This window comes from Lates calcarifer, linkage group LG21, assembly GCF_001640805.2.
Source record: "Lates calcarifer isolate ASB-BC8 linkage group LG21, TLL_Latcal_v3, whole genome shotgun sequence".
In the NCBI taxonomy this organism is placed as follows: domain Eukaryota; kingdom Metazoa; phylum Chordata; class Actinopteri; family Centropomidae; genus Lates; species Lates calcarifer.
In genome coordinates, this window is record NC_066853.1 from 24,930,284 (window position 1) to 25,002,372 (window position 72,089).

A 72,089-nucleotide genomic window follows, 5' to 3' on the forward strand; every position below is an offset into this window, starting at 1 on the left:
AATACTCTCTGTTAGATACCATCATTTTGTGACATCCAACACATTCCTGTCAGTTTTTGATGACTTACTTGTTTTACATTTAAAATGTAGCCACTTTACTCACTGCAAAAATCAAGTCATTTTGTTCAATAATGAATGATCTACATATAAGCTGCATATTATTTGCATCTAGCTCCATAAAAAAGGATAAACAGCAGCAAAAGTTAAGGGACCTCAAAAATAATCAGTGTTGCATTTAGCTATCAGGAACATGAATGTATGAATGTCATGATGATCCATCTAGTAATTCTTGAGACATTGTATGATGGACAGACCAACAGACAGAGAGACTGGACTGACATCCCAGAGCCTCACTGCTTGTTTGGCTTTTTGAAACAAGTGAATGCAAATGTTCAACCTGTTTCAAATAGAAATCAACTTATGTCAAGAATATTATATATGTGTGTGTGTGTGTGTGTGTGTGTGTGTGTGTGTGTTAAAAACAAGAATAAGTAAGATATGTTACTTCTAGAATTAAGAAAACATTTATTAAATGATGATAAATATTAGATTCACATTTAAAAAGAGTTGACAGCCCTGAAGAAAGGCGTGTAAACTCTGTAAGTCAGACGTGGATGTATAAATGTTACCTGAACTGTATTCACTGATAATATATTGCTATGATATTTTTCATGTTAAAAACATTTGTAACCTTTCTTGATGCAATTCTTGTTTATTGTTGCAGCTGCTTGTTCCTCATTGGTGGGTATGTCTGAGTTGATGACATCAGCATCCAGGGTGAAAGCCCAGAGGAGCAATGTTATCAGTGCACAATGCTGCATGTTTTGAACCAATACACATAATCATGTAATGTAAGGTTGGCTGTAATCAATATTTTGATGTTGACAATGGATCACATGAATACTTGCATGTGATAAGTATCACTTGAAATGACAAATCCACAGAAAATTATCACCATTTCTTTTTCATTCTTCCCATCAGCAGCAGGCTGTTCTGACACAGCTTCATATTCGTTTTCATGTCAGTTCAATATGAAGCTGCAGTCAGCTGGTTAGCGATTATTTCAGTTTAGCATAAAGACTGGGCATAAGGGAAAACAGCTAATGCTTACTGACACTTCTAAAGCTCACTAAGTAACATGTTGTGTTGTTCGTTTCATCCATACAAAGAAAGAAAGAAAGAAAAAAACTTAACCATCAACACTATTTGTGGTTTTACAAGGGAGCACTGGTTTCCTCAACCTCGGAGGAACAGCAAGACTTAAAGTCTTAATTAGTGGGCTTTAAAGGTGCTGTTAGGTACATTTTTAACCTTTGGAAAAGGCCAGGCAAGATGTTTCCCCTGAGCCTCTCTGCTAAAATAAGCTAAGCTGACCATCCCCTAACCACTAAGCTCATTGTATTTCCCACAATGTTGAAATATTTGATCTGAATCCACATTCTAATTCAAATATACTCTGCATGCACCTGCATTAACAGACATGTTTTCCTTATCCAGCTAATGTAATGTATCGAAATACAAAACACATTTTAATGGCAGTGTGGGGTAGAAGACACCAGCAAGGATAATACTTGAGACTGAAACTGAGTGAAAATGACATAATGGTGACTCAATTTATTTATTTACTCAGTGGAAATCTTGAAAATGTTTATTGAAAATATTCTAACTTTTTCACACATTTGCTGTTTAACATCTCCTACTGTAATGTGCTATCAGTTCTAGCACTAAATTTTAATCTGAAGCAGCACCTATAAGAAGAATATGTCTGTTTATGGCTGCATTTAACGCACTGTGAATCTTTCATATTAAACTGATGATGAAGCTGTTGTTCAGTGTTTTGTTTCTTTGTGGGTTTTGGTGTATGAATGATATTCTGTGCCCTTGTTTTTTATTATTTGTGGACATTCCTGCCTTGAAATATTCATGAATAATAGGTGTAATAATATTCTGAACTGACTTGTATTGAAAGCACGCTTCATCTAACCTCATTGTTGTAGCCCCCAGTGGAGGGAATCTCTTTCTGGTTAACCTCAGATTGACTTACACACCACCAACAAACATCTGTGTGTCTGTCTCACCTGCATTCAACTGAAAAACAAACCAACCCCCATCTTTCCACTTCTCATTGTCAGGCTGTGGCTCTTCAGTTACCACAGGGCTCCTGGTGGAGGTGCTGAGGGAGCAGGGAGAACATTGTTTGAACTACAGTAAAACGCAGCTCCCTTTAGCTCCCAGATCAAAGGCAGAGGATTACCAACAGCCTGCTGTAATGAGACCACGATGACTTGAAATAGCTGAGATGGCTCAGTACACTCTCCCCCAACCACAACATCGTTATGAGAAACTGCAGTGGAACACCCTGAGAAAGACAACAGTAATCTAGTAATATGGATTTCTCTAGATGTAAACTCGTCTACTCTGCTTTGTGATCCAGCTAGAAAACCCAACTGAAAATCTGGGATTTAATAAATATCTGGCTTTATTATGATAGAATCAGCATTCCTACCATGAAAGAGGTACTGTGTATAGAAATAACGTTATTCGTCCATCACACCTTTTTCCTTCAATTCACTGACACTGGTGGATGGCCTGTCTCACTCAATAAACTCCACCTGTTGTCAGTTTGATGTCATTTAACATATAGTATAAGACACTGTATGTTCATGATCCTATCATCCATTCAAGTCTGTCTCAGAGCTCATAATTTCTTTTCAAGAGATTGAAAACTAATATTTTAATAAGATTTATTTTGACAGTGGCAGCAGAGATACACACAGGAAATGCAGGCAGAGAGGGAGGGAGATGACATGCAACAAAGGCCTTTGACTGGAATCTAATAATATATATGCAATACGCTTATATATTATTAGATTTGATGATTTTTTTGATAATAAATCCCAAGTCCATATTAAATTATATGTTGTTAAGTAAAAAAAAAAAAAAAAGTCTAACTCAAAATTAAAATTTCTGTTTAGGACAATCATTTCCAAAATAAATATGCAATAAAACAAAGACAGTCCTCTCAGTCAGAGGTGGAAAGCACTGTATTATCTCATTTTAGTAAAGATACACAGTCCAAGGCAGAGGTTCCCAACCTTTTTTGTTTGTTGTCCTGGAGGAGGGATATTTTTCTCCCCCTTTTCTTCCCTTTCCCCGTTAAAAAAAATATTTTTTTCATATCTGAATGCAGGACCATATAGCCTACATATTGTAATAACACAAATTATGTAATAAAACAGGCTTGACTTTACTGGTTGTGACCCCCCCTTAATTTAAAGTAACATGGACATTGTGTCAGAGTGCATGTCTTTGAGTTGTGAACAGCTGGATAAACAGTGATTTTTTTCATTTCACTTGAATGTTTTTTGAGGTGTGAAGAAATAAAACTATGCAGTAATCCATGATAAATGATTCTGAAAGAGATTTACTTGTTTTTTTTATGTAGCAACATTTCTTTTTCCTATTTCCTCTCCAGGAGTCATCTCACCAGCCTGTATGGGTCCCTGACTTTTAGCTCAAACCTGTGGGTTAAATGATATTGTTGTAGTGATCAGGGCCTCCTCCAATTATTTTCAACAGATATTTAAATCTGTTGTGAAAAAGCTTACTTTGAATAAATTGTGTATCACTTCAAGTTGTTCTAAATATCACAGTCAAAAAATAATCTTATTTCACTGGAGCTGCACACGATTAAGAAAAACATAACAGATTAGGTGGTTTGATTTTACTTGATTATTTTTAATGAACACGAATCATGTTTGCTGTTTTTTGTCTATTTTCCTCAAAACACTGTTTCATAAGGGTTATGTTTTAGAGATAATGTGTGTGAATTTTCTCTGACAGTATTTAAATCGACAAACATATGAAATGAGTCAAAATGTTATAATAAACAGATTTAATAATTACCCCTCACATAATCATCATGTCGTCATCTAAAAGATGTTCATGGCCGATGTAATGGGTTAATTAATTCATGTTTTTTCATGTTGCTTTTGTAATTGGAATTTGTGAGCAGAAACAATGTAACATTAATTAAAGTTTCAGACTCACAGTAAACAAATATGGAAATTTGGATTTGACATTGTGTTTTGTCTCATAACAAGCTCTTACAGAAATTGATCATATCAGAATGAACAGTGATTAAAGGAGATGTGGGTATCGTGGGGATTGATTTACAGTGCCTACATTTTATACTCATATATTTTTCCTTGCTCCTAGTGCACCAGTATTATTATCACCATCTCAGGGTCTACCATGTTAATTTAATTTCATGTTTAAAGCAAATTAATAAATTAACACTTTACATTCGGGCTGCTGTGTGAGTGTGAGCCAACTGCTCTGCAGAATTGTTGTACGAACGCTGTAATTACTGCTAGTTTTGACATCCCCTCGGTGCCGGGCTCCCTATCGCAGAGATGAGAGGAGAAAGTGACACGCTGCCTCACATGTCCTCCTCAGGGAACACTTATCAAAACAATACGCCAGCCATCATTCAAACACAGCCCTGCACACTTTGCCACTTTGAAGTCTCCCCATCCTTTTGTTTTTTTAATCCCCCTCGCCTTTTCTCTCAATGTAATCCCACTATAACTGCAGGGATTATTCACAATTCAAACCATTTGTTCATACAAATACAACTCTTCATCAACAAATAACAATATGTTGAGACCAACTATTGAATAGGAGGCTAAATCTAAATGGGTTCAAGTGCTGGCATTGCCATGCATCTCTGCCTCTGTGTTGCCAATCCCTGTAAAAAGTTAATGTAAGCAGGATTCACAGAGAGCTGCTGGTGATGAAATTATGGTGTAACTGATACCAATGTGCCATAGTAGAGGAGTGCATGGCCGCCTGCGTCTTTGAAGGAGGCTCTTCCCATCCCACAATGCTCTGCTGGAGAGGGCTCCTGTATGGTTGTACAGTACAAAAGGACAGATGGAGGGCAATACTGCACAAAAAGCAGGCAATCGTTTTGCCGCAATACAGAAAAAGCCTGCAAGTTAGGGAATTCATTGTAGATTCACTATTGCACACAACACTGAAATCTGTGGACTGTAAATATATACAGTATATAAAGTACACAGTGTAGAGTTTTAATATCAAACAGAATACAGAATGTTATTTGTTAGCCAGGATCACTGAGATTTGTTTTTTTTTTTTTTTTTCCAAATGCAAACATCAATATTTTAAATCTTATATTATATATCTTATAATAACAACATAGATAATAATAATAATAATAATAATAATAATATTTTCAACATAGAGTGAAAAATAAAATAGTGACATTTTGAGTTAATCTGAGATATAACTGAGTTACTAATGTTAATGTTATTAATAATAAATTATGTTTTGTATTTCCTTGTGGAGCGATTATTCTTAAATCTTAGGTTTTCAGATGAATGTTGTCAGGACAACACTGGAATGTAAAATAAAAATGCTGTTGTAGATGTGTTCAATAACTGATGATTTGTTAGACGTTATGGAACAGATTAAATATAAAATTCTTGCAGGGGCATTGCACATTTCACCGCAACCTTTCCTGATCTCCGCAACCCGGGATGATTATAAATTCATGCGCAACTAAAGAAGTGCATCATGCATAATAAAAAACTGCACTGCCTGCAAAAATAGCAAGACGAACAGTGTAAACAATGGGAGTGTATGAGCTCTGAGGGGGAGGCCGTAAAAGCCACTCTACATGGATGCCAAAAACATGTTTTTGAGAGGGGTGAGCCAGTGTTGCCTATTACTATAGCAACAGAAGACCTGGCTGCTTCAATCAGCTTTTGGTTTGTTGGGGAGGCCAAGGATAAGCAGAGGAGCTCCAGCCAGGGAGTCATGCAGAGCCATCCTGGTTTTACTAATGAGGGCACCGGGAAATGCTGGGTGTCAGCCAGCCTGGCCGACCTCCACACGTCCTACCTGTCACACTGCCTGTCTTGCCACACAAGCAGCCTGGAGGTCAGGTGTAAGAGAGACAAACAGAGTGACAGGCTGGTGAGAGAGAGAATATCCGATGAGCTATCTGACCACAGAAAACTGTGATTATTACCTGTTGAGGTATAAAACAGACTCATTATCACATAGATAGATTTCAAACATGAGACAGTGTTTACAGATGGTTTATCAGACACATTTTGTTTGGATTGCTTTCACCAGAGAACAGCAGTTTTATTGCCACTGTCTATAAACTTGACTACATCATCTGTCTCTTTCACTCTATTTTGGTTTCGGGATCAATCAGTGTGGGATCAAAGTCTGTCCTTCAGCAACTTGAAGTGACAGTCAGCTACATTTTGAAGACTGTAAAGACATCCACATCTTGTGTATAATTGATTTACAAGTCTTTACATTTTTTATGCTTGCAGTCACTGCCGTTTTATTAGATTGATTGTTTTTTTATGGTTCATTAAACCTCATGATTAAATAGAGATCCTGTTTTGAGAGGCCTGTTAAATAATAAAGATGTTGTTGTGACAGTGATGAGTTATAAAGGCGTCAGTGTGAAGTGGCAAGTGGAATCATATAGTGCAGTAAATTTTATGTGTGTGTGTGTTTACATACAACTTCTCCTATGTGGCCATATTTTATATAATTACCACTGTGTTTTAATAGATTGTCATTTGTTGTCTGTTTACACACCGTCCTCCACTTATGGGTGCCCACAGGAAGAGACACAATTGGGGATAAAATTTAAATTTTTCCTCTGAGCTCAACTTCACATGCACTGAGCTCTATATCTCTCTGTATATTCCTTCTTAAAACTTTATAAAAATGACTGTACACTTTTACAAAATATTATTACTTTTAATAATTAATTAATTAATATATTCACTAATGTATTTTTAAGGCTGCTTACTATATACTGCATATTTACTTATTTCTGACATACTAATAGAAGCGTTGGGTTTTTGTATCAGTAAGGAGATTCACCAACATAAATTATTTGCTACACAACCTACTGAGTATATTAATGAAGAAAATTCACACAGGAGGATACACCAGTCCAAACTGTGTACTGCTGTACAAACTTATGGAAGTGATGTTGAAATAGTGTACCATGGAGAAAATAAACATATGCCGAATTCTAACTGATTTTAAGTGGCTGTTTGTGTTATTTTGATTCCAGCTGGGGGTCATGGTTTCTTTTTAATACACCGTTGTTGTCTTTAACATACAGAACACCAGTCCCAGGTTGGTGCTAATGTGTAATGATTAGCGATCAAGATTGATAGCAGGCCAATAGAAATAGAAAAGTTCCCCCAGATAAACCAATGGTGTGGCCACATTGTAATAGTGCTCAGCGAATCCCCAGCGGATCTGATGCAACAGGGCTGCAACTAAAGTTACACCTTCTCACTGCAACATGATGTCCTTCCGCTACGGCGCACCGAAAACTAGTGCCGGCTTTACCGTCTGCTGAGCATATCCCTCGATCCTATGCACTATGCCTGTTAAAGTGCGTTTAGGGTTTTTAATAATATTTGTAATATGCTGTTTCATCATGACTGGATGAGATAAACAGGGACTGCTGTGTCTTAGAAGGCAAAGTTCTTTTTTGAGACTTTTTCCAGCAGGATAATAGAAAACAGCAACAGTTATTCAACTTGTAGTTTTAATAATGAAGTTATTTCTGATTTATTTATCATCTAAAGAGAGCATGACGGCTAGAAAAGAAAAAAAAAACAGTATTTATTGTAATTTTAACCTATTAGTTCTATAACAACTGGTTCAATTTGGTTGAATTAAAAGTAAAGCAAAATTAAATCGAAATAAGATAATCTAGAGTAAAATAAAGTAGGACATGTTAGATCAGTGTGTGCTGGTTACACAAACAGTCTGTGGCCTCTGGATAATGGGAAAGTCCCCAGGTTCATGACGTAACGGCCGGGTGAACGCTGTAAACTGCGGATTAATTTCATCTCATGTGATCAGGTCCGGGCATTAGGAGTTGCAGAAGTAGCGGATTTAAAAACTTTCTGTCTGCTAGTCTTTTCGTCGAAATAGCACTTCAAGAAGAGTCCCTGACTTCCAAAAGGGAAAACATGGCTTTTTAAACTGTGACTGCCTTCCTCCTCACCATAAAGCTTCGTGTGCTTTGCTTCTGCAACGCACTTTACAAGACTATTCAGAAACTATGGGGTAAGTAAAACTGTTTTCTAGCTTTCCGGAACACAGGAAAGTTCGTAAGGAGATTTAGCTAACAAGCCACTTCAGACATTGTTTTAACTTACGCTGTTATCTACGTATATAGTCATTAATTTACGTCTTTTACAGGGCGATTTCAGCCATTACTACTGTTTTAAAGTGACTGTCAAAATGACTTTTTCATGTGCCAAAACTCTGAACTTACTTGACTTCTGCTGCATGATGTATTTTTCAGTGCGCCACGTATTTCTACAAGTTACATTATGTAAAATAACTGTCTACAGTATGTATGTAAAAGTTTATAATTCTGTAATTCAAATAATATAAAGTTTTTTTTTTCACGTTTTTTAAAAGATGTTTTGTCATTATTTTCTTATAGTTTATAGTTACATTAAGTACGTCAGCTGAATGTTTTGCATGTTGCTTGATAATTAAATAGTTATGACAAAAGTTATGAAAGTTATTATAAATCTTCTCAGTGTAAGGTGGCAGGTGACTAGAAAAGAACTGAAAGGGAGTTAATGTGAACTCATTAAAGTTTTAATATAAACTTATTTTTAGAGTGTTATTTTTAAATATTAATAGTTATAATTTAAAAAAATATCTCAGGGGAATTATTTACTGTTTTAGAGCTGAACTTGGAGTTTTTAAGAATGAATTAAAAATTGTGACATTTGTTTATTTCCCTAATTTTTCCCACAGGTCTTCAACTACTCTTTCATCCACCCAGTGCACGGTTTGTGCTTGTGAACAATTCGATCGAAGCAGACGACACAATGGCGGCATCGATCCTTCGCAAGAAAATTCCTCCCATTTCCACAGGCGAGCTTGGCGCTCCCCTTCTCCAACAGGCTAGCCACAACCAATCACGGCCAAGGACGGGGGCGGAGCCAGTGGAGAGGCAGCACTTAATTGGTGAGTTTTGCCAAGACGCTTTTTTATTTTTCCACATCCTGAGGTCGGAGCCGCAGTGCAGCACGGGGCTAATGTCGTACAGTGAGTACAGCTAAGTGGATATTTATCGAATGCAGACGATGCTGTTCAATCATTTTCAGATGATCGGTTAGTTGTTCACTTGGATTTTTTGGATGTATTGCTTGATTTTAACTTAAGCTTTTATCCTCGCAACCTTGCGTCATTTAAGAATTTTTTCCTGAATTTGTAGTTTTTATTTCAGTTATTCTATACAAACAGCTGAATGAAAAAATGGATTGTTTTACTTACTATATGGGTATTATTTTAAATTTTTATAGGTGATGGTCACTCAGATTGGATGACGGAAAAAGTTGATTTGTCTTCATTTGTGTCGACGACCGAGTCTTCTCCAAGCTCTTCCCTTCCACCCTCGCCATTAGAACAAGATGTCAAGGTGCCCTCGGATCTGGAGGTCATGACCTCTCTATTGCAGGAGGAGCTGGCTCAGCTGGAGGACTACTTCCGCTCCGAGTCCACATCCACGACAAGCAAGTTGGAGAAATCCTCAAAATGTGACAAGGGTGCTCAAGCCATGGGCTCCCAGTCTTATTATCAGTTACCCTATGGGTCCTATGGGTCCAGCCAATCAGAAACCAGCCCTGTGGTTGTTACCTTGGCAACAGGGGAATTGGACCTGGCCAGCTTCTGTGGCGGTCCCATCGGCAGAACCAAAATTGCTCGACCTGCTCCGTACAACTACCATCACCGCTACCACCACAACAACGGGCGAAGAATAATCAGTGAGACTGTGAAAGTCGGGGAGGAAGTTGGACTTGATACGTGGGGCTCCAGGGGAAGTTACTCAGGAAGCACAGAGTTGTCTGTGAACCACTACTCCACACTGAAGACAGTAAGCAAGAACAGCCTCGGCAGCGTCAAGAAGGTGAGAGAATGTGCTTTATCGTTGAAGGAAGAGGAAAGTTATTGTTTTTCAGAAGGAATGTTTTGCAGTGAAGAGATTGCTCGAGGTTTTTGTCTTGGTGGCTCATACGAGAGCCACCACAAGCGAGAGGGACAGTTGATGCACAATGTTAAGGTCAATGTAAGTTACGACGGCACAGGGCTCGATGTGTTGCACTGCAGCAAAGATGGAGGACTTTCTGGAAGTATTCCCCAAGAGACAATGGTGGCCGGTGACGGCTACTTCCATCAGTCCATGGCCAGCACAGAGCCTTACCATAGCTTTATAGGTGACTTAGATCAGCCGTCACAAGCACAGGCTGTAGAGCCCCAACATGGCCACTACCTCTATCCAGAATGCCTTGCAGACCAAAGCTATGAATGTCTGTCCAGAGGGGAGGGTGAGGGGCCACTGATGGGTGCCCCCATCCACCGCCCCACCCAGAGGCTAAAGGATGAGCACTGCTCCATTAAACCATCTCTGGTGATGGGCGCCGCTTCTCTGGATGCTGGCAGTGGAGAGAGGAAGCAGAAGAAGAGAGACCAGAACAAAACTGCTGCTCATAGGTAAACAATTGACTTTTTCCACTTTCTTTCTGCAGGCTTCAATCTTTGTAAACATGTAAAAATAGGTTTTGTAGCCAGCTTTGGTTTGTTAAGACAGTAATTATTACTAATTACTAATTATTAATTAATTAAAATTATTTTTTAATTCAGCCAATGTTGGACTGGGTCGTTACCGATCATATTCCTCCATCAGTTAATGATGCCTGTATACATGTTTTGCTTTACACTTGAACATGGATTGAGTGTTACATAAACCAGCCACCCCAGTGCTTTAAATGTTTCAGAGAGTGTAGGAGGGAAGTGGAAAGTCCCTCACTGCCTGCCAGATTCAGCCCCACCTAAGCATTTCTATAAGTCTGGATTGTCTGTGTGTGTAAATGTCATTTATTCACATCTGGGTAAAATGAGATACACATTGAAGGAGTCTATATAACGGTAGCAGGAGAAAAGATAAGTGTGAAAAGGTAGAAACTGATCAGTCATGAATCCTGCAGTTGGTGGAATAAACAGCAGTTATCTTGGGGAAGGGATATCTCAGCTATGTTAGTAATCTACTTAATGTAGCTCAAAGGTCATGCTCACTTGACTCATTAATAAAGATGCAAGGCAGCACAAACCTGTAAGACTAACTAAACACACTGTTTTCTATTGTAGGTACAGGCTGCGTAAGAGGGCGGAGCTAGACTCTCTGGAGGAGGAGCTGCATGGCCTCGAGGGGCAGAACCGGGAGCTTCGTGACAAGGCGGAGTCAGTGGAGCGAGAAATCCAGTATGTCAAAGATTTACTGATCGAGGTCTACAAGGCTCGAAGTCAGCGGCTCAAACAGGATGGCAGTGCCTAAAATGCCCACGCTGACCTCACATCCAAATCTCCCAACCAGCAGCAAGAGAAAAATCAAGTCAAGAGCACCAACTGGTTTTTGTCTCACAAAAATGAAATGGTAGTTGCATGATTTTCGTAGTTTTTTTCTAAAGAAAATATAATTGTTCCAAGAGGATGGCCAAACAAAAACACACCTTTCCTAAAAAAAGAAAAGGAGAAGTTTCCAGATGGGTGACTAAACTAATAAAAGCCTTAGTGAGGTGGCTTCTAGAGGAGATGCTGAACTTGTCCGTGACCACTGTGATCCGAACTGCACTCACAGCCTTGTGATGACTGAGTTTGCGCTTGCAATGATTGATCGTTTACAAAATGCTCTTTGAATTAGTAGTAGTGATTGAATTTGCTTGTGGTTTTTGTGACACACATTGGCAGCATCAAGGCAGATCCATACTAAATATATATTTTATTTTATATTTTATTTTTACTTAATAATGTTCATTTATCATTTGCTTAAACAATCAAGTGAATAAAGGGATTGCTGGAAAAAGTGTGTAACATGCTCTACAAATATTCATTATCAGAAACATTTAGAAATTTGTATTGCTAAAATGTTGAGTATTTACACTTCTTTACCCCACTGAAATACCCAATGCATGTTTGATTTTGGAAAAGCATGTGCGAGTGTTCTTTGAAGGCAATATTCTGTTAACTGCATGGCTTCAAAATCTCCACCGTGTCAATTTGACTGAGTTGACTTTACTCTTCTCATCAGCTGACGACTTTTCTCTGAGTTTTTTCCCTGCCAGTGTGATTCATGCTCAGGTTTTGGTTTTCAGCTCTGAGAAACAGAAACATTCACTGGCTTTTTTCCTTTCTCTTCTCTCTCGGCTGTATTTTGCGAACAAACAATCACCTGTTGACGCAACAATAAATTGTTGTTGGGTAATGGTACGACGTCATGGGAATTTTGTTTTAAATTGATCAATTTGATGTATCTGAAATTCAGGTTCTTTTAATAGTCAATGTCAATGTCAGGAAATTATACATCAGGTAAATTGCAGCCAAATAAAATTAAGTTATGTAGTATCATTCATCTCTGCCTTTGGACTGTTTTTCACTGCATGCTGTTCATTCTGCATTCATTCTGTTGCCATTAAAACGCCTCGCTACACCTGTCCAGAGTAAGTGAATTGCACTCATAACAGCACACACACTGAATAAAAAGATGGTGGGATTAAGAGATGGAGATAGGTGTAGAATAAATCCACTGTGCCCCTCCCATCTTCTTCTTGTCTGCCCAGCCCCGTAACTGCTGGTTCCAGCCCTCTTTTTTGGCTGCAATGCAGTCAGAGTCCAAATTATTTCCCAAGATTCACCACTGGACGGCAGCACATAAAGGCTGGCTTTGAATGACACCTGACTTTACTGCAACAACCTGCTTTCCTTCATATTTAGGAGTTAAATGTGAGTCAACTTCTCCAAACCACAAGCCACACAATGAAGGAAATACTAATAGACACACCTTGTGTTATTTTTTCCAATATTTTAGTGCTTTGTTCTGCACTATTACTGATCCGCGGGGCTGAGTGGAGTGATCTCAAGCTCCGGCAGTCAACAGACAACATAAATTGCCTATCTCATCTCCCAGCTCTCGGAGGGTGTGTGAATGCATGTATATGTGTGAGTGAGAGTGTGTGTGTGTGTGTGTGTCTGTCTGTGTGTGTCTGTGAGTGTGTGAAATCTCTTGGTATCTCTCCTAGCAGTCGTAGGCCTTTCAAGTGCATGAGGCAATATCACACAATACTTGCACAAGGAGGAGAGAGATACAAGTGAACTATCAGAATAAGAAAGTACTGGGTTGACAGAGAATGCCATTAAATCTGTTGATTCAGTTTTCTTTCTGTTTGTTGTTTGTTTGATACAGATGAAATGTAAAAACGCATTGTACTGCTGACATATGATGTATAATATATTGTTTTTGCAATGTGTTCAATAAAAAACTTCACTAGAACATTAACTCATTAAACATTTTAGTTGGTTATCAAGGTCTGTAAATAATATAAGAATACAATACTAACTGTAAATGTTCTCGAAACTATATAGTGGTCCCCACTGGGTGAGTCATATGTCAGGTCAGGGTTCCCACCAGAATAGAAAAACAAACGTGTGCACACAGACAGACAGACAGACAGACATGTGCATGTATGTGTGTGTGTGTGGACTATATGGTTATGTTTATATAATAATATAAATGTATTATATATAATTATTACATTTAAACATATTGCTTAATTAAGCAATAACATTGAATCAAAATATATCAATTAAAATACAAATGATTTTACATTATGATGAACTAACATGGGTATACTGAGCTATATACTAGCTATATGGGAATACTAGCTAAATGATATGCACAAATTAAACAACACTAATAATGTGAAATATATTGTTTATGTGAGAATTACACAGCTATCAAGAGTGATGTAATGATAAAAGCACATGATACACAGACACAAGATACACAAGATAAAAGAATGCATGGAAAACTATACTTAAAATTACTAATTAAATATCTAAAATATAAATACTGGATATGCAAATGTGAGTGAATTTTACATAAAAAGATCTATGGAGAGACTTGAAAATACAGTGTTAGTGAGGAGAAATGAATCAATTTCTTGTCAGCGCTTGCAGAATATTCCAGCAAGATTTACTGCACAGAGGCCTCCTTCACCACCAGGTGTCCTTCTAGGCTTAGAAAAAGACTTGCTGCATTGGAGCCTTGCAGGAGTGTTAATTTAAAAATTCTGATCTCTACAGTAACCCTGCAACATTACAATACAGTATGAATACAGTATATTCCACTTCAGACGTTGTGCATAGTATGCAGTGGATCATGATAGCACTGGTGGAATTGTTGCACTTGCAGCAAATACTAACTGTGTAAAGTGTAGTGCAGAAGATTGAATATAGTGTAAAATTTGTGCTTTGGTATTAGAGGAACTGTACCTAGTCAATATACCTGTGTTGTTCTTGTACTGTGAAAGGTTAAGAAAACCCTCTAATATTATGATACTGTAATAAAACAAAATCTACAAGAGGCTAATTTAGATAACACACAGTTAATTTCTGATAGCATTAAAACCATCAAAACACCCAAAGTAAATTCATCATTAATTAATGACAATTTCTATGGTAGTTATGGTGTAATATTTAAAAAAAATGCAGGTGTGTTTGAATGGTTCAAAAGATTTTGTGAAGGCAGAGAGGATGTCCAAGACGATGAGCATTCTGGGTGCCCATGCACATCAAAAACTTCTGAAAACATTCAACAAATTGAACAAATCATTTGAAATGATCAATGACTCAGTATAAGAGTGATAGCAGAAATGGTCACCATTGATAAAGAAACAGTTCTGCAAATTTTTGCATGAAAATTTGAACATGGCAAAAGTGTGTGCCAAAGTTGTTCCAAAACTTCTGACTCCTGATCAATAGCAGTTTCTGGCCCCAAAACAAATCAGTGCTTGATCACCCTCCCTGTTCACCTGATCTAGCACTGTGTGCCTTTTCCTTTTTCCTAAGATCAAATCTGTGCTCAAAGGAACACGTTTTGAGTCTGTATCAGAAGTTAAGAAAAGAATGACAGAGGTTCTGAGTCAACTGTCCGAACAAGACCTTTGATCAGTGGAAGACCCAAATGCAGCGGTGTTTGTTGGTGTGTTGATGCAGAAGGGGAGTATGTTGAAGGAGAAAGACACTTAAAAATGTTTATGTTCAATAAAATTGTATTACAGCATTAGTCTTGTTATTTAATAGGCATACCTCATATTAGGTGCACAGTATACATACATGGATATAGAGTTGGCTGGTGTTTGAGTATAAGTGGGAAAATATTTCATGAATTTTAATAATGTGGTTAGTGTGATAAACCAATAAATAGATTTATGCTGTGGAAAAGGAAACACATCATAAGAGTACAAATGTGTGTGTGATTTGTCCACATGAAAGCCTGTGTGTGATTATGTACGTCAACCTAATCTACAACACCGTGCTTAACTGTATTTGGTTGTACGTGTGATGACTTCCAAGGAACTCAGATGTTCTTGTCCACGCCTCAGTGTGGGCGTTCAGAGGCCATGCAGGTATGCAGTGAATCACTCCAGTAAGGTGTGTTGTGAATGTTGAAAAACCACAGCAGAGAATAGGGAGGTTGTCAGATGTGACGTGACATTATCCTAACCTAAAATACTGTAGAAAACTTTGACATTGTAAAGTGTGAAATTATGTTTACTGGTTGTACTACAAATACAGTATATAGCTGTTGTTTTACAGGTAGAGCTCTTCTCCACCAAGGAAATTACTGTCATTTGAAAAAATAAACATAAAAATATCACATATATATCACATGTAAATGTTACATGTTTAATTTTTTTTTTTTTTTTTTTCTTTTTACAGTGCATAGTAAGATAGTTTGTGTGAAATGTCATACAAATCATGTAATCTGATGGGTCTGCTTTCCATTACTCTATGCTGCCAGATGATCTGAGATCTGTCACAGCTCTGCATGTCTGTAGATATTGGTTCCTTGCTGCCTTTGGATGGGTGAATAGGTGTGCATATATTTTAATCTAAGCACACTGAGGTTACTTGCAATGGAATGTGATATAATGCAGCTAAGTCTACAGCCCTGTGATATCAGCATGCTAACATTCTAACAATGACAATGCTAACATGTTTAGCATGTGTATTTACAATTTCCACTATATATGTTTAGTTTATTAGCATGCTAACAATTGCTAATTTATACTAAACACAAGTTCAGTAGAGGCTGATAGGAAGCAAAGTAAGCAGTAAGCAAAGTATTGGACTTATTAAAATTTTGACCTGATAATGGTGCTAAATGGAAAAAATCTAAATGAAATTCATGACAGGTCATTCTCCAGTGTACCATGTGTGTATCAAATTTTGTGCAATTTATCCAGTACTTGTTGAGTAATTTCAGTAAAAATAAGAAAGGTTAACCCCATATTGGTGCTACAGGAAAAGTCAGGATCACGGGATATTATCATTCTTATTTTTCTTGTAAGGGCTTTGATTATCTGACACAAATTTGACAGCAATGCAGCTAATAGTTGTCAAGATATTTTATACTACATTTCATACTTCTATATACTTAAACCACAACTGTTAAATTCATTGTCTGCACAAAATGTCATGGCAATCAATCGAATAATATGTCCAATTTGGACATTATTGAGCTAAAACATTGACTTAAAACATTATTTGAGTAAAAACACAAAACGAGTGAATGATCAAAATTGTTAGATTTGCTGGGATAAAACATCATTGGTTTGGACTAACCGGAAATGATGTATTATGTGCACAGGCGGATGTAAATCCATGGGCAACCTTGGAACTTGGAACTCTACTGCCAGCAAAGAGCTAAATAAAACCTGACAGTTCATTCTTGATCTGGGAAACAGTTCTCTATTCAAGGTCCACTTAGTAACTGTTTCTGGAATTTTCCACCATATTGCACTATTTTCATCAGCAGATGCAGTTTGCCCATGTTTCATGGAACTGAGGAGGTTGAAAATTTCCATAATTCAAAGCCCTTTTTGTATGTCTCGTCCATGATGGCTTGAAAATTGAGAATAAAAGAACATTCTTGGCAACAGCTGAGAAAACAATCTCATGTCAACATCCATTATGGTAACTTAACAGCACTTTCAGAAACAAGGGTGTTTTCATTGCACATCGATATCTTTGAGTATACTGAATTAAGGTCCTTTCCAGTGTGAATGCAGACTACGAATCTGCATAGAATCACTATTTAGTATAGAACTGGGGCACAGTCAACAAATGAATATATGACATTATATCACCAGTAACAAACAGCAACTGCAAATTTACATGCTCAATAAATTATTGATATTTGTGTGAGTGATCATACAGAGACATGCATAAATAAGTGATGAAATTAATGCAACACAGGATCATATTAGAGTTAATAGGAGGTTTGGGGGTGGAGGGACCACAGTGAGCATCCAGCAGTGGTGGAGAGTAGGGGATGAGCTGGAGCTCAGTGTTGCAGAATGGCCTGCAGCTTTGTTTGAGGCTGTGTGTATACCAGCAAGCTGGTTTTAAATTCATTATGAGCTGCTGTGTGCAGGCATTGGAGGAGCTATGAGGATGGGGGCTGAGGTTAAAGATGCTGCATGAGTTATTGGGGTTGAAAAGGGGGTTTCAGGAGGCGAGCCTGGCTAGAAATACAGAGTACCAGACGAGAGGTACAACTTTTTGACTTCTAGCATAAGAAAACAGTCACAAAACTTGTCAGGATTTATCCTCTGCACAGCATGAATACTTCAGAGCAATTTTCATAGACTCTGTCCATTAGTGTTTAAGGAACCTTGACATGGGACACTGTATTGTCAGAAGGGAATTTGTGCTGGCACTACATTTGAGTTTAGAGTCACATCATTATAAAACATCCTGTGTGGAGCATTAAAATTCACACCAGTTACCAAACTGTATAAGTATCATGTCAGTTTTACACTGACAAACAGAATGATAGACTGGTTACAGCTTATATATGGGCATTTCCACTACTAAAAAAGCAGTTTGTGAGATGACATCCACAGCCTTCATACAGTCCAGGAGCTAACAGCTAATAAACAGCTAATTAAATGCTTTATTTTATTTATGACTGCAAGAAAGAGTGATTTGCTGGCATTTTTTTTTCATCCAGTGTAGGGCCAATCTGGTATTGGATCAGGTTGAGATCAAAAACTGCTAAAATTAGACTTATCAGTTCTGGACTGGGTCATCCCAGACAAGCTAAATATTCTTTAAAACACAGTTACTCAGTTTCATGAAACCTTCATTCTGTTTTGGAAATGCAAAAAATAGCACATCCAGACCAAATTAGACAAGTCTAGATCCAAAACCAGTGAAAACACTCATTATTGTGAATTAAGTTTCCCTTAACTTTCCCCTGAACTGCCAAATCTGAAGCTAACTTCAGTATCATCAGCTCCAGGTGATGATGTCATAACCTGGCCCCTAGGCTGTGGCCACACAATGAATGACAGTAAATTTTAGTATTCATTGTAACAAAAATAAGCAACTTGATAGATAAAGTGTGTCAGTCAGTCTCATTCATAATATAGATGTGCATGGTTGAGCATAATGTCATGTAGGGTATTGTTAAGCAAAACAAATCAAAAGTCAAACAGAAGAGAAAACGTTCCAACACTTGCAGGCATGAGGCGTGGTGAGAAAGCGAGAACAAAACTGGGCTATGCTTTATCCTTTGGGCACATTTATCCCAGGTGCTCCAAACTGGACTGTTTGTCGGTGCTCTATTACCTTTGATGACTCAAAGGAAATTAGGCAGGGCTGTCACAATGAGAAGTGATAAGTTTTGCAGGTATTTGGCAGGTAGTTGTTCTTTAATTTGAGTATTTCTAAAGTTCAATTTGTCCTAAAGGGCATGACTGTCTTTTCTAAATTCCATGACAATCCATCCGATAGTTGACACATTTTACTACCACACGTGTAAATCTCATGGTGTTGGGATGGGTTGGTCAATCAGTGAGACAGACTGACAGTGCTATCTCTGGAACCATGTTGCTAGCGTAGCTGAAAACAAAAATAATAAGTCACTCTGTTGATGTAAACCCCTAAGCACATGTCCAGCTGAGAGGTGAACAGAGCTCCATAGTTTATCTGGTCTGATGTTTTCAGGAAAGGAAAGCTCTCTTCACTCATAATATTATGTCCTTGTGTAAACAAATCCATAATTTTTAGTTGATTTCATAAATTCATACTTATATAACCCACACTGAGCCAGAATCTGGATCATTCACTATCATTTCCCCAGCAGACTCAGAAGATCATTGGTTTGTTTGTCCAAATTAAGTTTAAAGTCAGTTGTTGAACAGTGAGTGTTGTCCATGTTGAGCATAGTGACACATTAACATTTAATCAGCAGCTTTAAAGACAGTCAACCCCTCAAAAAAAAAAAAAAAAAAAAAAAAACTGTTGAAATTCTGCTTTAAAGAGATACGCGGTGGCAGTGGTCATGCAGAGAACATGCCCATCTCTGCCCCTAATAATTAGCTAAGTTAGTTCTCTGAATAAAGTATAACTGCCTCTCCTGTGCCACCACAAGTAAGCAGGTAATACTGCAGGGCATGCTGGGTATGCTAATATTCTCAAATTCTTTACTGTTGCTCTAGAGTAGTCTTGTTCAGAGCCTAATAAATCAGGTATTTCATATCCCAGAACAATTTAAATTACAGCATGCAAATAAAGATGGTGGTGTATTTAAAGAAATGAAGAGAAAATGTGCTTCTCTTAGCAGAGGCCAACAATGAATTCTGCTATCTTTTATAAATTTATATTCTTATTCACTGTCTTGTCATGTTGAGACATGGCACTGAATTAAAAGCTGATGGAATCTAGCTACAGATAGATGTCCAGTAAGGACATTTTCAAAGAATTCAAAAGTGGTTTGATAAAAGCTTTTTAAATTTTCAATATCAATGCCATAAGCCAGAACAACCTCAGGGGTGTGGTTAAAACAGTGAGTGGGTTTATTTACACTTTGTGAGAAACTGACAGGCCATGAAGGGGATGCATGTGGTCTGCAACAGGGTTTGGGTAGGTACACGTGAATACAGGATCGTTTATCATCCAGAGCATCACGTTGTCTCTCAGTTGGGAGAAGTTTGCCTTTGGTTTTTTCTGCCAAAATGGCTTTAGGAAGTTAAATGAGAAAGTACAAAGAGCGATAAAGTTCATACATGGAGGTGGTTGTGGTGGATGAGTGGGTCAAACAAGGATACTCACCCAGGAGACTGGGATTCATGTCCTGTTTTATTTTTTGACTTTAATGATAAAGTATACTATATATAATGAAACAACAGAAATAGAAATTAATTGTTTTGTAAACAATCATAACACACGACAAAATCACAATCCCTGTTTAAATATTTTGCATTTATTTAATATTGAAACTTTAATAAGTTTCATTATGCAGCCTTTTTTCCCTTAAGTTTAGCTTGGCCTTTTTTGGTGGTAGTTGATGGTAGTTCCAATTTAGCTTTTCACTGTTATGTCACAAATAATATTAATAATATATACTAAGTTTTCCTTTCAGCTAACAACAGCTTCATGCAGTTCCAAATTTCCTCACACTGAAAAATGGAAAAAATGGAACTGGTCTGATGAGTCAAAAACCCTCAGGTAAAATATACAGACATTCTTTCTGCCCCTCCTGCTGTTTTTCTGTTTTTGAAGGCAAACAAGCAGGAACACAGGGAAACTCCTATTTGATTTCATTTTCTGAAATAGAACTGTTCATGAGAGGTTTTGTCTCACACCTCTTGATAATGATTTCTTTGCTGAAACTTCAACTTTTTTGCCCTCTTGCTTGTTGATGTTTTTTCTTTTTTTATCGTCAGTCTCTTATCTTTTGAGTTTGTTTCTGTGTAAACTGGTGAGTAAGCCTGACCTCAGATCCAGTCACTCAGTTTGGCAAATGCTTTTGTTACAGTTACACCATATCAGTTAAAAACGCACAGTTTCAACAGACTTTTTTCCAGGTAAAGGCTGTTTACTGTCAAAACCTGGCACTAAGAACCAAACTGCTCACAGCTGCTGCAACTAGTCATCTACCCACAACAACTGAGCAAGCCCTGACACATCCAGGCAATTCTTAAAAGACACACGCAAAAGCCTGACAGCGTGAGGAGTGTGCTGTTCGACTGCTTTAAGGTCTTTGTTGTATTGACTGAACATTTTGACATTTAAAGTTGTATGATAATGTTCACTGACTTGTATAATTTGGAAATGTCAGTGTCATACTTTGAAACTGAATTAAGCAGTCACCATGAATTTGTGTTTGTAGAACTTACCACAGTAGAATTGATTTCTATAAATGTTGTGGTTTGCCTTTGCTTGCCTCTATTAGTTTCAACTGTTCAGTGGTTTCCAGTTACTGTCAGCAGTACAGAAACTATGAATCCTGCCAGGTCACAATGGAAAAAGGTAATACCATGAATCACATAAATTACAAAGAATCACAAAGAAGACCTGAAACGTACTTATTGCCTTTTACCAGACAGCATATCTTTTATGATTTGTTTTGCCAATGTTAGTTTTTGTTGTGAATAAAGCAGGTCTAGTGTATTCCATGTTTTCCAGTATATCAATCTAAAATCATGTGTCAAGTTTTCCTGTGGATGATTTTGATAGAGATTGGCACCTTCAAGTCCCGAAATAAAAAGTATGAAAAGCATTGTTTATTGAACCCAGACCTTTATTCATCTCTTTAAGATGAAAATATAGTTACAGAAGCATGAATTATGATGACGTCAGCCAATACCCACCATCAATGTGAATCAGTAAGTATTACAAAAAATGCAGCTAGCCTTTAGCTATGCTAGTTGAAACATGAATTAAAAAAAAAAACAAAAAAAAAAAAAACAAACCCCAAAACACATATTTCTTGTTCATATGATGAAATATTTGAGTTCATCATGTGTTTATATTTAAGCAACTGTTGGTTTAAACTATGACATAATTTTTCTGCTTTATCTGTAAGTATCTGCATGAGTCATCAAACATCACATTGCTTATAATGCAAAAAAAAAAAACAACAACAAAAAAACATCGACTCAAAATACATAATAGTTTATTATATAGAGAAACCAGAATCCCCAACCCATCTGTGTACATCAAAACAAAACACATATACAAACAAAATCTAAACTCTAATTAGGGCCCGAGCAACGAGTTGCGTGGGCCCAACGGGGCCATGCAACGAGTTGCAAGGACCCTCTTGTTTTCGGTCTGTTTATTATTATTATTATTATTATTATTAGGGCCCGAGCAACGAGTTGCGTGGGCCCAACGGGGCCATGCAACGAGTTGCAAGGACCCTCTTGTTTTCGGTCTGTTTATTATTATTATTATTATTATTATTATTATTATTATTATTTTTTTTCTTCTTTTTCCGCCTCTTAGATCGGCTTTTTGAGGGCCTTAACATGCGTGAAAACTTACCAAAATTTGCAGACGCGTCAGGCACGGCGAAAAATTTAATAATTTAGGGGTCTTGAGCATGGGCGTGGTAAAATGCCCTCGGTAGCGCCACCTACATTTTTAAACGGAACAGCCCCTCAAGCCCGTTGCGCCTAAAAATCTGAAAATCTGCACACATATGTAACATCCCATGACGCACCAAAAAGTCTCTTGGAGCCATATTCTAAACCCAACAGAAAGTATTTTTATTTTGACCGGAAGGTGAAAAAATTGTGTGTTTTTGGCCATTTCCAGGGGTCGCTTGAACGCGAACTAGTCCTAGACGCATTATCCCATTGACTTCAAAACTTAATAGTATGTTCTTAAGACATAGACGATGTTAAATTGCGGCAGATTTTGAGTTTTTGTTGAAGGGCGTGGAAGTTATGGCCCCTCAAAGTTCGATTACTCGCCACGAAACAGGAAGTTGCTTTATTTTTGCTATATTTCGGCCATACTTTGTCCAAACTGCATCAAACTTTACAGGATTGTTAATGGTACCTATCTGCACACATCCATATGTCAATATTCATACAATTGTTGTAGCACCACCTATTTATAGCAGGAAATGACATATTTTATAGTGTGATGTCCAGTTTCTAGACGGGTGACCAGATTCACTTCAAATGTTGTCAGCCCCTCCTTGACAATTTTTGGAAGAAGTCCTCCGAAAATTGTGAGTTTGGGTCGAAGCGTGTGCCGGTTCTGGCCCGTCAAAGTTCGGAAACCCAACTTCCTGTTTGAAACCTCAGATTTTGGGGTAACTTCCTGTTGCGACTCTCTACTTTATCCTACAGATGGAGCCATTGTATTACTCTTTGATGGGTTTTTGGAAGGGGGTCTCTGTGTGTGTGTGTCTGTGTGTGTGTGTTTGAGGGGGGAGGGGAAGAGGAGTTGATTGAGTCTGTGAGAAGCTGCCACAGGGAGGTTACAGTCAGGAGAGCCAAGAGCTGTCACAGATGATGAGCTCTGAAAAATATTATCACAGAAAATAATTAGCATAAAAGCTTTTATTTTAAATTTGTTGCAACAAATTCAGGTTTCTTACAGCATTTTCCTTATTGAAAACTAAATTCTACCTGAAATGTATCAATAAAAATCTTCTTTTGCAGTTAATGTCACCAGTTTATAGTTTAGTTTTAATAGCATTCCCTGTCACTGATGTGCCTTTAATTATCGGTTCTATCAGGGATCATTTATGTGTTTATCTTACGGGGGTGAGCCACCTCACAGGTTGGTTATATTACCTGTTGACCTCAGCTCAGTGAGCTAAGACAATGTTTAATGCAGTGTTTTTTCTGATATGAAAATGGATATTATTCAGCACATCTAACCTCAGCAGGCCCCTCTTCAGAAACTCATATCTGCAGATGTCAAAGCTGGCTCAAACGTTGTCCACAGTCTCATGACATGTTTAACACGAAGCACAGCACGCTGGTCAAGCTCATGGCAAACTGTTACTAACAGCTAAAATGAAAGCTTGTCTGTATGTAGTCTAACTGGTTAGTTTGTCACTAATCTCCAAATTTTGCAAATTGCTATAAACTTCACTCTCTTAAACCAGTAACAGTCTGAGCTGGACTGATAGGGGTCTGTATGGATAAAGATAAAATCCTAATGATACCCATCCCTACAGCTGGTTAGTGGCTTCGCCCTGACTTTAGGCAGATGAGATATTCACTGTTCAAATAACTTCATTATAACCCTTGTTTAAGCATAAATGATTTATATATGCACCCAATAACAGAACTTGCAAAAAAATGCTTTTGCTCAAAGCTCAAAGCTTGTAAACTCAAGTTAAAACTGAGTTTTATCTCCTTTTGGGAGGGGGTATCTGTGTGTGTGTGTGTGTTTGTGTTTGTGTTTGTGTTTGAGGGGGGAGGGGAAGAGGAGTTGATTGAGTCTGTGAGAAGCTGCCACAGAGAGGTTACAGTCAGGAGAGCCAAGAGCTGTCACAGATGATGAGCTCTGAAAAATATTATCACAGAAAATAATTAGCATAAAAGCTTTTATTTAAAATTTTTACATCTCGGAAGTGTGAACTGTTACGCCAGCGTGTGCCCTGCGACCTGCGTTGACCCCGCGGTTGCCGGGGTCCCGCGGTCGCCACTCCCCCGACGGGCGCCGGGTGCGAGGGCCCGTTCAACGCTGCTCGCAGCTTTAATTAGGGCCCGAGCAACGAGTTGCGTGGGCCCAACGGGGCCATGCAACGAGTTGCAAGGACCCTCTTGTTTTCGTTCGGTTTATTATTATTATTATTATTATTATTTTTTTTCTTCTTTTTCCGCCTCTTTGATCGGCTTTTTGAGGGCCTTAACATGCGTCAAAACTCCTGAAAATTTGCAGACGCGTCAGGCACGGCGAAAAATGTAAGAATTTAGGGGTCTTGAGCATGGGTGTGGCAAAATGGCCTCGGTAGCGCCACCTACATTTTTAACGGAACAGCCCCTCAAGCCCGTTGCGCCTAAAAATCTGAAAATCTGCACACATATGTAACATCCCATGACGCACCAAAAAGTCTCTTGGAGCCATATTCTAAACCCAACAGAAAGTATTTTTATTTTGACCGGAAGGTGAAAAAATTGTGTGTTTTTGGCCATTTCCAGGGGTCGCTTGAACGCGAACTAGTCCTAGACGCATTATCCGATTGACTTCAAAATTTGATAATTTGTTCTTAAGACATAGACGAAGTTAAATTGCAAAAGTTTCTGACTTTTCATTGAAGGGCGTGGAAGTTATGGCCCCTCAAAGTTCGATTACTCGCCACGAAACAGGAAGTTGCTTTATATTTGCTATATTTCGGCCATACTTTGTCCAAACTGCATCAAACTTTACAGGATTGTTAATGGTACCTATCTGCACACATCCATATGTCAATATTCATACAATTGTTGTAGCACCACCTATTTATAGCAGGAAATTACATATTTTATAGTGTGATGTCCTGTTTCTAGACGGGTGACCAGATTCACTTCAAATGTTGTCAGCCTCTCCTTGACAATTTTTGGAAGAAGTCCTCGGAAAATTGTGAGTTTTGGTCGAAGCGTGTGCCGGTTCTGGCCCGTCAAAGTTCAGAAACCCAACTTCCTGTTTGAAACCTCAGATTTTGGGGTAACTTCCTGTTGCGACTCTCGACTTTATCCTATAGATGGAGCCATTGTATTACTCTTTGATGGGTTTTTGGAAGGGGGTCTCTGTGTGTGTGTGTGTGTGTGTGTGTGTGTGTGTGTCTGAGGGGGGAGGGGAAGAGGAGTTGATTGAGTCTGTGAGAAGCTGCCACAGGGAGGTTACAGTCAAGAGAGCCAAGAGCTGTCACAGATGATGAGCTCTGAAAAATATTATCACAGAAAATAATTAGCATAAAAGCTTTTATTTTAAATTTGTTGCAACAAATTCAGGTTTCTTACACTGTTTCCCTTATTGAAAACTAAATTCTACCTGAAATGTATCAATAAAAATCTTCTTTTGCAGTTAATGTCACCAGTTTATAGTTTAGTTTTAATAGCATTCCCTGTCACTGATGTGCCTTTAATTATCGGTTCTATCAGGGATCATTTATGTGTTTATCTTACGGGGGTGAGCCACCTCACAGGTTGGTTATATTACCTGTTGACCTCAGCTCAGTGAGCTAAGACAATGTTTAATGCAGTGTTTTTTCTGATATGAAAATGGATATTATTCAGCACATCTAACCTCAGCAGGCCCCTCTTCAGAAACTCATATCTGCAGATGTCAAAGCTGGCTCAAAAAATTAAACTGGCTTCAAATTAATTTGAAGGAATTGTAGGTTATTTTGAATTCATGTAATCTTACCATATGTCTCCCCTTGACCAAAGCTGAGCGTGGATTGATGCTGTCTTTACAGTTTGGTTTTGATCAGTTAGGAAATTTCACAAGGGGTCAGCTGATTTTTTCGTGTTACTCAGTGTACGGCAACAGGAAAAGTGCATGTCTACATCCACCGGCGTCGAGGTGAACCAGCTGAATATAAGCCACTCAAGTTGACGACAAGTGCATTGAAAAGTAAAAGCTGCTGGCCTTTACCTTTTCTTTGTCAAAGCGCCTGTTCAGCCAGTAGTTAGTAAAGTAATATTTTCAGCGTTGTCCACAGTCTCATGACATGTTTAACAGGAAGCACAGCACGCTGGTTAAGCTCATGGCAAACTGTTACTAACAGCTAAAATGAAAGCTTGTCTGTATGTAGTCTAACTGGTTAGTTTGTCACTAATCTCCAAATTTTGCAAATTGCTATAAACTTCACTCTCTTAAACCAGTAACAGTCTGAGCTGGACTGATAGGGGTCTGTATGGATAAAGATAAAATCCGAATGATACCCATCCCTACAGCTGGTTAGTGGCTTCGCCCTGACTTTAGGCAGCTGAGATATTCACTGTTCAAATAACTTCATTATAAGCCTTGTTTAAGCATAAATGATTTATATATGCACCCAATAACAGAACTTAAAAAAAATGCTTTTGCTCAAAGCTCAAAGCTTTTAAACTCAAGTTAAAACTGAGTTTTATCTCCTTTTGGGAGGGGGTATCTCTCTCTGTGTTTGTGTGTGTGTGTGTGTGTGTGTGTTTGTGTTTGTGTTTGAGGGGGGAGGGGAAGAGGAGTTGATTGAGTCTGTGAGAAGCTGCCACAGAGAGGTTACAGTCAGGAGAGCCAAGAGCTGTCACAGATGATGAGCTCTGAAAAATATTATCACAGAAAATAATTAGCGTAAAAGCTTTTATTTTAAATTTTTACATCTGGGAAGTGTGAACTGTTACGCCAGCGTGTGCCCTGCGACCTGCGTTGACCCCGCGGTTGCCGGAGTCCCGCGGTCGCCGCTCCCCCGACGGGCGCCGGGTGCGAGGGCCCGTTCAACGCTGCTCGCAGCTTTAATTATTATTATTATTATTTTTTTTCTTCTTTTTCCGCCTCTTTGATTGCCTTTTTGAAGGCCTTAACATGCGTCAAAACTCCTGAAAATTTGCAGACGCGTCAGGCACGGCGAAAAATTTAAGAATTTAGGGGTCTTGAGCATGGGTGTGGCAAAATGGCCTCGGTAGCGCCACCTACATTTTTAACGGAACAGCCCCTCAAGCCCGTTGCGCCTAAAAATCTGAAAATCTGCACACATATGTAACATCCCATGACGCACCAAAAAGTCTCTTGGAGCCATATTCTAAACCCAACAGAAAGTATTTTTATTTTGACCGGAAGGTGAAAAAATTGTGTGCTTTTGGCCATTTCCAGGGGTCGCTTGAACGCGAACTAGTCCTAGACGCATTATCCGATTGACTTCAAAATTTGATAATTTGTTCTTAAGACATAGACGAAGTTAAATTGCAAAAGTTTCTGACTTTTCATTGAAGGGCGTGGAAGTTATGGCCCCTCAAAGTTCGATCACTCGCCACAAAACAGGAAGTTGCTTTATATTTGCTATATTTCGGCCATACTTTGTCCAAACTGCATCAAACTTTACAGGATTGTTAATGGTACCTATCTGCACACATCCATATGTCAATATTCATACAATTGTTGTAGCACCACCTATTTATAGCAGGAAATGACATATTTTATAGTGTGATGTCCAGTTTCTAGACGGGTGACCAGATTGACTTCAAATGTTGTCAGCCCCTCCTTGACAATTTTTGGAAGAAGTCCTCCGAAAATTGTGAGTTTTGGTCGAAGCGTGTGCCGGTTCTGGCCCGTCAAAGTTCGGAAACCCAACTTCCTGTTTGAAACCTCAGATTTTGGGGTAACTTCCTGTTGCGACTCTCGACTTTATCCTATAGATGGAGCCATTGTATTACTCTTTGATGGGTTTTTGGAAGGGGGTCTCTGTGTGTGTGTGTGTGTGTGTGTGTGTGTGTGTGTGTGTGTGTGTCTGAGGGGGGAGGGGAAGAGGAGTTGATTGAGTCTGTGAGAAGCTGCCACAGGGAGGTTACAGTCAAGAGAGCCAAGAGCTGTCACAGATGATGAGCTCTGAAAAATATTATCACAGAAAATAATTAGCATAAAAGCTTTTATTTTAAATTTGTTGCAACAAATTCAGGTTTCTTACACTGTTTCCCTTATTGAAAACTAAATTCTACCTGAAATGTATCAATAAAAATCTTCTTTTGCAGTTAATGTCACCAGTTTATAGTTTAGTTTTAATAGCATTCCCTGTCACTGATGTGCCTTTAATTATCGGTTCTATCAGGGATCATTTATGTGTTTATCTTACGGGGGTGAGCCACCTCACAGGTTGGTTATATTACCTGTTGACCTCAGCTCAGTGAGCTAAGACAATGTTTAATGCAGTGTTTTTTCTGATATGAAAATGGATATTATTCAGCACATCTAACCTCAGCAGGCCCCTCTTCAGAAACTCATATCTGCAGATGTCAAAGCTGGCTCAAACGTTGTCCACAGTCTCATGACATGTTTAACACGAAGCACAGCACGCTGGTTAAGCTCATGGCAAACTGTTACTAACAGCTAAAATGAAAGCTTGTCTGTATGTAGTCTAACTGGTTAGTTTGTCACTAATCTCCAAATTTTGCAAATTGCTATAAACTTCACTCTCTTAAACCAGTAACAGTCTGAGCTGGACTGATAGGGGTCTGTATGGATAAAGATAAAATCCTAATGATACCCATCCCTACAGCTGGTTAGTGGCTTCGCCCTGACTTTAGGCAGATGAGATATTCACTGTTCAAATAACTTCATTATAAGCCTTGTTTAAGCACAAATGATTTATATATGCACCCAGTAACAGAACTTAAAAAAAATGCTTTTGCTCAAAGCTCAAAGCTTGTAAACTCAAGTTAAAACTGAGTTTTATCTCCTTTTGGGAGGGGGTATCTGTGTGTGTGTGTGTGTGTGTGTTTGTGTTTGAGGGGGGAGGGGAAGAGGAGTTGATTGAGTCTGTGAGAAGCTGCCACAGAGAGGTTACAGTCAGGAGAGCCAAGAGCTGTCACAGATGATGAGCTCTGAAAAATATTATCACAGAAAATAATTAGCATAAAAGCTTTTATTTAAAATTTTTACATCTGGGAAGTGTGAACTGTTACGCCAGCGTGTGCCCTGCGACCTGCGTTGACCCCGCGGTTGCCGGGGTCCCGCGGTCGCTGCTCCCCCGACGGGCGCCGGGTGCGAGGGCCCGTTCAACGCTGCTCGCAGCTTTAATTAGGGCCCGAGCAACGAGTTGCGTGGGCCCAACGGGGCCATGCAACGAGTTGCAAGGACCCTCTTGTTTTCGTTCGGTTTATTATTATTATTATTATTATTATTTTTTTTCTTCTTTTTCCGCCTCTTTGATCGCCTTTTTGAGGGCCTTAACATGCGTCAAAACTCCTGAAAATTTGCAGACGCGTCAGGCACGGCGAAAAATTTAAGAATTTAGGGGTCTTGAGCATGGGTGTGGCAAAATGGCCTCGGTAGCGCCACCTACATTTTTAACGGAACAGCCCCTCAAGCCCGTTGCGCCTAAAAATCTGAAAATCTGCACACATATGTAACATCCCATGACGCACCAAAAAGTCTCTTGGAGCCATATTCTAAACCCAACAGAAAGTATTTTTATTTTGACCGGAAGGTGAAAAAATTGTGTGTTTTTGGCCATTTCCAGGGGTCGCTTGAACGCGAACTAGTCCTAGACGCATTATCCGATTGACTTCAAAATTTGATAATTTGTTCTTAAGACATAGACGAAGTTAAATTGCAAAAGTTTCGGACTTTTCATTGAAGGGCGTGGAAGTTATGGCCCCTCAAAGTTCGATTACTCGCCACGAAACAGGAAGTTGCTTTATATTTGCTATATTTCGGCCATACTTTGTCCAAACTGCATCAAACTTTACAGGATTGTTAATGGTACCTATCTGCACACATCCATATGTCAATATTCATACAATTGTTGTAGCACCACCTATTTATAGCAGGAAATGACATATTTTATAGTGTGATGTCCAGTTTCTAGACGGGTGACCAGATTCACTTCAAATGTTGTCAGCCCCTCCTTGACGATTTTTGGAAGACTGGCTCAGAAAATTGTGAGTTTTGGTCGAAGCGTGTGCCGGTTCTGGCCCGTCAAAGTTCGGAAACCCAACTTCCTGTTTGAAACCTCAGATTTTGGGGTAACTTCCTGTTGCGACTCTCTACTTTATCCTATAGATGGAGCCATTGTATTACTCTTTGATGGGTTTTTGGAGGGGGGTCTCTGTGTGTGTGTGTGTGTGTGTGTGTTTGTGTTTGTGTTTGAAGGGGGAGGGGAAGAGGAGTTGATTGAGTCTGTGAGAAGCTGCCACAGAGAGGTTACAGTCAGGAGAGCCAAGAGCTGCTTTACACGCGGTATAAAAACTTCAGTTAAGATTTGAGCTGTCACTTGAGAAAGCATCATGCCAAAAACTAAGGAAATCACTGTAGACTTGAAGAATTGTCGATGCTCAGGAAGCAGGAGAAGGATATACAAAGTTATCACAGCATTTCCAAGCGTCAAGAACTCAAATGAGAAGCGTCACCGAGAAATTCAAGGAGAGCCACACTGTGCAGAACAAGCCTGGCAGAGGTAGGAAGCCAAAGATTTCAATGACCCTGGAAAGAAAACCAGTGAGAGACCTGTCTAAAGACCCCATAAACGCTGCCAAGACACTAATGAATGACTTAGTTAAGTCTGAAATTGTAGCCTCAAAGAAGATTACATGAATTCATGTAATCTTACCATATGTCTCCCCTTGACCAAAGCTGAGCGTGGATTAATGCTGTCTTTACAGTTTGGTTTTGATCAGTTAGGAAATTTCACAAGGGGTCAGTTGATATTTTCGTGTTACTCAGTGTACGGCAACAGGAAAAGTGCACGTCTACATCCACCGACGTCGAGGTGAACCAGCTGAATATAAGCCACTCAAGTTGACGACAAGTGCATTGAAAAGTAAAAGCTGCTGGCCTTTACCTTTTCTTTGTCAAAGCGCCTGTTCGGCCAGTAGTTAGTAAAGTAATATTTTCAGCGTTGTCCACAGTCTCATGACATGTTTAACACGAAGCACAGCACGCTGGTTAAGCTCATGGCAAACTGTTACTAACAGCTAAAATGAAAGCTTGTCTGTATGTAGTCTAACTGGTTAGTTTGTCACTAATCTCCAAATTTTACAAATTGCTATAAACTTCACTCTCTTAAACCAGTAACAGTCTGAGCTGGACTGATAGGGGTCTGTATGGATAAAGATAAAATCCTAATGATACCCATCCCCACAGCTGGTTAGTGGCTTCGCCCTGACTTTAGGCAGATGAGATATTCACTGTTCAAATAACTTCATTATAAGCCTTGTTTAAGCATAAATGATTTATATATGCACCCAATAACAGAACTTTAAAAAAATGCTTTTGCTCAAAGCTCAAAGCTTGTAAACTCAAGTTAAAACTGAGTTTTATCTCCTTTTGGGAGGGGGTATCTCTCTCTGTGTTTGTGTGTGTTTGTGTGGGTGTGTTTGTGTTTGTGTTTGAGGGGGGAGGGGAAGAGGAGTTGATTGAGTCTGTGAGAAGCTGCCACAGAGAGGTTACAGTCAGGAGAGCCATGAGCTGTCACAGATGATGAGCTCTGAAAAATATTATCACAGAAAATAATTAGCGTAAAAGCTTTTATTTAAAATTTTTACATCTGGGAAGTGTGAACTGTTACGCCAGCGTGTGCCCTGCGACCTGCGTTGACCCCGCGGTTGCCGGGGTCCCGCGGTCGCCGCTCCCCCGACGGGCGCCAGGTGCGAGGGCCCGTTCAACGCTGCTCGCAGCTTTAATTATTATTATTATTATTTTTTTTCTTCTTTTTCCGCCTCTTAGATCGGCTTTTTGAGGGCCTTAACATGCGTGAAAACTTACCAAAATTTGCAGACGCGTCAGGCACGGCGAAAAATTTAATAATTTAGGGGTCTTGAGCATGGGCGTGGTAAAATGCCCTCGGTAGCGCCACCTACATTTTTAAACGGAACAGCCCCTCAAGCCCGTTGCGCCTAAAAATCTGAAAATCTGCACACATATGTAACATCCCATGACGCACCAAAAAGTCTCTTGGAGCCATATTCTAAACCCAACAGAAAGTATTTTTATTTTGACCGGAAGGTGAAAAAATTGTGTGTTTTTGGCCATTTCCAGGGGTCGCTTGAACGCGAACTAGTCCTAGACGCATTATCCCATTGACTTCAAAACTTAATAGTATGTTCTTAAGACATAGACGATGTTAAATTGCGGCAGATTTTGAGTTTTTGTTGAAGGGCGTGGAAGTTATGGCCCCTCAAAGTTCGATTACTCGCCACGAAACAGGAAGTTGCTTTATTTTTGCTATATTTCGGCCATACTTTGTCCAAACTGCATCAAACTTTACAGGATTGTTAATGGTACCTATCTGCACACATCCATATGTCAATATTCATACAATTGTTGTAGCGCCACCTATTTATAGCAGGAAATGACATATTTTATAGTGTGATGTCCAGTTTCTAGACGGGTGACCAGATTCACTTCAAATGTTGTCAGCCCCTCCTTGACAATTTTTGGAAGACTGGCTCCGAAAATTGTGAGTTTGGGTCGAAGCGTGTGCCGGTTCTGGCCCGTCAAAGTTCGGAAACCCAACTTCCTGTTTGAAACCTCAGATTTTGGGGTAACTTCCTGTTGCGACTCTCTACTTTATCCTACAGATGGAGCCATTGTATTACTCTTTGATGGGTTTTTGGAAGGGGGTCTCTGTGTGTGTGTGTCTGTGTGTGTGTGTTTGAGGGGGGAGGGGAAGAGGAGTTGATTGAGTCTGTGAGAAGCTGCCACAGGGAGGTTACAGTCAAGAGAGCCATGAGCTGTCACAGATGATGAGTTCTGAAAAATATTATCACAGAAAATAATTAGCATAAAAGCTTTTATTTTAAATTTGTTGCAACAAATTCAGGTTTCTTACAGCATTTTCCTTATTGAAAACTAAATTCTACCTGAAATGTATCAATAAAAATCTTCTTTTGCAGTTAATGTCACCAGTTTATAGTTTAGTTTTAATAGCATTCCCTGTCACTGATGTGCCTTTAATTATCGGTTCTATCAGGGATCATTTATGTGTTTATCTTACGGGGGTGAGCCACCTCACAGGTTGGTTATATTACCTGTTGACCTCAGCTCAGTGAGCTAAGACAATGTTTAATGCAGTGTTTTTTCTGATATGAAAATGGATATTATTCAGCACATCTAACCTCAGCAGGCCCCTCTTCAGAAACTCATATCTGCAGATGTCAAAGCTGGCTCAAAAAATTAAACTGGCTTCAAATTAATTTTAAGGAATTGTAGGTTATTTTGAATTCATGTAATCTTTCTCCATCACCCTTTCTGTTTCTTTCCATCTCTCTACTCATCTTCTCCCATATGTCTCCCCTTGACCAAAGCTGAGCGTGGATTGATGCTGTCTTTACAGTTTGGTTTTGATCAGTTAGGAAATTTCACACGGGGTCAGCTGATTTTTTCGTGTTACTCAGTGTACGGCGACAGGAAAAGTGCACTAGGTCCACGGGCGTCGAGGTGAACCAGCTGAATATAAGCCACTCAAGTTGACGACAAGTGCATTGAAAAGTAAAAGCTGCTGGCCTTTACCTTTTCTTTGTCAAAGCGCCTGTTCGGCAAGTAGTTAGTAAAGTAATATTTTCAGCCTTGTCCACAGTCTCATAACATGTTTAACAGGAAGCACAGCACGCTGGTTAAGCTCATGGCAAACTGTTACTAACAGCTAAAATGAAAGCTTGTCTGTATATAGTCTAACTGGTTAGTTTGTCACTAATCTCCAAATTTTGCAAATTGCTATAAACTTCACTCTCTTAAACCAGTAACAGTCTGAGCTGGACTGATAGGGGTCTGTATGGATAAAGATAAAATCCTAATGATACCCATCCCTACAGCTGGTTAGTGGCTTCGCCCTGACTTTAGGCAGATGAGATATTCACTGTTCAAATAACTTCATTATAAGCCTTGTTTAAGCATAAATGATTTATATATGCACCCAATAACAGAACTTAAAAAAATGCTTTTGCTCAAAGCTCAAAGCTTTTAAACTCAAGTTAAAACTGAGTTTTATCTCCTTTTGGGAGGGGGTATCTGTGTGTGTGTGTGTGTGTGTGTGTGTGTGTGTGTTTGTGTTTGTGTTTGAGGGGGGAGGGGAAGAGGAGTTGATTGAGTCTGTGAGAAGCTGCCACAGGGAGGTTACAGTCAAGAGAGCCAAGAGCTGTCACAGATGATGAGCTCTGAAAAATATTATCACAGAAAATAATTAGCGTAAAAGCTTTTATTTAAAATTTTTACATCTCGGAAGTGTGAACTGTTACGCCAGCGTGTGCCCTGCGACCTGCGTTGACCCCGCGGTTGCCGGGGTCCCGCGGTCGCCGCTCCCCCGACGGGCGCCGGGTGCGAGGGCCCGTTCAACGCTGCTCGCAGCTTTAATTAGTTTTGTAACCTTCCCACTGTAAAACCTCTAAGAGCTGAATAAAACTACGATGTCCCTGCAAGGTAGAACAAGCACCTAGGTGATCAACTAAACTTTCATAAGAACATAAATTTAACATGACCTTATATTATAATCTAAGTAGCAAAATGCCATGTATTAATATGCAAGAGTAAATGAACAAAATTATGTCATTCATTCAAGCGTATAAAAGTACTCTTCAATAAGTAAAAAAAAAAAAAAACCTGCCCTGTTGGTTTTTGATATACACGTGACCCCTGCTGTATGTTATACAGCAGCAGGGGTATGTTATATATAGCTGGTCCACTATAGACCAGATATGACAACAATAAATCTATCAATGTAATATTAGCTCTGCACTACCACTAAGTGACCATCTATCACTTCTCACATTTATCAGTAGTAACTGTTCTCTGTGTTGTCTGTATAAATCTCTCATGTTGTCATATGTAGCTACATTAATGTAGTCTTATCTTTTTCACTGTTGCCCACCACCACAATATTAAACTATGAAGAATAGATCACTACATAACTTCCTAGACCTCTCACCATTATCTTAATCTGAGCATAGGTGAACCCAGAAACACATCATATTTATTCAAAATAGGAAAAACAAAAAAAGTGAAGTTATCCAGTGTCAACTAGAAAACGAGCTCTTTGAGAATTCAGACAAATCCTCTGTGAAAAAACATGAATTCTCCAGAGGAGTGTTAATGACTAAACAAGATTTAGCAATACATTTTAAAGTAAATTACTGACAGCATAGATCATATGGCTCTAACTGATGTGAGTCATAATCAAGTATCACAGTTCCCAAGAATAGCTCATAGATGGCTTAAAGTAATAACATAAACAGAGAGCCAAAACATTATGACCACTCATAAATGAAGTCATCATCTTGAAGTCATTATCTCGATAGCATATGTCAAAGTCTAGGAGATATTAGTGTTTGGCTTAGCTTAGCACAAAACCTGTATACAGGGGAAAAGCAAGAAGAGAGCTTTTCTTGTCTATAGGTTGAAAGTACAGCTTGCTAGTCACATACAGATGATACAATGTGTACTTTTGACAGCTTCAGAGTTGTTGAAAGGCATCTTTGATTTTGCTTGTGAGTGTCTTGCTTCTCCCTGCTTCTTGTCTTTTAGCTAAGCAGCCCAAGCTAAACACATTTTAAACACCGCTCTAATGAACACAAAGAAATTAAGTGTAATAAAGTGATACTCTTGTCTAACTCCCAATAAGAAAGCAAACAACTGTATATACCAAAAATGCTTAAATATTCCTTTAAGCATATTAATTCATGTAAATTTTCAAAAACAGATTGTATAACATCACATTTTACACATGTACTATATAGTTGTAGACAAACCTAACTATACCTTTACCAAGCACTTTATTAGGAACACCATGTTAATAGTGAGTAGGGCCTCATATTGCTCTCAAAACAACTGAGGCTCTGTGGGATGGATTCCACAAGAAGATATTCCTTTGAGATTCCGATCCATGTTGACATGGATTCAGATCTGGTGACAGGGGAGGCCAGTGAGGTACACTGAGCTTATTGTTATATTGATAAAAACCAATTTGAGATTTCTTTTACTTTGTGACATGGTGCATTATCATGCTGGAAATAGTCATTGGGTGATGATAAATTGGCATTCATGCAATTATTAATTCGTATAAAGGGGCCAAAAGTGTGCAATGAGAACATTACGTACTACATTCCGTACACCTTCAAGGCAGGTTGGTTACGTGGCCATCTGCCTCAATGTTTGACGTGTTGTGCATTCTGAAATACTTTTTTGCTCACCACATTTGTAGAGAGTGTTTACCATTTTAAGTAAACTCTAGAGACTGTTGTGTGTGAAATTCACGGGGGTAATGTTTGATGTGAATTGAAGCTTCTGATCTGTATCTGCATGATGTTATGCATTGCCCTGCTGCCACATGATTGGCTGATTGGATAACTGCATGAATAAACAGATGTCCAGGTGTTCATAATAAAGTGCTCTGTATGAGTGTATGCTAAGAAGTAATGTGTACACAAAAGCAAACTCCTTGCACATGAGACTAAAAACTGTGATTTTAAATGGGTTGAGTCATGTGAAGGCAGTCAAATGAAACCATATTTACTCCTCATCACCATACATTACTCACTAAAACTTGTCATGTCCTCTAGTACAAATGTCATTTAAAAGATCCAATATGTAAATTCTATGACTGCAAATCTCTCTGACTACAAGTCAAGGTGGGACCCAGTGGGGAGGACTAGTGTCCAGGTTGTACAACAGAATAATCTTTACTCACAGATATACTGACCAGTTCTTGACAAAAAACTTCATCAGCCCAGTCGATGGAATCAAAGGTTTTTTGGATTATATACAGCAACAAACTGTGCTGCTGCTGCTTGAATATTATAATCTAAAAACAGTCCCATAAACAAATTATCACTTTCCCTCCCTGCTGGGAACTAACTGTATTTAGAGGTCAGACTTTTAAAACAAGACTGGACCCTTGAAACTGGCATGAAAAAGCCAAGAGTTTCTATTTATTCATTCATGTTTCTAAAATATTCTCCTTTTACACCTGGATCTCCACAGACACACTAACCTGAGGACAACTTGTTACTCCAATGTAACAAACAATGGAAGTTTCACAGAAACCAGCTAATGGGCACCTGTCGTTTTTGTGCAGGTCACAATAAATACCTGATTGCAAGTCAGGCATTTTTACCACACACAAAACGTCAGATGCTTTACATGACAGGCCTGAACTGATTCTTGGAGATAAAAGAACCCCACTAACCCCACTCTCCAAGACAAATTCAAGTCTGAATCAACTGAGAACATTACTGTTGGGTCTCCAAAATGCCCTGCCGGGCAGATGTGCCAGAGGGTCAAGCAGTTCTAGGTTGCATGCTCTGGCTTCCCTGAGAAAGAGAAGATAAAATGAGTTAATGATTAAAAGACTCTGGATAATCTGTTAACATACAGATGTCTAAATACAACTATTTTGGTGATGGAATACATGATTTATCAAGCTCTGTGAGGTCACTATAATGAAAGCTAAGATGTTGATGTTTAGTAGGTCTGACGTTTACCATGTTTACTGTCTTTGTTTAGCATGCTAGCATTTTTTTAATTAGCACCATACACAAAGTTCTGTTGAGTAGCATTTGTCTGACATCATGGTGGTGCTAGACTAAGGGTCAGAGGATTAACCACAGTTATTACATTTTATTGTGAGGAGACATGAATATACAGTACAAAATTTTATGGTATATTCATAATATTCTTTGTTTCTAAAATTCTTTCTTGTCTGTTTACCTGTGTGGATATGGTGGTAGCCTACATTTGTAATCGCCTGGTTTGAATAAATACTGAAACAACTGGTGATAGATGAAAAAGGGAGAGACAACAAAGGATTTGGGGGTAAAAACAGTCAAGTTGTCCTGAGGGACATGCCAGCCCTAAATCAAAGGGCTTTAATGTCAGCACAGTGTCTAATTTCATGATTTCCTATTGTTATCAACACTTTTCGCAAGTTTAGTAAAATGACGCTGCTGTTCAATCAGCCTGTGAGTCTACTTGTCCTCATTACACAGAACCTCGCAACCATTTCAACAATTTCTTTGCATGACACTTCAAAAGCATACCAGCATACTTAACAGTACTTTACAATCGCATACTCTACTCTCTACTCATACTCAATATGACAACCAAAGGCGAAGAGGGAGGAACCAATATCTTTGTAAATACATACTAGTTCACAATGAGTCATCATTTGTTTGTGCTCTTCACTATCCAGCACTGCCCTGCCAAAAAGCTGAACTACAAACAAGGACAACTTGTCTTCAACGCTTTAATTTGTGTGAATGTCTTCTGGCTAAAACTGCTTGTGACAACTGATTCTGTCAAAAGAGTAGCTTTCCTAAGAAATGAACACATGGTCACATCTTATCCAGTATTATTTCTTTCAAATAGCAGATGCTGGAACATGATCTATGCCACATGGTAGGAGTACAGAGTTTCTAGTGTAATAGTTAATGATCTGACGTCTCTGAATTTGTAATTTTTTTTCCATGCAACATGAAAAGACACCAAAATCCTAGCTATTACAGAGTGACATACCATGGTATGAAGGTAGCTGCCCATGTACAGCAGACACTCCAGGGTCTCCATCATCTGTCCTTTGCGGAGCGTGTGGAGTCTGGTGTGATCAGGGGATTTACTGCTTTCCAGCTCACACACTGTGGCCTTCAGAGCCACCGAGGCACATTGGAGGACACTCATTCCTGAGAATAAAACATATTTGGATTACTGGACTTCTGAGGAGCTCTCATTCTCCAGATCCACACCTGACTCTTTAACTTGAACATTTAAACATACCTAAACCTAACTGTAAAATGGTAACCAACAAAGAAAAACACAAAATTAATGAAATGAACTCAAACCTCTCTGGTAAGTCTAAACCTAGTCAAACAGAGACTTTCAGTGCCACTTTTTACTCTGTTGCAGATTATTGCTATTTTAGTTGAGACAGTGCATTCACTACATACAGAGGGCACGTTGTTGTGATACCTAGGCACCCCTGCCCTACACACACACACAGTATAAGGTTTTAGGTTTAAGTACGTACCACAGTTATCAGTGGCTTCAACATCAACGTACACACCATCCATCATTGTGTGTTTCAGAACCTAAAAGAAAACATATATACTAAGTAAATATATACATTCAAATTACCAAGATTCCAAGAAATACCAACATCAGTTCCTCTCATCGGCTTTAAAAATACTTCTCAAATGAGAATAAAGCACAAGCACAAACATGTAGCCATGTTTCAGGTCACACTTGAAGGTACTACAACAGCCGTTGTAGCACTACTGCTACTACTACTACTAAAGTGTGGCTAAAAGAAGATAAGGTCTGTGGTTGTGTTGACCTCAGATGTGCTCTCCACAAACAGTGGAAAAACACTTCAGTCTTGTCCAACAACATGTGCTGTGTGTACTTCAGCTGTGATATAAAAGTGAACACAAAGAAACATTTGCTTGGAAACGTAATGGTAGGTTACCCAAGTTGCTACTTAGCTTCACCTATGAAAACCTGAAATAACTGCTTCTGTGTCTGTACACGACTACAGAATGATCTTAATGCAAGGACCCACTGTGGTAAGTCCTATATGATATACTGTTCCTCATTGTTCTCTACAGCACGCATAGAATGAGTCATCCATCATAAATAAACAGAACCTACAGATACAACTTCACTCAACACATGACACTGGTGAAGTGAGCTGAAGCACATTGAACGACCAAAGGATGACATGAAATGATATGCTGTAGGCAGCAGGTGTGTTACAAAACCGGCTCGGTTAGTTTTCGTCAGAGCTCATCTGAGCCATTTTGAGGGCTTCATTTACTGACACAGATGAAGCCTTTGTGACATGAAGACAAATATACATGTACCTGAATAACCTGTTAGTCTGGATCAGAGGTCACGATATCTGTGGCATCCAATAACTTGTAACAAATGCGATCATGTTGCTTTTTAAAAGTAAACGTGATCTGCTACATGAGTAACGCTTATGAGCTGCATAAAAACATTTCTGTAATGGGGAAAACAGAAAAGAAATGAACGGTAGGTTACAGTGTAGTGTAATTTTCCAAAGTTTGACATGTAATCTGCAGCCTCTAAGTGTCATTTAAAAATAAATCCTTGAATCCAATGATGAGGCGCATCATCCACTCATGTTTTGCCCAAATACTCTGGCTGAAATAACACGTGACATGTAACAACAAACAACAGAGACCCTGTCCCAAATGCATTTTGAGCAGCAGAGAGGAAAGCAAAGCTCTAACCTCCAGGACCCGGATGTAGCCTTTCTCAGCACTCAGGTGGAGGCAGGACTTTCCTAAGTTGTTTGTCTCATTGACGTTGGCCCCCAGACTGATCAGATCTGCCACCATAAGGTGATGGTTGTGATTCGCCGCATGCAGGAGGGCAGTCTGGGAACAGAGGGACATTAACTCATTAACGCACTACACATTTTCCAATGATGAGACAACTACATCATGAACATTCATTTGCAGAAAATGTTCCACCCTATCATTATGACAGCCATCATGATCAAAATATATCAGGTCGCCATTTTTGGTATCAGACAGTAAAGATACAGATAAAGGATGAAAAAATAATTTTTGTTCCAGCATTGCTTGGCAAATACCTTTACAGTCATACTGATGTCCATTACAGCTATCAAAAGCTATCATTATGAATTTGTTCCCTCATATCTGTGGTTAAGGCAGCAACAACTGTATCCACCAGACATTTAAACACTGAACAGATGAATGATCTGACAACGTACAGCTGTAAAAAATTGGTAAGTTAATCAACCTTCCATACTGTCCAGTATGAATCTTTATTATGCCATTATATATTGTGTAAACTGGCTTCAGACTGACTTAATTAAACTAGTATTTGTAAGACTTGGCAGCTTTGCTAAATTACTTGGTTGGTGACAATAATCATGGAATAATAATAATGAAATTAAGGATTTATATAAAAACTAGAGATGTAAATCTACTGTAAATCTAAAGTACTGTACCATTCCATCAGAGTCTTTAAAGTCCAGGCTGTTGAGTGCAGCCATCCTTTTAGCAATGGCGTAACCCAGTGCCCTCTTTCCAACACATGCCACTTTATGGAGAGCTCTGGAGGGACAAACACATTCCAACATGTTTAGGCAAAAGATATTCACTGACACAAAGAGGCAGCATACAATCTAATATGAGATTAACAAGTCTGAACCTGGGCTATATATATAGTTAAAGTGTTTCCTGAAGTAAGAAAGTGGGACTAAACTGCAAGATTGGCTCTATGTACTGACTTGTCAAAGTAGGTAAAGCAAAGGTGTTTTCCCCTTAATGATGGTTCTGCTCTATTCAAGTGTATGAACAAAACCAGGACCCTGAAACTTTAAGCTCTGGAATCCTTTGCAGTCTGCCACACTCTAAATCACCTTGACTTGCAGTCATTTAAAATGTGGTTTTATTTTATGAAATACTTTGCTCCTCTGTAACATTGTCAGACTCATGTTTAAAAAAAGAGATCAAAAGCAATGGAGCAAAACCAATGATATTTTCTTTTTCATTTCACACATCCTTCTTTCTTGCCAAAATATGGTGCCTACATTACCCTCAATGCAACTCAGCTGCAGATAGTTTGGCTGTAGACTCAGGAGTGTTATGCTAATAGTGGCTAATGTAGCCTCAAGGCACTCATGCAGAGATGAGGAGTGGGCTACAGAAGTCTGGTAAGCTCACTTCTTTCTAACTTGTACTCTTCAGCTCCAACCAACGCCGACTCAAGAGACATCGCTTAAGCTCCCTCTTTTCCACACATATAAATTTCACTTGTACCAAACTTACGCTCTGCCTTGTCCGTCAGTGGCCAGCAGCACTGCATCGGAGATGTCTCTCAGTTGGTTCTCCTCTTTCTGCAGCTGGGTCCAGAAGAAAGCATAGCTGTTCAGGTTCCAGTTGTGGTTCTGGGGATCAAACCACTCCTCCCCTCTTTCACTATCTCTTTCCATGTTTGTGCTGGAGGGCTGAAGGCCTCCATGCATAAAGCCAGGAGGAGATGGGACCTGGTAGTACTCTGCTGTGCCTGGTGAGTAGGTCATGTAGGACTGGGGGCTGGGGATCATTTCATCCGACTCATCACTGTTGTACCCTGTATGTTGAAGAGAAGATATGGAATGGTGGTCATAGTTGCTGTTAAAATATTCATTTATGTCATATTTTGAAGCATAACAATATAAATTTAGATCTGGTCCAAATCATTTACCAGTTGGAGACAGCTCAGGGGACAGTGGAGGTTCAGAGGAGGGGGGACATTGGGAAAGGGAGCAGTATGTGTTTCCAGTCTTAAGATCCTCCTCCAGCACCTCAACAATGATTGCCAGCTCCTCCAGGCTTTTTGTTGGGTGTTTTCTCTGACAACCAAAGACAGCCAAGTTATGCAGTGTTATCTGAACTACTCCTCAAAACTGACATGTGATTGATAGTGTTCCATAAACCTGCCTTTTACATAAAGCAAAGGAGCCTCAGGGGAGGGGCTGGGATCTATGTCTTTAAACACTCACCTTGGTAGTTCGGCGTCCTGTGCGAGTTTTGACTCGTTTCTTGTCTCCTGTGGAAGCAACAGTCAAGTTTAAATCTGAGAGTACTCTGCAGTATGTTTACCAACAAAGTACAGCCAGAGTTTAGCAGGCATATTGCAGGCTGGTGTCCTGTAGGTTTTGTTGCTTAATGGTTCTAAGCCAATCACTTCTGTATCTAACTGACAGGATAAAGCACATTAGCTGCTAAAGGAGAGAGAAAAATCTCCACCACACCTAAATGACTATAATGATCTGGGTTTTACTGACCTTTGAATGTTTTGCTGCAGGTCTCCTGAATTCATACATTAGTGTGATGTGAAAAAAGAGAAAAACAACAGTTGCATCACTGCAAATTGTTTTCTTTTCAGACATAAACACAAACATAAAAGTACATCTTGGTATGGTGTAACAGTGTCGGCTCACATCTAAGGTAAGCAGTGTAGATTTTGTCTAACAGACAAGCAGTAGTTTTCTTTTGTCTAACAGACAAAAGTGCAGTGAACGGGTATGTCTCAGGTCTCCTTTCAACAAGCCATAGTAGTTATGTGAATGTAAGTGCAAACAAATGTGGATATAGACTCTAAAGTCCAAGGCATCATGAAAATAAGGATAAAGCTGACTTGAGATAAACCAGACTCATGCTTGGAAAGCCACATACAATAAGACACAGGCTCATATTTTCTCAACTGGCATGAACACAAGAGCATGTCATGGCCAGTTTACAGCGATGAGGTTTTTCTATTATGCAAATATTTACAACAGCGCCACCATCAAGGGATAATTCACACAATGTAGTGCACCACTCTCACGGAGAGGCACGTCTTTCACAAATGCTCCTAAATTTAACAAAAAAACAAATCAGGTTTTATTATTAAATAAATATAATCATATTAGTTTTCCCTAACTGGAAAAACAGGTAAATACTAAATACATAACCAAAAGTGCTTCAAATATCTAAGCTAATTGTGAGCTGATGTGACTTTGTTCATTTCTTTAGACTTCTTTTCTTCATCAGGGATTGTGTAAAAGAAGACCAAACCATAACTTGACTGTGTCTATATTTTGACTGAATGTTTCCATATTTACGAATATACCTGAAAATCCTGAGGTTCCCACCCTTGAGCTAGACGGATGTTTCTCAGCAGATCCTTTACTGGCATTTTGACACGTACTCCAAGGTAGACCTTCTCATTTCCATAAATGGAACATCTTGCACCTGAGATTCAGAGAGACTGTTATTAATATGAAATACTACTGTTTGAACTGTAATCACTGTAGATTCATACTTAACATGCTCTAACAGGCTTTACATAGAATTGTTCTGAGACTATATACCTGGAGGAACTATACAGCTGGAGCTTTTGATAGCTGTAATGGACATCAGTATGACTGTAAAGGTATTTGCCAAGCAATGCTGGAACAAAAATTATTTTTTCATCCTTTACCTGTATCTTTACTGTCTGATACCAAAAATGGCGACCTGATATATTTTGATCATGATGGTGTCTACCAATGTCAAGCCATTATTTGTGTTTAACTTCTCTCTCTTTTTTTTTTACTGAGGTGGAAAATGTTTGAGGTACTTGAAGGCCTACTTTATTCGTGTTTTTCCATTTTATTACTTTACTATTATTTAGTACCATACTATTTTTTTGTTTCTTCCACTACATTTACTTAACAGGCATAGTTACATCACTGTTACTGATTATTCATATTAATCATACAGCCAGTTAGCAGTTTATTAGCTACACGTAGCTAAAAATAAATAAATAAAAAAAAATAAAACAAGTCTGATATGTTCGTCGAAAAACTAACAAAAGAAATGTATCTTCGTATGAGGCGTGTACGCCCACTGAGTCCAACACCACGTTACACAGGCCACAACACACTCACAACACCGCAAATGAGCTCGTAAATGCATTACCAGAACAAGTACCTTTTTTACTGCAACCCACATCCTTGACGGTGTAAACCGGGGAGAGGTGTGTCAGGCTCGGTCAAGCCCACCGCGGTGTCACCTGACAGAGGGGAAAGCTCAGCAACGGCGTCTGCTGTTTCATCACTTCTTTCTCTCGGGTCCTTTCTTTTGTATCTTCCTCTCATTTTGTACAACTTACTGAAAAAGAAAATGTTATCGTGAACTTTGACTGAGTAAGACTCGTAACCCTAAACCTTCCAGTGGTAAGAGATCCACGTACTGACCGTGTTGCTGAGCTCGGTGACTTGGAACACCTGTTTGATAGTCCCGGTCAAACTGACACTTCTGAGCGTGTTACCTGTCTAAACCGACGACAGGGCGACCACGCCACTGGCTGAGGAATACGTACAGTCGACGCCCACACCATAGTGTAGGAGATGGGAAATAGTACTAGTAGTAATAATAGTACTAATAGTAATTAGTTAAATTTTTAAATTTTTAACTAATTACTAATAGTTAAATTTCACAGTCCAAATTAATTCAATCTTACCTGTGTTGTCATCCATTATTTATGTTATTTTTTGTTTCTATATCTGTTTTTATTTTTTATATTTTTTAGTCATTTGTACTTGATATAGGCCTACACTGCTTGACTACACACATGGAATTTTTATGGTATTGAATATTTAGTGCTCTTAATGGCCTATAAAACAATAGTATAGTTTGTGATGTCTGTTTGTAACTGATACAGTGTTTCAATAAAGATGATAATAATATTTTAACCCAGTATGAATTTATGAAATATTTTTTAAAAAACATTACATACCCATGTTTCAGGCTACAAAGAGGTTGAGAACCTTAACTTGCCAGAGAGATGCATATTTTAGTAACTCTGACTACCAGGCAAGCAGTGGGGCCAGAAGTTTGTGCTCAGAGGTGAAACAGAGTTGAAAGAATTAGACGCAGCACAACACTGACTAGAGGAGGCCAGCTGGAACCCAGCCTTACACTGACACAGACTTGGCAGCCTGAAGCTGCACTTACTGGGTCCGCTTCAGTTTCACAGCAGGTGGTGGCAGGAGACACAGATGTGCTAGTACAGATGCTAATACTCTATATTTGAATAATTATGCAGTTGTTGTGTTTTTTGTTTTCTTAATTTTATTCACGTTTCAGGTCATTCAGAGCCAGGGACTGGTGGTCTTCATGGTTTGATAGCATCCAACACTGCTGGCATTGTTCTGTTGATATTGAACTGTGATAGACCTATCCCAGTCTCCTGCTGAAAGGTCCCAGTGACCAAAAACCCCAACATGGAGCGCTCCTGTACGGGCACAGGTGTAACATTCTAGTGTTGGGTTTCTCTCCTTAACCAAGGTTCCAAAGTGTTACATAATTCCAGAAGAAGATGCCTTGTGAGACGAAAGCAACTTAATAACCACTCATCACTCTCCATAATAAAATCCCTGCAGTCCCCAAAACCCTCTTGCATCCTATGGACAGAGCCAGATCTGCCATTGCTGAGATTTGATGACTGGCACAGCTCTTGTTTAAATAGGTACTGAATAAGCATCTAACATATCACATTGCAAATCTGTTAGCCTACCCACTGCTTTTAATTGCATAGCTGATTGTAATTATGTCACCACCTAACAAGGAGAATATCAAAAAATGAAAGAGAAATGAATTTGTCAACCCTGTAACTAATTGCAAACAATTTGAAAATACATATTTATGATATGACACATAGTCAGTGTAGGCCTTAAAAATGTATATTTTTACCACAGGCTACATATTTTTGAGTGATGAATGTGTGGCTAGGTAATGCTTAGATACCAGTCAGAATATGGTCTGATAACAATTCTCCAACTCAGCCAAATTTACTATGCTGTAAGCACGTCCACGCTGACTCACAAACTTGTGAACACAACTTGAGACTTGAGGCATGAGAAGAGATCGTAGCCTCAGCTCATGTCCACATAATAAATAAATGCCAAGCTTGACTGTTCACCTAGTTTCAGTCTTATGTTTGTTTTGTACAGTGTCCATCTGGTGACATTTGAAGGAAAAAAAAAATAATGTGTGGGAATGAGATCCTTTTGCGTAATCTCATATCCTTAACAGTTGAGGATATAGGATTTGAGGCTCAACTCATTAAAGCGTGGCCACATCTTAATGAACTTATTGTTTTTGTATGTATATGTTTTTATGTAAAGGATATTCATTTGCATTCTCTGATCTTTGGTGAGGATCCTGGGCCATTGTTGGTGGGACTGGGCTGGCAGTGTCTCCACTTTGACACCCTCTGGTCCCCTGTCCTCCTTCAAAACTAAGAAAAGTAGTAGAGATGGAGGCAAGGGACGGGCATGTAAATATAGGACTAAAACTAACAGCTGTAATGTCAACAAGCTTACAACAAGCTGATACTGTGAGCTAGCAGTACTATAGCTGGTGTCACAATTAAATGTGAGTGCTGCCAAAGTTAGCTGACTTGCTTGACAGCACAAGAGAAATGCAAAAATGAATATTAATGTGTTGTGAGTTTCGCACATCACAAATAGTAGATTAAACTTAACTGCTGTTTGCAAGGAGTCGATCCTCAACAGGTGCAGATTCATACTGGACACACTTCATGAAAGCTTTTACATGTACAGTTGTAAACACTTTAGTGTATGTCAAAAGTTTCTCCACTCCTTTTCTTCTCCTTTCGAACCTTACTACAACTGGTCTCTCGAAAGGAAATGACCATGAGGTGATTGGGAAGGGCTGGGAAAAAAAGAGTGAGAGGAGCCCAGACTTTGTGACAACCATATTGTAATTTCACAGTTCCTCTCAGCCACATGTAATGTGATGTGAAATGAGTTGAAAAACAACTCAGACTGTAATCATCACTATCATTATATCACTTGTTAAAATTGATAATAACTTGAAGAGCTAGTTCACTGCTATGTTTTTAAAGTCAGTTGCCACAGACGTTGATGTTATGTTGTTAAGTTGAGCCTGTAATTTAACGAACTCTTGTGAGTGGAAAGCAGGTGAGGAATCCAACCTGCCTACAGGGGCCTTTAATGGGTGTGTGTTCTTAAATGGAATGATGTCTGACATCTTGGAGACACTGAGTTATGTGAGAACTACAATACAGCTGTTAACCCTAACCACTCCAACCATGGTGTGGATCAGCAGAGAGAAGTGGTGATATAGTTATCACTTTCACAGTGTTGTTTGGTACAGTTTTGCTGTGATGGCGGAAGGGTTCCTTAACAAAATCAAAACCTCCATTAATCAGTACTGTCTGTATCAACATAGAATCAATTGACTGTGGTTCTTTTAGTTTTATGGCCTTCACCTTTACTGTTATCTTTGAGTCTGACTACTCTCATCAACTCCTGTAAGCAGCCTTTTACAGCAAGAAGGGTTTAGGTTGATATGACACATTGTTAGCAGCAAACTACCTAATTACACATATGGCAGATAAAAATAGGATTCATTTGGAGTCGTGCTTCTCCTTTTCAATATAGTTTGGTCTCCACCAACTCCTGAGGGAAATATCTGGCTCTTTAGCTGCTAAATGCTTACCTTTGTTTATCTGCTGTTTTGTGCTTGCTGTGTCTGAAAATAATGCTGATGAGAGTGGAAAGAGTAAATGAAAACAGTAAAGCTGAGGGCCATAAAACCAAAGCAATGTGTCACAAGATGCTGAAAAAACTTCATACAGTGGATGGGAATTACTGTGTTGGGTGATACTTACCTGGAGGCTAGTTCTGTTGATTCCATTCATGTCTCCCTCTCTGTTCTACCAAATAATGCCCAGCCCACTGTTAACATTTGAAATCAACTCTGAGCTGCAGTTAAGAAACTGTACTCTTTATCCATGTAAACACTCTCAAATTGACATTTGGCTAGGGAAATGTCTGTAGGGCTGTAATACACACCGAGCTGGCTGAATATGTACCCAGGACCAGCACATGGCTGAGTGGAAATGTTGAGGGGACCCCACATCTCCCTGCCCTAGAGACAGAGAGGTCTGTTAACCAAACCCAGATGGTGCTGTGCAGAGCTACAGAGAAACCTACTGAGCACAAAGGGGAACTTGTGGATTAAAAGTGGAAAATGGTACCTTAACTCAGATTTGTTGGAGAGCAGATACTTCATCTGTACTTCAACATGCAGAAACAACCACACTGGTAATTGTATATTCTCCAAAGTAAAACCGGTCTGCCATCAGCCAGCTGAAACAATGCCAGAATCATGTGACGGTATCTTAGGGCGGCTCCCCATTGGATGTCAAGTTGACTCGATGTCAAGTTGACTTGACTTGTAATTGCCAAGCCCTCAGGGTCAAAGATAATAGTGCACCAGGTGAGGATAGCAACCACCTTCCAGTGAGGCCTTAGACATGCCTGATTGTTCAAGTAGTCAATAACTGTGTACCTCTTGCACAGGTGAAAAACAAAATGGCTGAGAGAATACAAGACAGTTGATGTTTGTAGCATGTTGAGGAGGCCTAAATCCTCTGCCTCACATTCACCTCCATAAGCTGAAAATGTCTCCTCAGGCTGTCGGGCAGGTGTCTGCGAACACCTGAGATACACACCTGAGATACACACCTGAGATACGTTGTGTTTTCTTAATGAGACAAACAACTGACAATTTTAGTTGTGTAAATTCTGTGTATTCTGACTTTACTAAAACCAGGGAAGCAGGGGGAATGGAATCCTGCTTGTGGCCATATTCAGTGGAGAGAAAAGGGAAAAGGGTGAGTCAATGAAAAAGGCACAGAACTGAAATACTGATCATCCCAGTTTTAACCCAGAATACTGGTACAGTAGTAATTCTTTTAGAATTTGTTTAAAAATTATACTCATTACTTAAAAAGCTTTACATGGCCAGATAGCAGAGCACACCAGTGAACTTAACCATCCCAAGTGGCCTCTTGGATGTGGGGGATTAGATCTTTTGGGTTCTAGAGTTCATGTTAAGGTCAAAGGGCAATCAAGCATTTACTGTACTGGCTCCTCAGTCTTCCAGTTAGTATTCAGTCTGCTACCACTGTCTCAACCTTTAAATCCAATCTTAAAACACATTCTTAAAGATCCACCTAGAGCTAGAGCTTGTGTTATCGAGATATTCCCATACTGCTACTACTGCTGCGATTTACCCCACTGTGTGCCTGACACAGTGCATATGCAGGGAGCATATAGAGCAACAGTTCAACACAAACAGATGGCTTACTGATAGTCAGACATCAGGCTACTGCATTCCCCATATTAACCACATATGCATGAAACAGAAGAGGTTGTTATTCATGGAAGTAATGAGTAGGCCAACAGCCTTTATAAGTAACTTTGCTGGCCTGTTACCAGAGGCCAAAAGACTTGCTCAGTCCTCTCCCACCTACATGGGCTCACAAGGTAAAGGAATACACAACCAGGGGTATGAGGAGCAGGTGAAGGTAGAGAGAGAAGATGGTCAGTCATGGAAATGTGCCCTGGGCTACTGCTGCTATTGCTGATGTCGTTTTTAAGTTTTATGCTGAGCCTGCAATAACTTATGATTTTCTGACCACTTGTGTTGCCAAAAACAAGTTGTGAACAAAACACTGACATATCATCACTTTTTATGTTGATATGGCAAACTTTCAGGCAAACAGTTGCATAATCATACAGAGGATGGCATCATTCATTTGGAGTCATGCTTCTGGTAACCTGTTGAATTCAAGTCCAGCATTCACTCTCTTTTAGCTCTTTAGCTGCTAAATGCTCCACTGTGTTCCCCAGTGAGTAGCTAGCTTTCTCTCTCTGCTCTTTGGTGCTAAGCAGGTTGTAGGATTTTTTTTTTTTTTTAACATTTTTTTTCTTTACTGTGAACACCTGCTTACTACAGATGAAAAGGGAAAAGGATGCCATTATAGTGATGAAAGTGAACCAAAACAGTTTAACAATGGATCAAAACTCACTAAACTCTGAAAAGCCAAGGGCAGCTGCAGATCCAGGTGATATTTCTCTGTACATTCATTACTTGTTCATTACTCTGAGTGAGCCCTTTCACTTTGTCACCTTGTTTTCATATTGTTAACTGATACATTGTTATTATAAATATATTAATTATAGCTGCTTCACAGAAATGGAAATATTGCAGGGAAATGACCTGTAGTAGTAGGTCCAAATATTTTGGCTCATAATACATTCTTCAAACCTTTTATATGAACCTTGCACAGCCATTTTAAAGTCTCATTTAACATTTTCTTTCTAGCCATTTATAGTTAATGTATAGTTTCACATAGCTAGTTGGAAGAGATTTCTATGTTGATCATGACTGTTTAGTACTAAAAAACCTACCAATTAACTGAAGAATGGAGTTGAGTCTGTACCAATTACTACTTTTTTTGTTTTCTTTTTTTAAGTTTAATGCAAATAACTTACTTTGTAAATAACAACTTAATCAAGTCTGTCTTTGAACAATGCTCGATGACCATATGTGCATTAGAAGCATTTTCAGTCACTGTAATTGTCCCTCCAGTGGCCACAAGAGATTTCTTCTTACACCATGTCTGTACAGCAGGTGTTTTGGGAGCAGCACATTAGCAGAGCAGCAGTGGTGCTCCATGTTTCTACACAGGAGGCTGTCAGGCACAGGTCATTCACATGTCAGAAGCATTCAGAGCCCCACACTACATCACTGTAGTTACATACATAAAATGCAGGAAAATAGAGGTGTAATAGTATAGTTGCATATATGTGCATATAGCTTGAGTAAAACACAAGCAATTATTTGGCCTTTGTAGACAGCTGGATTAATTAAAATAGGAGCATGTCTGTTCTGATGAACATGCGTAAGATGAAAAATGTAGACATACAGTCACAGCAACTGCAGTGAAAATGATGGTGGACAAAGTCCACAGTCCTCAGTCTGTGCAAAAATACAATCCAAAATTCAGCCAAAGCTAATTTCATTTGTGAAATTTGCAATGTTTTGCAATAGGCTTGGAAAAAATGTAGCCTCATCTTTTCAATGAGCTGAAAGTGAGATGATAACTTGTCGGTGTTGTATCAGTGTGTATGTTTGTATGTAACATATTAACATATTTGATGTCCATATGGCATACTGTAGAAATGCATTATGCATGAAAAGTAATGCATACCTTTTTTGCCTGATTTTTTAAACTCTCTCTTTAACTTTTTTTATTGACAGCTTGTCCCCAGTGTTCTGCCTGCAGAACCTGGCAGGCTACCTCCAACTTCATCTGGAAAAATAAATGCCTTTATGTCTGACAACATGAGCATGACAGCGCAGTCATTCAGAGAGGGAGACATGAATGGAATGAATGTTGCAACAACTCTTTGTTCCAATTTATTACAGGTACATCTTGTTTAGGAGACATTGTTCATCAAATGTATTCAGTTACTTTCACAGGTTGTGGAACAACTTGTTAACTTGTGGCGTAATTCCTCCTGGACCTCCTCACAGTTATCACATCTATATCAACATCAGCAGTACTGCTGGACAACAAGGGCTGGAATGTGCTCTAAAAGGGGACTTAAAGATCTTGTGTGTTTCCATGGAGACATTGGTCAAGAGGCAGGGAACACCCTGAGCAGATCACCAGTCCATTGCAGGACCAACATGAACATGAAAGTTACAGGTCTATGGAGTTGACATGTTCTCCCTGTGCCTCCCTGGTTCAAACCCCAGTTCACCCAGGACTATGCGTGGGTGCCCTCTGCTGGGAGGCAACAGTGCTAACTACTGCACCACTGTACAGCCCATATGACTGCTTTATACCCTAACACCTACTACTATAATAGCCTTCCGCCTTCTCTCAGAATCCTCATATCTATCTTCAAATCACTGGCTCCATTGGCTTCCAGTTCACACCAGAACAGACTACAGTGTTCTTCTGCTTGTCTGTAAAGCTCTGAATCATCATATATGTTTGACTTTCTTAAAATCTATGAACCGGTGATTGTTGCTGTATGGAAGGCCAGTTAAAGGTCATGTAATCTTTATGCTTATACCCTAAAAAATCCACAATACTTTAAGAATCATCTATGTGTGTGTCCTTGTGTATGCTTGTTTGCTGTTATTATTATTATCATCTCTTTTTTTCCTTGTCATCTTGATCTTCATTTAAAGTGCAATGTATTTTAACCTAGGTGTGAAATGTACCATATTAATAAAACTTGGCTTGCCTTGCCTTTTATATTTTGCCAAGAAGAGCACTTCCCAGAATTTAAAGCCTACACTTTATCCAATGGAGCTGAGCAGCAAAACAGACAGGAAGAGGGTGTTCTTAGCACCTAATGATGAAGGCTGGCACTCAAAAATCAGCTTAAAAGCCTTTATTTTGGAAGCATAAGCTTAGGTTTTTAATCCATTGCAAAGTTTTCATTGGACTGGTGCAGTATGGAATGTCTAACTAATAATGTGAAGCCTATCACTCACCATGAAATGATGTTCCTTCTGGATGCTACAACTAAACACTCAGCCTCTCTTGCATTATTTTCTCAGCTGCATTGTAAGTGACGTGTGGTGTTTTTGAGCAGTAGTAAATAGTTTATATCTACTTCTCTGGCGCCACCTAGTGTCTTAAAACTTTCTTACATGGTCTGTGTTTGCTCAAACTGTAGTTATTAGGGTTTACCACAAGGTGGAAGTAGTGTATATGAATGAAACATCTTTTTACCTTTTAATGGCTGGGACTGGGCCCTCTGTGTTCTAGTAATCTTTGGGAATCTCCTACAAGTTATGTGATATTTATATTTTTCGTTTTTTTTATTCTTAATCATTTTTACTTAAATCTCTCAATTTTTACTTTGCCAAGGCTGAAAAGAGTTGTTACTGAGAGCATATCTTTCCACTGGTGTACATAAACAGAAACAATTTATTAAGTTTGCTCCTACTTACCCACCCAATGAAACACAAGTTCTGATTGATAATAGTCAAAGAAATGTGATGACATGCCCTGTAAAAAGAACACTGTGTGCAACACTGTGATATGAACTGCAGGATGTACTGTGCATGCGTTTGTGTGTGTGTGTGTGTGTGTGTGTGTGTGGAGTTCTAAGTCATGGTTTAATTTGTTTCCTCTGGTAGAAACTGTACAAGCCCTCACTTGTGTGGGGTGCAGGTAGTGTACATTAAATGAGTTTCTGTGTAGTTAGTGAATACTTTCACCGCTGCTCACGGCAATGCTTTTGAGTCACAAGCAGTTGTAACGCATCCACCTATTCTGTTACTCAGGAGAGCTCACACAGTGCTGCTTCCTTGTAGGTATTTAAACGTTTAACCCGGAAATGTTCTCCCAAAAAAAAAAAAAAAAAAAGGAAAAGGAAAAGAAAAGAAAAAAAAGGGGGAAAAAACCCACAGCACAAAGTCTAAAGTTCAAACCTTTGGGGAAAAACCCACAAATTGTTTACTCCTTGCACATGTGAAAGGGTTTTGGTGTTAAATACTATGGAAGATGCATTATATAAAACACAGCTTTTTGGATCAGTCAATCAATGTAAGTACATGGCCGAGCTTCTCAAACTCAATAAACTAATGATAAACCACCCACTATTGAAATATGAGTATTCCTTCGAAGGGACTCATTTTTATGGGATACATTATAGATTGATTACTCAGTGTTTTTAACTTCATCTGACCTGTGAAACATATTGTTAATATGGTAGAGCACTTAAAGTACATGACAATCACCCTTCAGTTCAATTTTCCTCTTTAATAATAAGATGGGGGGTGGGGGGGTGACAACCTGTCTGTCTGCCCTGTACATGTAGCCAGGGCAGTTCTGAGGGAGCTGATGTTTAACTAAGATAAATTGCATTGATTAAAATGCAGCTGGCACAGTTACCTATGCTCCTGCTCAGAAACCAAAAAGGGAAGTTCCATAACTTCCTGAATATTGCCACCATCCTGAGGGATGTCTTGATGGACTCAAGATATGATGTGTATCTTTTTAAACTACAAAAACTATTATTATTAGGTTTTAGGTATGAGTCTTGTCATTTTAGGCCACATGTTTTTTTCATGTCATTTCGCTTGTAATGCAGGATGACCAGCCTTCTTGGTATGAGGTGTTCAGCTTGAAAGGACATGGTAGTCCTGATGCTGCACCCTAAACTACAGTCCAGGTGGTTTGGACACCTGTAAAGATGACCCCCAGCTTCATCACTGATCAGAGGCAGACCCAGGACCATTAGTGGAGAAAATGTTTAAATCCCTTACTTATGTAAAAGTAACAATACCACAGTGTAAAGATGCAGTAAAAATCCTGAAAATAAAATGTTACTTTCAGTTTGAACGCTAGAGTGTATGAGAACATGGCTACTACGAATGTTGTACTGTTATATGTTCTATAAGTATATAAGTACATTACTACCAATGAATTAATGTGTAAGTAGCATTTTACTGTTGGTGGTCAAGTGGAGATAATTTTCTCGATTAATATGTTGGGTAGTTTAATCTATAATAATATACCATATTTTATGAGATGAACTAGCAGCTCCACTGGTCAAATAAATGTAATAGAATGTATAATGTGATAGAAATCAAAGAAATCAGAAAAATCTAAATTTTGTAATGAAATTGAAGTATGGAGTTCTCTACTCTAACTCAGGCACCTTAAAACTGTACCTGAGAAAATGTACTTAGCTACATTCCACCACTGCTCCAGGCTGTTACTTAGTGGTCACTTTATTAGGTAGACCTGTAAAATCGTACAATACAACAGCCACGCCACAAAGTCAACCTTTACACAGATAATAGTGTCCAATTGTGATTAACAATTTCAGAAAGATATCAGGTTGCTGTAACTCTATTATTGATGCTGTTGAGGTTCTAATTATTTTTCCACCCCAGGTACAAACATAAGAGAGACAGAATAATAGAAACATATTTAAATATGTTCCAGTCCATATACCTCAGTAACAAACTGAATTGGAAGAAAAAACCCACTGCATTAGGCCTGTAAAGGAAGAATATTTGACTGAGCTGCTGCACATCAGAATGTATGGGTATACCTAATAAAGTGATCAGGGAGTGTACAGTATATGACCTTGGCCTAGCAATCAGGGATAAAATAGATAAAATAACTGATGCAGTTTCAGTTCTTTCTCTCAGATTTATTGGTTATTGGTGGGGTTATTTAATCAATGCAGCGCATGTATTTTTGTGCTTTTTGTAAATCTGTTCATAAAACTAATCACTGGTCAACACTACATTAAATGCCATAAGTTCATTTCTTAGAAAAAACACTTTCATTTTAGACGAGATAACTCTCCTGTAAACTTTCCCAAAGAAAGTTACAAGATTTGAGTTAGAATCTACATTTTGCTCTATCATGTGCTGCTCATTGTTTTGGTGCATAAAAAACACTGTTCATGAATGATTGAAGGACCCTCAATCTCAAAAAAAAGATTAGTGATTACATTTTAATATCTCACCATACATAAGTCATTTCATTGCATGTGAGGTTGAGATTGTCCCAGTCAAGGGACTTTCCCGATGTGTTGGTTATCATTTTACATCGCCACAAACATTCACTGTTTTCCATCTTATCTTATTGTTCAGTCATGAATTTATGAACTCACGCCCTTTAGACCTTTAGAGTGTCACAAGAGCATACTAACACAAACTTCTTTCATCTCCTCTGAGTGTTTGACCAATTATTCAACAGGAGCAGCTGTGCAAGCAGTTTGTAGCCTTTTCCCCTCTGAGTGTTTCTTTCAGGCCTTCTGAGCTCAAGTCTGGATCCTCAGCACAGGTGGACAGCCAGCCAACACTGTCCCCCCACTTTACTGCCTGACATACACAACATACACAGCATGTAAGTGTGTGTATGCATGAGAAAGAGAGTGAGAGAGTGTGAGTCAATAAGTGAAAGGTGAAAGCCAAGCCACAGCCCCCAGAGCAGATTTGTTTGCTCTGCAGGTTGAGGCGTGTTTCAGGGCCTTTAAGGCCTGGCATGTACACACAGGCCAAAACCAAGGGGAGATGTAGCCTGGCACGCATACACACACACACACACACAGAGACTACTCCACCCCCCGCCAATCACTTCACTTTCAGCCTCTTTTCAAGCCCCCTGGCTCACTATCTGTGTTTACCACTACTGTCTACCATCACATTCCTTCATTTGACATTATTGCAGGTACAGAGCTTCAATAGCAAATTTGCATGGAAATGCAATGCCACACATATATCACATGATGCCCAGCAGGGTCTGTCAAGACTGTAAGAGGTCAGGCAGTTGGATCACTGAGGTGAGGTCAGTCAGTAGACAGCAGGACTGTATGGTCAGTACAGGTCAAAGCAGTTTGCAGCTCTAGAGCTCACCAGGGCTGCAGAAATAGGAAGAATTGCAACTGACAGTCCAAAATGGCTTCTGTGGTTAAATGTAGTTAGTCTCTGTCTGCTTGGACTTGAAGGTTTGATTGAGCTTAATCTTTAGAGAATTAGCATGCAAGATAAGAGCTGAAAAACAACACTGATGAACAAGATTAACTCCACTGCAGTGGCAGTAAACAAAACCCAGGGGCCCAGCAGTAATTCAGTTGAAATCAGAGCTTAATATTATATTAAGGGCTGGAAAACAGTAATGTTGATGGTGATAAACAGCAGGCTATATGTGTACGGCTATGTACTGACACTCCTAACCACACACCTGAGGAGACACAGATATAACACAGTTCTTTCCACTGCGTTTTAGGGACTGCCAAATCTCCACCAGTCTCCCCGTCTTTCCAATAAAGACAGAAAGTCCGACAGCAGCTTTTCATGGCTGGTTTAACTGACCACCAGCTCTACGTCCTCCTGTCCCAGTTACAGTGATGATCAGTCTCCCTTGTTTCTTGCCTACTGCGTCAAACACTGTGTCAGGCCACCTACAGTCCTTATCCCCCTAACTCCTGTGTTGCAATTTTTAAAACGCTGAGAGAGAGCGCTCTAGCTGAGTTTGAGGGTGTAGTGTTCCTTTAAAGGTAAACATGAGGTTCAACGTGTAACATTTTCTCATAGCAGTACAAACAGTTTACATATACTGTTGTGTCATGTCAGGGGTATTTACAGTACTTCAAACTGTAACAGGTTTTTGAATGATTTGATTCTCTGTTTCTGCAGCAGATAAATAACAGGGCAAGTTCATCATATGGAAAATACATTAAATAAACCATGAGAAAAGATCAGAATGATGATGATAAATAAATCTCTCTCTACTACCCAAGGTAAACTGAGCTGCTTTTTTAAGTCTTAATTTTTTTTACCATGCATCATTTCTTTTTCTTTTTTTTTTAATTTAAATGATCTTTTCTTTTTGTCTGATGGATCTAAACATTGGCTCAATCACTTTACACTGAGTGGAATTTTTTATCTATAATTTTAAAAAGTATCATGTTATATTATGCAGTTGCTTTTTGATTAAAGGCATGGAAAATACTAATAAAGGGTATAAAGACTGCAGGAAAAAAAAACTCTCCAACAAATTCTGCCAAATGCTAAAATATGATCTCTCTCTCTGTTTCACTCTCACACACAAACACATGTTCTTCAGTTTTGCCCCTCCATGTACATTGAAGATTATATACATGTATTGGCCACATGGAGGGAGTGGAACCATATCATCAACATTTATACATCCAGCAAACACAGCATTAAAATTGCAGTCATGTTAATAGTCCAATATTTACTTTCCTTTAAGCTCTGTTTAGTCTTATTTAGCAATTTTTCTTTTTAAGTACAGCCTGCCCTCCACATCAATTTTTAACCCTCATCTATGATTAATATCTGCCTCAATGTTACTGCTACTGACTTTTAAAAACTGATGACATGACAGCAGCTCTTGGGGACACCTAGAGGAATGCATGTGCACTGCAGTGTCGTCTGCAAAATGCCTCAGATAGTTTCCTTTCTTATGCATATAGTAAGATGCTATCTGACCTGACATGTTTACTCTTTACAGTATTAAGCACTGTCTCTGTTCTCTTTTCCATTGTAGTCATTTTGAAATGAGTCATTCATTATAAGAAATGGAGAGCCAGTCTGTTCTGAAATACAGATAATGGGAATTCTTACATCTACAGGTGAGTCAGCTCACTTGGCTTTTTTAATATCAGGTGATTAGGATTAGCTGTGTTGAGGATTCTCAGTGTCTGCCAGGCACTTGCAGTTGGCATCTGATAGAAATCTATAGCTTGCCTTTGTCTACATCAGATAGATTTGTATAGTTTCTTTGTCTGGGTCACTAGTAAAACTACTGTAGATGAAGATAGCAGCCCAAGTCCTTAAAATGTAGTGAAAGCAGCGGAGATATGATCAGTGCTGAAACCCAGCCCACAGGGTAAACTGACAAATGAGACTCACAATGAGAAATAACTGTTGCTCGCTTTTTTCAGCTTTTCCTTTCGTGTTTCAGTCCTTCTGTTTCTTACCCCCCACCCCCATTGAAGCCAGTTACCTGCACTCTGACCGACATGCTGCTGAAGCAAATTGACTCTATAGTTATTTGAACACCAGTGTGCCAGAGTGAATACCTCATTATGAACAATCACAGAGGTCTCACCTCTTTTGAAAACCTCTTTGCATCAGCTATCTACATTAAGCCGCACTTTGCATCACTCATTGCACACATTCAAAATGCAGCAGCACACAGAAATCTAGTCACATAGTGGAGTAAGTCCGACTTGTTGGAACTGCCATGAAACTTGGTGTGAAAATGTAAGTCATAGCTTTTTCTCTCCATCTTTAGTTGCTTAGCAAGTTAGCATGGTGCTCAGGAGAGCACGTAGGGCAGTAGTGAGGAACCTAACCCTATTTAGGCACCTTTGATTTCCAGGAATCTTAAAGGCTCACACAAATGTGCATGTTTGAAAACATCTATAAACTGACAAAATGCATCGGTAATGACATGTTGTGTGCTTACTTGCCACTGATGACTTTAAATAGCAAATTAAATATTATAAATGGGCATGATTCAGCTGTTTGTCCCAAAGAGAGGCGCTGTCATTAACTTTTTAAAAAATCCTTCAAAATAAAATACATCTAAATAATTCAAACCCAGCAAATCAGACAGAGCCTTTCGTGCAGTTAGGCACTGAAACATGCAGACGTGTCAAGGCTGACTATCAGAAGTTTCTGCTTGTGGTTTTTGTGCGTTGCTGGTCAGTGAACCTTGAAGTACATGCAGGTGTTTCCCTCCTGCATTGCTATATAGAACAACCCAGGCCAGTTTCAGACTCAGCATTAGCCTTCTGATTTTTGCAGCTGTTGATGGTGACAGAATCTTTTTATTTTTATTTATTTATTTTTTGTCTTCAGTAACTAATGTAGAAGAAAGATGCACTGAGAATAAAATCCAGCTGATGATAAGCCTTATTTGAAATTCTTAAAGATCACTTCCAGACATGTTTAAATGCATATAAAATACTTTGCTCTGAACAATAATTATTAATAGGTTTTTTCACCAAAAAGTACGAAGAACTAGCTAAAAACTCCTCCTCCTGTCTCCTCCAATGACAAATCTATGAATATGTTTTATGTAATTTTTTTTTCATTTCAAAAGTTTAACTGCTGCTTTAAATCCAAAATGTTGTGACTTCACTGAAAAGTCCAGTTGCAGTGTATGTGCACTGGAGGCCTCGCTTTTCCCCATCACACATGTGAATGTTTGACATGCTTGTATACACACATTTTAACTTTAAGATGGGCACAGAGAAACTTCTACTGACCAAAGAGGGAGAAAAAAATAAAATAAAAACTAAATGCTGAGTGGAGGAGAGGCAGTAAAAATCCTGTTATTTTATAAGTTGACGTGAACATCAAACTGCTGTTTCTGTTTTGTTTAACTGTTTGACACCAGCCAAAGAGATTTGACCTAAGGCAATAACACTTCAGTTTGAACTGAAAGACATACTGACCATCTGCAACATCATGCACTGACAGTGTAGTGGACACTCATAACAGTTTGCCTGTAATAGAATTTATGTAGACTGAGTTTGAACAGATTGTAATGTTTATTTGAGTGGTTCCAGTGGAGAGTTTCCTATGATAGGCTTATAGATATAGGCACTTTTGGGGACATGTATTTGCTTTCACATACACTTTGATCAAACTTTAATTCCTACCTTCTGAATAGGGTGACGCGATATATTATTTATTCATTTTTGTGATAAACAGGAAATATAAATTTAGATCTTGAAATTTGAAATTCAATTAACATTTTTTTGTTGTTGTTGTTTTGCAGTGAAATCTTTCATCTATAGCTAACTGTCTTTCAAGCTCTCTTTCAAGTCTCCAAAAGAGGAAGTTAACCACAATGAAATGACTGTAAACACAACTGCCTGCTGTATAAGGACCATTCTAAATCTACACACACTCTGCAAGCTTTTTTTAAACTTTAATTTGCACCTGCCTGAAACAGCTTTTAATACACCATATGGAAATTAGGCAAACAATTTGTTTTACTTTTTCATCTCTATTGAATTACATGGTCCATGTCAATGAGCTATGTAAAGCTATGTAATCTCCTATGTCATGATTAATCCCTCAAATTTATGATATACTCAAGTAGCAGATAGGATTCTAATTTTATCCCATCAAACCAGCCAAAATAATCTGCTGTAATCATATCTTTTTGTTTTCACTTCCACCTTCCAACACCAAACAGGATAAAATGGAAAGAATCTATAATTACATATGCAATAAAAGAATTAAAGGTTTAGTGTTTTTGTACTATTGCTCCGTGTGTAGATTTATGTAACCACTGTCATTTTGAGACATTAATACAATTACCACAAACAAAGGAGATCCTTTGCATACAAGTGTGGCAGCTTGAACTGATGTGCATTTGACAGGATGGTGCCTTCAGGTCCTATTAGGAGGGAAACACGTCAGACTGCACATTACAGTCAACAATGTCAACTCAACTCAACAATGACTAGACATGACAGGAAGAAATTGTAGCATAAATTTAAAACTTTTACTGGAAAAGCAGATTAAAACACGTGTATAAGCAAGGCTGGATTTAACCTAGCCTGAGGATATAGTAAAAAATGTCAGACGATCATATTGTTGGAATAGACACACACCATCATCTTACATCTTATGTGTGAGTGTATTCATTGTTTTTAATGTCCTTTTTGCAACAAGTGGTAAAATTTTTACCTTCAGTTCCTTCTCTCTTGCAGTGGCTACGTGGATCCTTGTTGAATCCTCTTGTCCCCCAGACTCTCAGCCTAAAGTGGGAGTCAGTGTCATGTCCAACTCTGTCAATCCAAGTTTTTCCTTCCTGTAACCTGTACTCCCCCTTATCTGTAACCCCATCCTGTACTCCAGACTGCTGCCCTAAACAGTCTGCAGGAACACCAGTAAATCTCAATAAAAAGGTTCTGTGGTTTTGGGTGTATGGAGTGTTTGTTGCAGGGTAGATATGGAGAGGGCACACATGTAAATGTGTGTTGGCCCTGTACATTTATGTGTTGAATGTGAAACCTTCTACATACCTTTTTTATATCACCTCTGCATTGAAAAAGTATAACAAAAAAGAAAAATGGTACAAGAAGGAATATCTCTGCTTGGACTGAAGTTGTGTGTGGCCTGGGGCAGGTATGGAGTCTGATGTAGCTGAAGGGACACAGCTCTCCCCAGCACCCCCTAGATCTGGGCCCAAGTAAAAGTGTGATGGAGTTATCACTTGTACAATGATCTTTGTCAGAAAAGTAAAAAATAAAACCTTTGACCAAATATCAAAGATAAAGTGTCTTTTTTCTGGCCCTGGCAGAACATGACTCATCCTGCTGGATTATGCTGACACCAATTTGGCATGGTTTTTGACCAGTACATGAACCTTATTCAACACATTAATGTTGACTCACCCCCTTTTTTCCCAGCTATTTTGCTTTGTGTCCTTTATCAAGATCTTCTGATTATACAGCACATACACTACACGTTGGAGTAATTCTCTATTCACATGTCTAAACAGGTCAGTGTCAGCAAACCCTCTTGCTTAAAATGCCACAGCCTGATATGGCATCCAGCCGCAGTTCTCATATCACTCCCATATTTGCTCCTCTCCACTGAACAAGCCCCAACTCATATTAGCAAGTTCACCTCTTCATTTTGAGGAGTGTCAGATCATGTGATCTGACCTGAGTCTTCATGTGGCACTGTAGCAACATTGTTTTATAAACCTTATTAAAATATTTCAAATGGCTCTGAAATAATTATTGGGCTTTATGTTTCATATTGAGAGTAAAGGCTGATTTGTGATATTTATTCACAAAGTCTATGCAGAGTACCTTGACATTCACTGACAGGATACAGTATATCAAAAAAACAAAAACAAACAAACAAACAAGAAAAAACATACACACACACACACACACACACACACACACAAATGCTTTAGAATGACACATATTTGGTGATGAGGGATGCTGCACCTTTCACAAGGAAAACTTTCCAGTGTGGAGAAGGAGCACACAAAACTGCACATTTCAACAGATATTTGTTCAGCATTTTGGAAAAGATATCTTCTTCGTTTTCTTTGTAAGAGTGCTAAACGATTAATACTGAGTGAATATCAGTCTTAAACAGGCCCAGGACAGAGAAGCATAGAGAGTATGTTGTGTTCTGAAATGCAATGCAAAAACAACAATTTGTGGTATTAGGGAGAGTTATTTCTTGATGAGTAACACTTCTTCCCTCTGCTCTGTGCAGTATCTCCCGTCACAGAACAGGCTGAAGATAACAGGCATTTAACTAAAACCACAGATTGTCATTTTTACATTTCTGAATGTGTATGAGAGATGAGGTGTTGATTAGTAAACTTAACACTGGTGGGTGGAGAGAGCCAGACTTGCTGTCTCCCCATGCTTCCTGTCATAATGCTAAACTAGGTTAGCTATAGGCTCTTTGACTCAGAGATTTATTCATTTACTTAGTAGGGACAGTGCACATTCATCAACACTGCAGTTCGCACTTATACGTAAATGTGCCGAGGTTAGCTAAGAGGCTAATTTTCATCCTGTCCCTGGGCAGGTTATAATAAATCGCGTTATATTGGCGTTGCGAAGACTCTTGATTACATTGCCTTTGTTTGCTAAGGCTGACCCATACAAAACCAGCGTAGCGGTGTGAATTTAGACAGAAACAGAGACGTGAAGTGAAACACCACAGAGTCGGCGTCAGTCGGTATTTGTCCCGCTGTGCAACCCCGTCCTTTTACACAGACGTCTGTCTGTTTTGTCTGTGGGACAAAACCCCTCCTTCCACCTCCCTGTCCTTTATAGAGAATGGCGAAGTAGCTTGAACAGGCTGAATAGCAGTCTTGTCTTGTCTATGTCCTGACTGTATAAACTTCTAAACCCACTCTTTGAAAGAAAGCGTCTAACCATGACCCTAATGTTTAAATCTTTAGGCGTACTTTAACCTAAATCATAACAGTGGTGAATTTAGTTTAAAAGAAGGATCAAAATCAATGCAGCTGAACCAGAGATAGCATCTTTTCTCAGTAAGAGATTTGGGTGTGTTGTGGGTGTGTATGCTAGCAGTGTCTGTAGCCTTGAGCCAGTGGCCTCAAGCTAGTGGAGTGGGCTCCAGAGGTCTTGTAAGCTCATACAGTGCATTTAGAAAGTATTCAGACCCCTTCACTTTTTTCACGTTTTGTTATGTTGCAGCTTCATATGCAAAAATAAATCAAAAATCATTTTGTCAATCATTAATCTTTATTTCTGGAGGTTTCTTCCATCACCACACAGGATGTCTGGAGTTCAGCCAGAGTGACCATCAGGCTCTTGGTCACCTTTCTTACAAAAGTCCTTCTCCCCTGAGGTTTGGCCTGGTGTCCACGTCTAGGAAGAGTCCTAGCTGTTCCAGACTTCTCCTATTTAAGAATTATGGAGGCCACTGGGCTCTTGGGAACCTTCAGTGCAGCATAACTTTTTTGTAGCCTTCTCCACATCTGTGCCTCAACACATTCCTGTCTCTGAGCTCTGTAGGCAGCTCCTTCAACCTAATGGCTTGCTTTTGGCTCAGATATGCATTGACAACTGAGACCTCATATTGTCAGGTGTGTGTCTTTCCGAATCATGTCCAATTTACCACCAGGTGGACTCTAGTCAATGTGTAGAAACATCTCAAAGATGATGAAGAAAAGTGGGAAGGACTTGAGCCTAAATTTCAAATGTCACAGTAATCACAGGGTCTGATTATTTATGAAAATGTGATATTTCAGTTTTCCCCTTTTTAATACATTTGTGAAAAATTCAAAAATTCTGTTTTTGCTTGGTCATTATGGAACATTGAGTGTAGATTGATGAGAGATTAAAAAAAAAAGCATGACACTACAAAATAACAAAATGAAGAAAGTTGAGGGGTTTGAATACTTTCCAAATGCACTGTATCTCTAACTATACCCCTCAGATTTTTTTTTTTTAATTTTCAAACTTCTAGTCTTCAGCCCCAACTAATGCTGAATCAAAGTACATCACTGAAGAACATTTATCAGACTTCATGCAGTTACCTCTGGAGCCACAAAAAGCTTTATACACCTCTCTTCAAGCTGAAGTATTCCCAATCCAATGTGTAAAATTGGTGTTCCCCTTTGAGTTAAACATCACATTAATTACTGCTTAATATACAGATATTACATTCTTCCAACTTTTATTCTTTGCAATCAATTGATTTATGAGATTTGACTGAAGTTCTCTCAAACAAAATCAAATTTTGTCTAACTTTATAGAGGTTTGAGGAAGGAAGGCCTGGAAACAAAGTCTGCCACACAAATAAAACAACAATATTTGCATCAGGGATATTGTAATCGATCGCTCCTTATCTGTCTGCTACACATTTGAATCATGTCATTTTCCTCAATACTGAGTCATCTTTAACTTTGTTTCATTTTGGCATCAATGGGGCTTCTCTGTTTCTCCTTTAAAAATGTTATATTTCTGTAGTTATGATTTAACTTAACTAGCACCAACAGTGAAACTATATGCATAAGGGAGATTTGTGGTTGGAGAAACTGTGACATCCCAAGGGGATTGTTAGCCAGCTACAGGCTGTTATAAGGCACGTCAGTCAACCCACCACTTTGATTTTCTTCAGTTAACTATACGATATTAGCAAGATAAGCAATATGCACTGGGAGAAATGTAAGTACATCGCGTCATTACTCTTCATTTACACGACATACACAAACTGTAATATCTTCTTCTAGTCCTGCAGACTGTCTCATGTATAACATTTATTGATGTGAATGTCAGTGCTTGGAGAGATTTAACTTTGACTTTAGTGATGGAGGTAAAAGAGCCACCAAACGTTTTAAAAATTTCAAACTTGTTCAAAAAGGTTCCACCTCTTTTTTTTTTTTTACAGTTTGTCTCTCTGTTGAGGAGGTGGTCGACATGAACAGAATATACTGTTCAATGTAATGCCATGCAATCCAGTAAAACATCCCAACAATATACATCCCTTCAGAAGTTTACATTTGATTTGGTCTGATTAGATTTTTTGGCTATGTCTGTATAGAATAATTTCTTCATAATGATAAGGTTGAATACGGTAGATCAAGAGTTGTTGCTGAGACAAAGAAATTTGATGTAGCTGAACTTTGAATTTCCGCTGTGTTTTTTGCCAATTGTAACTGATCTATTTTAAAACATTTATTAATTCTCATCGTTTATTCAAGTGTTTGCTACTCAGAAAAAAACATGGTTTCTAAAGCCCTAACCACAAAATCAGCATACACAGCGATTCTCCCGCCATAACCATGTATATGTTCATTCAAGAGTTTGGGGGTTTTTTGGAAAACTAACAGAAGGAAATAACAGTATATGACAACTTTTCATGTTGTTGACTGCGTCTATATCAGTATTAAAGCTGCTGTGTCAGACTCTTATGGAAAGAGGAAGGTGTTCATTTGGAAGTTGGCTGTGTGTTGCTATTGGACTTTAATCTTGATATGCAAAATGGTGGCAGGCCTCCACCACGGTAAAAGACTGCACAGCTGTGGAGCTTCCTCTTTTGTGATATCCCTGTGCATGTACAATTGTGATTATTTGTCTGTCTGTGTGTGCTCATGTGTGATTGTTAAAAACTGGGAGAGATGAAATACAACAACAGCTTCTGTTCTACTGAGTTTCAAGTAAAAGATCCTTTCTGTAGCATTTATCTTAACTTTGCTTTTACATCACATATATACTTTTTTCTTTTTTATCACCATTTGCGATTATAAATCACTTGTCGTGATAAGCACCACACCCCTGTTTGCAGCACACTCCTCACACTCCTTCAGTCCTTCAGCCAGGAATCTTTATAAATCTTTTGTTACTGTTGGCTGCGTGACAGCCTTACTTCCTGACCTCCTGCAACATTAGATCTGCTCTTGTACCCTGAATGAGCATCGAACCATGATGTGAAAACTTTGCTTCACACTGTCCAGTTCCAAGTAAACTGAGACTAACAGAATATCTTGCAGACTAACAAACAGCTTATTTAAGAGAGAGATTTTGAGCAGATTTTTTCTGAGTTGTTGCTCTAAGCTCCAAATTGTTGTTGCATGTTGGCTATCTAGCATTTCAGTTGCTAACTAGCCTGTATCTTGTGTAAATTCTGACTATTTAAAAATAATAATAATAAAAAAAGCTCTATATGGAAACTGTTCCTACATTAAATTAACACCCATAACCCATAACACTCCTGTAATGTTAAAAGCAAAACATGCTGTTTTAAAACAATTCCACTAAACTTACTTGTCCAAGTGAAGCTATGTGGGTAAAGTAAGAGTTCTGCTTTTGACTATGTTTGTCTATAAAAAAGGATCGCTGTAAACAGCATGTGTGTAACAGTAATTTTAAAGGGAGGAGGGGTGGTGGTGGTGGTGGTGGTGGTGGTGGGGTGCTTGGCAGACAGTCAGTTGCATTTCCAGTCCATGTTTCTGTTAAGCATCATGGACTTGTCTGCACATGGCACATTGTCACACCATTCTGTCTGTCTAGAGTGGTCACTTAGCCTGTCTGACCTGTGGAGTCAAATCAATCAGCTGCAGATAGGAATCTAGACAAGATACTGTTGAGACACCCATGGCCTAACAACAGGGGTTACGTAGGGGACAGCAAGAAAACAACAGCAGTCTGGACCACAGGTCTCCCACCTCTGTTACTGGGAGTGATGAGAACTAACATTACAGGTTGAAGATCAGAGCTGGAGGGAAATTCTAAGCAGGAGAATTCAAAGGAGGCTTAACACTGGCTTAACTGTTCATTACTACCACAAAAGAAATAGATGAAATCAAATTAAAATCTAATATCCTGTGCTCTGCTGTTTTAAAAATGTGATTGGCCTGAGCAGTGTACCTGACTTTATCTGCTGGTAATATTGCATGTAACATGACTGATTGGGACATGTGCAGGGTGTTCATTACGAGCTGTGACTTGTAAGTCAGTGTGTTTCACATCCATGTGTCATCATGGCAAAATGTGGTCCTGGAAACACCTGTAGTGGGAACTGTCACAGAGGCGGTTTCGACTACTTTGGCAGGTGTTTTTTCATCTGTGGACAGATTTTCGCTGAGATAGCATCACAACCATGCAAGTAAAGCCACGAAACTTTACAGGTGTATAGTAGATATCATCTGTGGTCCGACCCATGAGTACTGAGTACCAGTGTAATGACTACTTAGTGCTCCACTGTTCTTTAATCAATACTATGTGTGGATTTGATGTCGGATCAGCAGTTAACAACTGGATACTGGAGTGCACCTCCTGACAGCTCTTTCAGTTCATCAACCTCTCATCATTCATCATTTACTATGCATTAAGTATTCAGTCAGTCAGCATGCAGTAAAGCATTTGTTGCCCTTCCAGATCACACACTTTTGTGAAGGAAGTTTCTCCTTCATGTCAGCCCCAAAAAAAAAAAAGATTACTACAAGAGTAGATGTTGGAAACACCCACCCATAGCATTTTTCTTTTTTCAGAATGACAAATCAATTATGAAATTGATTAGTTATTAGTGAAAAAAAAAGTATCATGAGACTAGAAACAGGCCTAAATTTCCAGTTTGAGTGTAATTTGAACACTGTCTGAAGCAATAGTGGCTGCATATACTGTACAGTAAAAAGCCTTTGACAGCAAGTGCAGACTCTTCTGTCCTTTTAAGTAGTTCACCTTCAGAACGAGATACTTTCAGCAAGAATTTTATTTCAAAATATCAACGTACAGCATTTGCAGTCTTGTCGTACTATAAAGCTTAACAAAAAAACTAGATTTGTCAGTGATACCAAACACACACACAGAAATAAAAGTTGTAAAATATATCACAAACAGTTTATATTAGGTTGTGAGTAGCTGTTTTACTGGATGCAGAACCAGTTTCCTGTAATACTGACATGAAGTATGTTAACTGTTAAATTAGTTAGTTATATGCTAATAACCAGGCTGCTACCAAATCAGATTTGTACCATTTTGTGTTGTGGAAAAACTGAAACTATGACACAATTATTGTACATAAATAATTACTAATTACTAATATTAATTTAGGGCGGCATGGTGGTGCAGCCTCACAGCAAGAAGGTAGAAATATTCAATTTACAATGCAAGTCTGTCAACATGCAGATAAAACTACAGAACCCTAAGATGTTAAAAGTGGCTGTCATAAAATTAGTGGAAGTGACACATCTCCCTGTCTCCCAGTAAAACTAGACCCGTGAATAAATTAAAAGTGGAGGGAGGTGGAAGGGCAAGTGTAAAAGTCAGAGTCATGGTGCAGATCACTTTTCCTGGTGCTCAATGAGTAATCCCCATTTCAGCCCTTCTCAGATGACTACAGTTTTTAAAAAGATGGATGATCTGATCAAATTCTGTCCATTTTATCATGCTTCCCCTGAAAAATGCAACTGATCAAATGTGGACTGTAGCCTCTCTATGTTTTTGGGGTTAACTAGAGCTGTTGAGGTTCATGTACTCACTGTAGATCACACTCCACTTACTGTGGGGGAAAATGCCATTACTCTTAATGACTTTGTTGCCTTGGGCCATACTGACTGATGGCATTGTCTACAGTTTCACTGGTATAGTATTGTTTACTTGAGTTTATTCAGAAGAGGCCATGGCTGTCAGATCAGGTTTCTGCTCATGCTTATACTTGCAGGCTGCATGTTAACATTTGGACACACTGGGAGATCATTTAGCCTGAAGTCTCAGTGTAAGTGTGGGTCCATAGAACACACAGCCATATTTATGAGTAAAATATTCAAATTAATACAAGTGTACAAGTTCAGAAAATCTTTATGATGGTGTTGTTACCTGGAAAAGACAATAAACTGTCGTGAGTGCACTGGTTCACAAATCAACAGCAACCACAGCTGGTGGTATCTAGCATATTATAACCTAAGCCTTCAAAATATACAGTATTATGATGTTTTGCAGTAACAGTCATAATGAACAACCATCATGCTATTGTGCACAGCTTATTTATGTGGATGTTTTGGTTGATTTTTCTTTTCAACAAAGGATAAAAATTTTCAAAAAGTATGTATAACCTAGTAATGTTATAAATATACATTTGTAAGTTATTTAATTTTTATTTTTGCTGAATTTTCCAAAACTACATAGAAAGTTGTTGCTTTTTTACTATGGTTTAGATAGTTTAGTCTAAAAATGAATATATTTTGATAGATCAATCTCAGCATCTGTATCTGTTAGTAGCTGTTCTGCAGCTTCTGACTGTATCATATAATCTTCATCAGCACATGGAGTTTGCCCAGTTATCATGAAAATGTATGTGTTCAAATTACATTTTTCTCAGCTGTGAGGGCATTTCTCTGGAACATGAAAATACTTCTGACCTTTGAGGGTCCTCGGGCTGCATTACTACCTTTAAATACCCAGGTTTTCACATTTTTACAGTGGTGGTAATCCAAAAAAAAAAAAATTAAAAAAAAAAAAAAAATAGCATGACATTTGCGACGTATGGCTTTTCACTTCCCTGTGCTCCTGGAGGTCACAGTGCCCAGCCAAGAGATATAATGGTTGCAGCATGTAAAACTTGTTGATTTTACACTTTGGTTATTATGTAAATTAAACAAATAATGAAAAATGCATACCAGTTTAATTAGTGAACTTTATAGGTGTCTGCAGGCAGTTTCTTTTTATCCTTGGCATTTAAAAAAGTATAAATGTTAGTGTCTACATTTTCATGTGCACCATTTTGTAGCCATAGTTCCCAGCTCTTTTCGTCTAAGCATTGTCTAAATGTGAGTGCTTGTAACAGGTTACATTTTTCAGAGTAAAAAAGCGGTTTTGTTGCAGTTAATGGTCATGAACTCTGTGAACTCATGTCCATCACAGAGACTGCCTCAAGACAACAAGAAATGGAGTCATGTGTACTTATTCATATTACTCACTATTATTTCTTACTCTCTCTGTTTCTGGCTTCTCTAGCGCCACCATCAGCACTGTCCAGATCAAGACCTTACCAAGGCGTTCGAGTCAGAGACCCGGTCAAAGAGCTCCTGAGGAGAAAGAGGAGTCTGGAGCTGCACAGCACCAAGACAGCACCCCCTACTGTGGTGAGGACAACGTGACACATGACACTGCCATGTGATTACACAGTGTTTTTTATCACACACTTTGGATAATACTTTGGATTTTGTGACTGTCAAAATGAGGTGTACATTAAAGTAAAAATGATGTATGATCAGTGTAAATGTATTCCTTACCATGCATTTACACACTGACACATTTTATACATAATAAAACAAAGTTTCTCATACGGTCTGGGATTATTGTATATTGACCCTCCTCCCTTTCCAAAGAACCTTGCAAACAGTGAAACCACATTCTTCCCTGGACCTTTATTACAGCATGATTAGTCACTAAACAAATAAGCAACGCAGGATTTACTGTAGCAACAGTTAAAGCATGGAGCAACGATTACTCAGGATCATGTGCTTATGGACTAATCAAACACTGCAAACCTGTGCTTTGTGAGACTTCCCTTACCAATTCTTTGAAAGAACAGAGGATACAGAAAATTTACTAAAAAAAG

General features: G+C 38.8%; 3 protein-coding genes and 1 long non-coding RNA gene across 5 annotated transcripts in view; 3 read left to right on the forward strand and 1 right to left on the reverse strand.

The window, feature by feature from the left end:
* The first annotated feature begins 7,913 nt into the window (after positions 1-7,913).
* atf5b (activating transcription factor 5b) lies at positions 7,914-12,508 on the forward strand. Its single transcript, XM_018693293.2, has 4 exons — positions 7,914-8,145; positions 8,854-9,066; positions 9,405-10,593; positions 11,248-12,508. Exons 2-4 carry the CDS (start codon positions 8,928-8,930, stop codon positions 11,432-11,434), a joined length of 1,515 nt encoding a protein of 504 aa, XP_018548809.1. The 5' UTR covers positions 7,914-8,145; positions 8,854-8,927; the 3' UTR covers positions 11,435-12,508.
* Positions 12,509-21,727: 9,219 nt separating this feature from the next.
* zgc:113279 (uncharacterized protein LOC553749 homolog) lies at positions 21,728-45,406 on the reverse strand. Of its 2 annotated transcripts, none has more exons than XR_007808874.1 (12): positions 45,069-45,374; positions 44,227-44,348; positions 43,400-43,424; positions 43,115-43,161; positions 42,817-42,964; positions 42,399-42,702; positions 41,576-41,681; positions 40,830-40,976; positions 39,605-39,665; positions 39,097-39,260; positions 25,611-37,895; positions 21,728-23,259 (listed from the first exon to the last, which is right to left on the reverse strand). XR_007808874.1 is itself a non-coding variant. In XM_018701815.2 (12 exons), the coding sequence occupies exons 3-12, from the start codon at positions 44,290-44,292 to the stop codon at positions 37,863-37,865; spliced, it is 1,101 nt and encodes a 366-aa protein (XP_018557331.2). In that variant the 5' UTR covers positions 44,293-44,348; positions 45,069-45,248; positions 45,335-45,406; the 3' UTR covers positions 36,877-37,862. The 2 variants fall into 2 exon arrangements, 1 of the variants encoding a protein (XP_018557331.2); XM_018701815.2 differs by lacking the exon at positions 21,728-23,259 and having other exon boundaries at positions 36,877-37,895; positions 45,069-45,248; positions 45,335-45,406.
* A 14,180-nt stretch (positions 45,407-59,586) lies between these two features.
* LOC108899671 (uncharacterized) lies at positions 59,587-62,696 on the forward strand. The gene is made up of 2 exons (XR_001963595.2): positions 59,587-59,759; positions 62,228-62,696. It is a non-coding gene; the product is annotated as an uncharacterized LOC108899671 (long non-coding RNA).
* Positions 62,697-66,038: 3,342 nt separating this feature from the next.
* LOC108899670 (POU class 2 homeobox associating factor 1) overlaps positions 66,039-72,089 on the forward strand; it is an 11,013-nt gene continuing 4,962 nt past the window's right edge. Inside the window, exons 1-2 of the mRNA XM_018700244.2 lie at positions 66,039-66,193; positions 71,483-71,610. Of these exons, the coding sequence (XP_018555760.1) occupies positions 66,178-66,193; positions 71,483-71,610 (144 nt within the window). The 5' untranslated portion in view covers positions 66,039-66,177. The remainder of the gene's footprint in view (positions 66,194-71,482; positions 71,611-72,089) is intronic.

Bases quoted from the DNA above. Each gene is read 5' to 3' on its own strand.
- atf5b (XM_018693293.2), top strand. From the start codon at position 8,928: ATGGCGGCATCGATCCTTCGCAAGAAAATTCCTCCCATTTCCACAGGC. The intron at 9,067-9,404 runs GTGAGTTTTGCC...AAATTTTTATAG, and splicing joins GGAGAGGCAGCACTTAATTG to GTGATGGTCACTCAGATTGG. The intron at 10,594-11,247 runs GTAAACAATTGA...TTTCTATTGTAG, and splicing joins AACAAAACTGCTGCTCATAG to GTACAGGCTGCGTAAGAGGG.
- zgc:113279 (XM_018701815.2), bottom strand. From the start codon at position 44,292: ATGCCAGTAAAGGATCTGCTGAGAAACATCCGTCTAGCTCAAGGGTGG. The intron at 43,425-44,226 runs GTATATTCGTAA...GTATGAATTCAG, and splicing joins GGGAACCTCAGGATTTTCAG to GAGACCTGCAGCAAAACATT. The intron at 39,666-40,829 runs GTTAGAGCTTTG...GTTTTCTTTTAG, and splicing joins GCTACATCCGGGTCCTGGAG to GTTCTGAAACACACAATGAT.